Genomic DNA, 72,089 nt, shown 5'->3' with positions numbered 1-72,089 from the left:
CATTCTATGGCTCAAGGGTAGGTCTAGGGAGTAATCTCCAGATGAACTGAGGGTAGTTTGCGAAATTTGATTATCACTGATCAGATCATCAATCAGCAATGAACTGAGAAATAGTCTATTCAGAATCAGACTGGGTGTAGAAGTTTCCTAAGGCAGACTCCAAAACCAAAAGTTTTAGGGTTTCATATTAGATCAAGGGTAAACTGTCCTATTTTAGCTACAATATCATCCTCTGCTTCTTTTTATACTATAAATATAACTATGCATTTTAAAAATTTAGATATGTAAAATAAATAGAAGGCATGAGTAGATCTTATATGGAGCTCCCCTCAAAAATAGGATCACAGTGGGCCAGAGTAGCCATAGCCCCAAAGCAGTATTTCCCTGCTTACAACCTGACAAGTATGGCAGCAAATCTAATATTATTAACTCCATTACACAAGTGAGGGACAAAATTCAGAGAGTGCGGGTCTCGTAATGCTACATTTTAAATTGAGATCTTGATTCTCTTTTCTCTGCGTCCTAGAAAATTTTATTCACCTAGATTTCTTACCTGCATACTTGGCAAACATTCACAATAAGCTGAACAGTTGCCCAAACTAACCATGTAGTTGTCTCAGACAGGAGCTGGAGCTCACTTGCATAAAGGTGTGCCAGACTCTCCCTTAATCTTGCCTCCAGGAATGACTCTAATGCTAATTGGTGGGTGGAGGGGAGACCTTCATATGATAGGAGTTGCTTGAATATTCTTAAACTTTCAGATCAAGATGGTGATCAGAGCTACTCCATCAAATATTCCACAGGATGAGCTGACAAAGACCTCCATCCCGGGACCCACATGGCCCATGCATCAGTGGACAACATGCTGGGGAAGCTCTAGTTTAGCAGATGAGGTGAAGGAATGAGGAACTGCATGAAGAGAAAATATAAATAAGAAGTTAATAGCAAAAGAAGAATTATTTATGAAAACTGAGAACCTTAACTAAAAATAAGGAAAAGTGTGCCAAAATAAGGCAGATCACAGAAAGACTTAAAAATCAGCCAGTGTGGAATGGATAGAACGGGGGAAAAACAGTCCAGGTTTCTGAAACACACTTATTGGTTCATCATATGGCCTAGTCTTTGGGGGAAGGAAAATAAATCAGAATCCATTTTCCTGACCATCTCTTCAATTTCTCAATCTAGTTTTAAACATTATGTTAAATGTTCTTCGAAATAAGATCAAAGAAGTGGGTTCCTGTTAATATTTGACCTAAGGTCCTACCATACTTTAATATCTCTAACATCATTTCTGCCAAGAAATAATTTTTTAATATGTTTAAGTGTTTTTATTTATTTTATTTTTACTTTATAAAATAAAAACAAGGATTTCCATAACACAGTATGATTAAAAAAAAAAAAAAGATAATTGCACATGAAAACTGCAATCTACTATACACAAGTGATGGGCAGAGACCCCATCAGAGACAACATTCAGAGAATGTTGGTAAAGGATCACATAATTCCTTTCAAATTCCTTAGAAATAAACAACAAAATTGTCATGTAAATTTCTTTTTTTTTCTTTTTTTTCTTCCTCCCCCACCCACCATCCAGAGATGGCTACTATTAGACAAATGTATATATATATATATATATATATATATATATATATATATATATATTAATGCTTTCTCTATTTAGCTATCTCACCATCTAGTTATCTTTTTCCCTCCTTTTCTCCCACCCAGTTTTTCTATTTCTCTTGCAGTCTCTTTCCCCACCCTATTTTTTATTCCCTGCCACTCCTACACACACACACACACACACACACACACACACACACACCAACTGCATTTCTTTATGCAGGCTCCAGCCCTGCTTTTTTTTCCTCCCTGCCCCCTAGCCATCTTATTATCTCCAATCCCACCTTATTTTACAGTTTGGAAACATAACCAAATCTTTTCTGCCCTTGTTCCTGTGAATTCCCTAGAGTTCTCTCCTTGAGCTCTATTCATTCGCCATCTCTATAACTTCCCAAACCAAGCCCCACTGACTCTATTTTTTTTTTTTCATGTATTGATGGGTTTTTTTTTTTATTTTATTTTTTTCTCTTTCTCTTTTCAACAAAAGTCTTTGCTATAAGAAGTGATTCTCTTGGAGGGGAGAAGAGAAAGGATACTGAGGAAGGGAAAAAGTAGACTGCAAAAGAAACAAAAGATATCCTGCAAAAATCCATATTTTAAGAAAAGAAATTTAACTTTTTAAATTTGTAATTTAATTTGTATGTTCCCAACACATAGCATGATGCAAGGTACAAAATGTTTTATAAATGTTTTTCTAATTCACACATTTTCTTTGTTCATTATATACTTTACCTATCCTATCTTAAATCATATATAAATTAAATCATAGCATATCATATATCTAAAACTACAAAAGACCACTGAGGCCATTTAATCTAACACTTATTTTACAGAAAGGAAAACTGAGGCATGGGTCGTTGAGGTGAATTTTCTAAAGTTACATTAGTATTGAGTACTAGAGGTGGAATTAAATCTTCTGACTCCAGAACCAGTGATCTTTCCAATAATGTCTCTCTTGTTCCATTTAAAAAAAACTCTTCCTCATTCTCTTTTTTCTCCCTTCATTAGCTTCCCTTACATTCCCTCTTACTCTTAAGCTAGAAAATCCCTACCATTTCCTTCCCTCTTCCTCCTTTCTGATTTATTTATGTCTCCTCTATGATGCCTTTCATTATTCTCTCATCTTCTTATCTCTTGATATTCTCACTTATTTATGAGCATACAATTATGCAATAAATTAAGGAACTATAAATACAGAGAATGTTTTCTTCTCAGCAAGAGGGGGAAAAGATTTCTATTTTTCTCTGGTACTTCTGAGGCAGAAAAATGAGTCAAGCCAAATTTTCTACAGAAACTGCTGGCAAGGTGAGTGGAAAGTTTATTTCTTGAAATACATTCTCATATTTCAGTTTTATAGATAAAGTGCACAGAGAAATGTGTTCTCATTAACTGGAGAACTTTATTAAGTAAAATGTTATTTTACTTGTATATGAAAGAATTACTTATTTATATATTGCTATATTCCTGATCATTTTTGTAATTCAACTTATTATAAAATGTGTTTTACTGAAATAAAAGTTCTTGCTACTGAAAGAAATAATTATTTTTGGGCTCCTACTCTATTCCAATCAATGTAAATCAATCTGATAGAATCATTTCAAAGTTCTGTATACAGGGCCCTAGAACTGTGAACTGCAAATTCTAAGTTTACTTGCTTAACTATAGAAAATTAATTAAAGGCCCTCCACCCATGTTTTGCCTTGTGATGATGACCACATCCAGTGGCAGAGGTGACAACTACATGGAAATTCCCCCAAAATATTTTTGTACCTCCAGATCAATCACTTATCCAATAGAAGCAGATGACTATTTTATGACGGCTTAGGTCATTGACTGTTAAAATTTGTAACATTTCTTCTTGCCCAAATGAAGAAGAAGCCGGTCTACCTTATATGGAGATATCCCTTGCTTTATCCAACTTGTGATCTTGCTGATATATTGCTTATTTTAGCTTATGTGTCATATGTCAATCAATGAAATAATTCTGTATTTGGAAAAGCTGTTCTGGATTGACTGGACATTTAGCCCTATAAAAATAAGGCTCTGGAAGGAGGAGGCATCTCAGATCATGAGGAAGATCTAAGGTCCACTTGATTGGAGGGACCCTTGAATAAAGTGCCATTGACTCAGATCTCTGTGTCAGTCTCTCTTCTAGGTGGGCTAATTTTAATCTCCACACTACTCAGAGAAACCATTCGGTAAATCCTTTGAATAATTTTTTTTAATCTAATCATCTCTAATATGTATTAAGGTCATGAGAGACTACTTAGAGGGCTAGCTCTGGAGTCAGAAATACCTGGGTTCAAGCCCTACCATACATAGTAGTGGTGCATCTAAGGACGAATCACTTAATTTCTTACAACTACAGGCAAGGTAGAACAGAAGGAATATTGGCTTTGCAATCAGAGAGCTGTGGTGTCAAATCCTGCCTTTGTCGCTTGCTACTTTTATGACCTTGAACCCGATCTCATTTTCCTGATCTGAAAAATAAAGTATTAGATTAGAAATTTGAATTAATGACTTCAAATGTAAAGCAGAACAGTTACTGATCTGTATTGGTGAAAGGAATTTTCATATTAGAAGTTACCTATAGTGATAAAATCCCAAGTCCAATCACTCTCACCAAGACATTTCTTAGTTATAAGCAAGTTTGGTAATAAATTTAGGAACAATTCTTACTAACGCAGGAAAGCATCACAAATGATACTGTGCCCACATAAAAAATGAAGGAAATACAAAACTCTTTTCTCAAATGGAGAAAATATTTTTAATTTTATGATTGTACTTTGGTGATGAATTCCTATCTTCTTACTTTTAGAACAGAATAAGAGACTCTCAACACTATGGTTATGAGGCATGTGAACAGGAATTGGGATTAACACTTCACAAAATAACTGAGCCTGAGAAAGATGAGTGACATGTCCAAGGTAATTTAACATAGAAATGGTTGAGGCAGGGCATAAAATCAGGTTGTTGAAATATATGAAAAACCATCAACCTGAACAAAATTCCATCCTGCCACAAGTGTAGAAAGAAATCCATGTTCTAAATGATGTACCTAGGCTACTTTAATTATATATTGTGTATTCAGTGGTGTAATGGATAAGAGTATGGAACTGAAGCTAGGAGGGCTTGAATTCAAATCATGTTGCCCTCTATCAGCCTCAGTTTCCTCATCTGTAAAATGAGGATAATAGGAACACCTCTCTCCCAGAATTATTGTGGGGATCAAATAAGAGATTACCTGTAAAACACTTAGCACAATATATGTCCCATTACTATGCAACTTCATAACTACTTGTTTCCTTCCTTCAGATCTTTATTTTTATATTTGTCCAAAATGTACAAATTAGAAAACCATCCTCGGTTTGAAAAGATAGCAAAAGAGACAGCCAGGATGTCTTTAGTAAAAGGGATGTCAAACATAATTTCAATTTATATCAGGAGTTTGTTCTAGTTAATTAATTTGACAGGTTATCACATGCAGAGCAGCCATTGCCTGGACAAGTAATGCTCCCTTGTCTATTGAGGAAGTGGAAGTCGATCCACCAAAGGCTGGAGAGGTTCGAATCAAGGTAAATTTGATATTTATGATTATCTTCTAATGATTATAAATTCAATACAAATTCCTACATTAGGAATGAAGATTTTGAACTTTTAGTTTTCTTTCTTTCTTTTTTTTTCTTTTCTTTTCTTTTCTTTTCTTTTCTTTTCTTTTCTTTTCTTTTTTTTCTGAGATAATTGGGATTAAGTGACTTGCCCAGAGGGTCACACAGCTAGGAAGTGTTAAGTGTCTGCTGAGACCAGATTTGAATTCAGGTCTTCCTGATTTCAGGGCTGGTGCTCTATCTACTGTGCCACCTCGCTGCCCCTGATGTTTTAGTTTTCTATATACATTTTTTCCATTTTTTTCAAAATTTCAGGAAACTTCCTATCTCTTTAAACTGCCTCCCTGAGGTCTTCCCTCTGCAGCTAACTGATGTAAATTCTTTGTCATTAAACAGGATTGGGTTCAGCATTCTTTTAGCCAGTCAGGAGTTGCATCCTATGCACACCATGAAGCCCAGGGTCATTTTCTAGGGCACTACCCAAAGAGATATTTTATGCAAATTCAATCTAAATATATCATCTTTCTGAGTTCAAATCGAGTCTAAGAAGACACTGGGCAAGTCACTTAACCCTATTTGCCTCAGGTCCCTTGATGCAAAATGAATTGGAGAAGGAAATGGAAAATTACTCTACTTTCTCTGTCAAGAAAACCTCAAATGGGGTCAAGAAATGGTGGACATGATTTTTTTCTTTTTTTTAAAAAAGTTAATAATAATAATAATAATACCTTTTCATCCTTCAAAATACATGCAAAAATAGCTCCCAACACAAGATGGACATGATTAAAACTCATGAAGAATAGACATGATCAAGGTTTCTGTGTGTTAAACTTGCTACTTGTTCATTAAATATAGAGCTGATCTTGAAGACAGAAAGACAAGATTCAAGCTGAAACTCTGACACAGTTTGAATCTGTGACTCTGAGTAAATTCTAAGGAACTCTCTAAGATTATAAATTATGCAGAAGGTATTAACTAGCACTGGCAGTGGGAGTTTCACCATCCTGGAGTCTGCTATAACACAGGTCTATTTCCTATCTTGAATCTCTTACTTCATCATTTATACTAGCCATTTTTCATCAAAATGGAATAGTTACCATAGAAATCACAGACATATAAGTAATAAATGCTGAAGGGGGACAGGAAGTTGGGTGGATTTTGATTAGCAAAAGTTAATTAGATATTTGAATATCTGGAATTCAATTTCTAGAGTTTTCAGTTTCTCTTCCAATAAAGCAGAGGTTCTTATCCTGGGTCTGGCCCATTAGATACGTTTCAATTGGTCTATGAACATGGAGAGACGGAAAAAAATACATGTTTATTTTCCTAAGTTCCAACTGAAATTTAGCATTTTCTTCAATTATTTAAAAACATTTTTCACAGATGTGGTTCATTGTTTTCACTAGATTGCTAAAAATGGAGTTTAAAACTCTTGAAAAATTAAAAGTCATGATTTACATAATGTGAACAATCATTATTAAATAATTTTAAAAGGCTTTAGGGCCTATTTAGCACAAATGTAATATATATATGTATATATATATATTACATTTGTGATATAAAAATATATATCTTTCTGGTACCTTTTGGGGAATGAATTTGAAAACCATCCTTGTGGGCTCTCCCTTCAAAGATATAAATTACAATCTGTGTCTGTCCTATGCAATGTTCCTATATCTTCCCATAAAATATCCATCAATTTTGCCATGCTCCAAGCTTGGATTGCCTACTGTCTTTTACCTCAGCTTCTATTTATGTGCTGTAGAAATGATGAAACTGCTCATTGGGTCCACCACAAATTTGTGCTAGCTAATCTCAACTGAGTGTTCACCATGGTAAGGCATTCCATCCTAATTAATTCAGTCTACCCACCACAATAACTATTTCAAACTATTTCATGCTTCCTAAAACCTCCTATCCTCTCAGCTGAAAACTTTGTCTCCTATTCAAATAAAATATTTGAAGCCATTTGCCAAAACTTCTCTTTTCTTCCTTCCTTTTCATTTCACAACATTTGGATGTCTCTACCCACTAACTCCTCCTTCATTCCAATTTCTCATAAAAAGTAACCTTTCTATTGCCAAGTCAAACTTCTATACATGTGCTCTTAAACCCTATCAGTAGGCCATCTTCTCCAGTAAATTGCCCCTTCTGTAATCCTCATTTTTTTCCCAACTCATTCCCAATCTATTCTTCCCAACTACTGCTTACAAACATGCCCATGTTTCCATTATCCTTAAAAAAAACAAACCATCTCTCCCTAGATCCTATTAATCACACTATATATTGTCCTAGATCATTCCTTCTTTTTATAGCTAAATTCCTTGGGAAAAGCCATTTATAATCCTGTTATAGTAATCATAAGGATTCAGTATCAGCTTATCTGAGCAATTATAGCATTTTTACTAATGACCTGAATGAACACATAAATGTAATAACTTATCATATTTTCAGATAACACAACAGCAATGATAAATAACACACCGAATGACAGAATAAGAATGCGAAAATAAATCTTGATAACCTGAAACATTGAGCTTCAATCCAAATTTTTTTTAATTCAATAGGTATAAATGTAAAGTTTAACAATTGAGTTCAAAAAACCAATTCAGAAGCACAAGATAGATGGGACAAAGCTAAAAAGTCATTTGTATGAAAAAATCTGAGAACTTCAATGAACTTCAAGCTCAAAATTATTCAAAAAATATGACATGGCAGCTGAAAAATCCACTTCAATCTTAGGCTACAATGAGAGACAGAGTATCCATGATCATGGAAATGAAGTGAGAGTACTCTGCCCTGGTTTGACCATTTTTGAAGTAATATGTTCAGTTTTGAGTGCCTCACTTCAGGAATGGCATGGATATGGAACAGCAAAAGGGAAGGAGATTCAGGATTGTGAGTTCATGTCATGTGATGATCAGTTGAAGATATTTAGAGAAGAAAAGATTTGGAAGAATTGCAGGAGGATTTCAGGTATTTGGAGGGATTTTCCATGAAAGAGAAATTAGATTTATTCTGTTTGCCTCATGGATGTATACTCTGGCTTACTATTAAAGGTAAGCATTCTGAGTTATACGTTTAGACACTGCAGCCATATAGGATGCCTTGCACTATAAGTAATTCAGCAAGCATTTATTAAGCATCTACTATGAGGACATGCAGGGCCATTAGACGGTGAAACAGAAAGAGTACCGTGCCCAGAATCAGGAAACCTGAGTTCAAATCCAACCACAGACACTTACAAGTTGTGTGATCCTGAGCAAATCACTTCACCCTGTTAGCCTCAGTTTTCTCATCTATAAAATGAACTCAAGAAAGAAATGGTAAACTACCCCAGGATGTTTGCCAAGAAAATCTAAAATGGGGTCATGAAGAATTAGACATGATTCAATAACATGGCAGGATTGGTGAGGGAAGAAGAATATGGAATATGTTATATCAGCCATAATATGCTTTAAATCACATTTGTCTGATAAACCTAAGCGTGTCAACCAAGGGGTCAGAGAAAATATAGAAAATTTATCAGAACTAAAATAGATTATAGCGGATTTTCAAATACTAGGATTTGGGTGTTTTTTTTAAAGAAAATCTCTCTTTAGAAACATACTTTCTTAGCTTTCTTTGCTTATATCTCTAGCAAGACGGAAAACAATCATCAGAGGAAAACTGGATCATCTAGCCGGCCCTGACTCAGCAGTTTTATAAACAAAGATTCTGATATATACAGAGAATTTAAAAAGAGAATTATATATAAGAAACTTTGAACTTCTATTTTACAATGAAATTTTACAATTTTCAAATATATACTATACTAGATTTCAGTGAACCTCTGATAACATAGAAACTATTCCACCCTGTTTGATGTCATTTAATTGCTATGCAGGTTATATCTTCAGGGATTTGTGGTTCAGATAATCACATACTAGATGGAACATTCAAAACGCCTTTACCTGCAATTTTGGGACACGAAGGAGCTGGAATAGTAGAAAGCATTGGAGAAGATGTGAACAGTGTGAAACCAGGTGAGGGTGGAACTCAAAATGGTATTTGATGACTATCTTATCCTTTTGACCACTCAACAAAAACAATAAAATTCTCTACAAAAAGAAAAGCAATTTTGAAGTAGATTCACATATTACAAGTAGATGCAGAACTAAAAGGAACTTAGATTACTAGATTGCCAAATCCTCTGTTAGAATTAAAACTTTCCCAAGTTTATAAAAATTCTTCTCTCTTAGTTTTGATCTTATGCTTGAAAAACCTTTCTTGATTTGATTTGGTTGTTGTCCTTCATTCACAAAGAAGATCAAATTGACGTCTCTGTTAGAGACGAGTTAGTATGTCTGAATGTGACTGATCAGACCAATACAAGTTTGGAATGCTCTTTCACAGATCAGACACAAATAGTCCCTATGAATATTTGGGGTGGATTCTCCATCTCTCTGCTTTACTCATAGAGTACAGCACCTTCTCTGAAGAGGGCTCATCACTCTGGGAGATCCTGGGTCAATGTATCCCATGTCATATAATAAATTCTAAAGTTCTTTTTTTTTATATTATAGTTTTTTAATTTACAAGTTATATGCATGAGTAATTTTTCAGCATTGACAATTGCAAAACCTTTTGTTCCAATTTTTCCCCTCCTTCCCCCCACTCCCCCAGATGGCAGGTTGACCAATACATGTTAAATATGTTGAAGTATAAGTTAAATACAATATATGTATACATGTCCATACAGCTATTTTGCTGTATAAAAAGAATCGGACTTTGAAATAGTGTACAATTAGCCTGTGGAGGAAATCAAAAATGCAGGCGGACAAAAAATAGAGGGATAATTCCAAAATTCTTAAGAGAAGCCTTAAGAATGTTTTTGTATTGCTTTTTCTGACTACCTTGTAAACACTTGCCATGTGTGACTTCTCCATAAAAAAGTATTAGTACATTAATTTCATGATGGCATGCTTGCCCATGTTTTAGATAATGGATAATGTTCTTGAGCTTTCCAAGTCACCAATGGAGTGAAACAAGGCTGTGTGCTTGCTCCCATGCTTTTTAACATGAAGTTTTCAGTCAATGAGGACAGAGAACCTTTCTTGACTAAAACCGACCTGAATGTAATTTCTCTAGATACAAAAACTGGGTTATTCAGACAAAGAGCCAGAAAAAGGACTATCTGCCTGTGGTTGTGTCAGTAAATAATGGAAGAAACAGGCAGATGATTTGAATTATTAAGTGAAGGGAATGGCACCCAAATCAAGGTACACTCTGTGATTCTCACTTCTGGATGCCAGGGAAAGCCTGTGGAAGGTTAGGAAGCATGTAATGGTAGCTAGGTGGCCCAGTGGAGAGAGTGCTAGACATGAAGCCAAAAAGACTTGAATTCAAATCCAGTTTCAGACTCTTAGCTATATGACTGAGCAAGTCACTTAACCTTTGTCTGCCTCAGTTTCCTCAATTATAAAATGGGAATGATGAGCCCAGGTTTTATGTGCAGATAAAATGAGAAAATATTTTGTCAAGAGCTGAGAACAATGTCTGTCATATATTTGGTAAGTACCTAAAAAATGACTGTACCTTTCCCTTTCCTAAATGTGCTATAGATGGAAATAACTTGAGACTTGCCTGATATTAAAAGATCAAAAGTTGTGATCTCCTTCAAGTGAAACCATGCTTAGTGCCACCGAGTGTGGGCAGCTCCTGGTGCCTATCTTCAGGAGAAACCAAAACCAGAATTTTTTAGGTCCTTCTAGCTGCAGCAATAAAGGGCATTCTGGAATATCCTCCTAGTTCTCTGTGCTTGGTTTAGGCTTTCAAAATGACTATTATCTCTCAGGTCTACCTACCCTTTGTAACTGTTTCATTCCAATTTTGTGAGTTATTTTTTTATGAAATCTGACCTATACAATTTGATTAATTATTTTCTCACTTTATGTTTATGCTATTCAGTTTTTCTCTCCATACAGTATAAGGACCATTTTCTTCTGTTTCCTCCCTTAGGAGATAAAGTCTTATTAATTGCTTTACCTCAATGCAGAAAATGTGACTCCTGCTTACATGCCAAAGGCAATTGCTGCCTGAAGGAAGAGTAAGTGCCCTTATATCACTGATTTTGCTTACATTTTTACCTAGAGCTAATGGGTCTCATTTATCTTTGTGTGGATCTGTATCTGTCTGTCTCCATGGACTAGTATCTTTTCTCCATTTGGACTGATGCTTGATGGTACCACCAGATTTACATGCAAAGGAAGAAAAGTGCATAATATTTTGGGAACAAGCACATTCACTGAATACACCGTGATGCATGAGATTTCAGTAGTAAAAATTGATGATGATGCACCCATGGAGAATGTTTGTATATTAGCCTGTGGATTCCCCACAGGCTATGGAGCTGCTGTTAATGCTGCACAGGTGAGCATGTGTTGATGGGTAGTTCAATAAACAAAGATTTTCCCTGATGAATGATTGAATCAGCCAAAATGGTTGTACAAGTACCTTGTAAAGACTCAGGCAGATTGTGTAGAATATTTCTCCTATTTTGATAGTGCAGGTTTATTCAGCCCTAAAGTCTCACTAGGAGTTTGTGTTCTTCATGTACAGGTGACTCCTGGTTCTACCTGTGTTGTCTTTGGACTTGGAGGTGTTGGCTCTGCGGTTGTTCTTGGGTGCAAAGCAGCTGGTGCTTCCAGGATCATTGGCATTGACATCAATGAAAGGAAATTTGAAAAGGCAAAAGCTCTTGGGGTCACTGATTGCCTTAATCCTCAAAAATTCAAAAAGCCCATCCAGCAGGTGATAATGGAAATGACTGAATTTGGTGCTGACTTTACCTTTGAGGCTATTGGGACCATCGACACTATGGTATGTTATCTGTGGGCACAGAAAGAATGTGTTTTACATCAGTAAGTAGCTCTGTATTAAATGAATTTAACCTTACCAAAAAATACTTAAAACTTAAAAGACAGCTAATACATATGGGAAGTTACCTTACCTTCAATGTCCTATATAGCAGAATGTTTTAAGTCACATATTGTACTCAGTGATATAGCATTAGAGTACACAGACACTAAACAGGGAAGGTACTTAAACTACTTCATGTGACACATTATTCTGATTAAGAAATAGGAGTTTATGATCCTATCTCATGTGGCTCAAATTAATATGATCAATGCTTCAACTAAACATTAATTCTACTGGTTCTCTTGGTAGTAAGCTTCACAGTGAAACACTATGTGACAGAAGTATAACTGAAGGACTCACAATTGTATTCTTAACACTTAGGTTGCTGCTCTGGAATCCTGCAACATGAGCTATGGGGTCTGTGTAATTATTGGAGTAGCACCAGCAAAATCCCAGCTCTCTTTTGACCCAATGAAGCTACTGTCTGGCCGGACCTTGAAAGGGAGCTTGATAGGAGGTAGGAAGAAAACTTGAAAGGACTAGGGGTTTTAACTCTAACAAATACTTCTGAATTTTTCAGAAACATTGGGACATACAAATATGGCAGTTAATATTTATAGAATAAGAGAGAAGAATAAAGTCACTCAATGAATTAGTCATATCTTTGTTGAGCATCTATTATGTACCAGGTATGTACTAGGTAGTGATACAGAAAAAGTCAATATAGAGAAAGCTAAAAGTATTTCCATTCCATTTCTAAAATCAGGGGTGTGCCAGAACCAGCTCACAAAAGCTTAAATTTTCAGTGCAAGCATTTACACCTCTGAAATTGGCAAATGTTAAAAAACAGAAATTCTTTATTTATTGTTTTGTTTATTTTTAGGCTTGAGAAAATAATAAATAACATTTAAAATAGGCAGATCGAACTTAAAATTGTGTCCTGTAAACATTTTTTGGTAGAGTCAGTTATTAAGCATTTATGAGTACATCCCTGACTAATAAGATAGAGTGGCAGATTTATAAATATTGATTAATATTATTTGCAACTAAAAACTGATCATTATCATGAAAGGCTATTATTCATAAATAAATCAATTCAAAAGTATTTATTCCAGAAGACAAAGGAATGAGGATCATAACCAGGAAAATATAACCTACAAAACTGTATATTCAAGGAAATACAGAATTCCAAGCATTCCTGATGAAAAAAACTGGAGAAGAGAAGATGGCAGCATAAAGGCAAGGATTTACCTGAGCTTTCCCCCAAATCCCTCCAAATACTTTAAAATAATGACTCAAAACAAATTCTAGAGCATAAAAACTCACAAAAATGTAGTGAAACTATTTTCCACTCTAGGAAAAATTGGAAAGTTGGCAAAAAAGGTTTGTCCAATCAGGGTAAAAGTAGAGTACAGTACAATGCAGGCCACATAAGCATAGCCTTGGCCCCAGAAAACCAGGAGAAGGCCTTGATTACAATCCTAGATGGCAGTTTCAGGATGAGAAAGAACACTAGCATACCAGAGTTCACAGCAACAGTGGAGTACAAATGCTCCTCAGTTTTAGGGCTGAAAAGAATGCTTGTGATCTCTCACAAACCAAAGCTCAAGCCAGGAGATTAGTAAACAAACCTTTCCATATAACATACCACCTTGGAAGAACTGAAAATTTACAGATCCCAAGAAGTATCTCGGAAAACAGCTGCAAAAAAAACAAAACAAACAAACAAAAAACCTCCTGAAGCTTGAAACAGTACATCCTCTAACCTAGAAGCAGAATCCTACTTTAACAAAGAGTTAATAGTCAAATCATAGACTAGGGAAATTAGCAAACAACAAAAAAAGATTCTGAGCATAGAAAGTTACTATGATGACAAGGAAGATCAAAACATACACTCAGAAGATAATAAATTCAAAGCTCCTATATCTAAAGCCTCCCAAAAAAAAATGTGAATTGGTCTCAGGCCAGGGAAGTGTTTAAAAAGGATTTTGAAAATCAAGTAAGAAAGAAAAAGGAAAAATTGACAAGAAAAATAAGAGTGCTGCAAGTAAATCATAAATACAAATCAACAGCTTGCTAAAGAAGACACACACACACACAAAACCTGAAGAAAACAACACCTTAAAAAAGAGAATAAGCCAAATGGCAAAGGAAACACAAAAAACCATTGAGGAAAAAAATCCCTTAAAAAGCAAAATTGACCAAGTAGAACTAGTGACAAAAAAATTCACTGAAGAAAATAACTCCTTAAAAAAGTTGAATTAGCCAAATAGGAAAAAATTCACTAAAGAAATCAATTTCTTTAAAAGCAGAATTGTACAAATGGAAAAGAAGGTACAAAAGTTCAGTGAAGAAAATAATTTCTTAAAAATTAGAATTGTACAAATGAGAACTAATGATTTCATGAAAAATCAAGAAAATCAAACAAAACCAAAATAATAAAAAAATAGAAGATAATGTAAAATAACTTAATGGGAAATAGATCTAGAATTGATAAGTTTTAAATTATTTAATTACCTAAAAATCATAATCAAAAAAAGGACCTCAAGGGGCAGCTAGGAGACACAATGGATAGGGTACCAGCCCTGAAAACAGGAGTACCTGAGTTCAAATCTGATCTCATACACTTAACATTTTCTAGCTGTATGATCCTGGGTAAGTTACTTAATCCCAGTTGCCTCAGGAAAAAAAAAAAAAAAAAAAAAAAGGACCTCTACATCATCTTTATTGTCAAGGAAAATTGCCCTGATATTCTAGAACTACAGATTTAAGTAGAAATTGAAAGAATCCACTGATCACCTCCTGAATGAGATGCCAAAATGAAAACTCCCAGAAATATAATAGCCAAATTCCAGATCTTCCAGATCAAGGAAAAAATATTTCAAGCAGCCAAAAAGAACAAATTCAAATATGGTGAAGTCACAGTCAAGAAAACATAAGTTTTAGTAGCTTCTGCATTAAAAAAAACTGGCAGGCTTAGAATATGATATTTTGGAGGGCAAAGGAGCTAGGATTATAGTCAACAATCACCTATCGAGCAAAATTGAGTATAATCCTCAAGGGGGTAAAGAAAGGGAGAAATAAAGAACTTCAAGCCTTCTTGATGAAAAATCCAGAACTTAATAGAAAATTTAGCTTTCAAATACAAACTCTTGAGAAGCATAAAAAAGAAAACAGGAAAAGGAAAATCATAAGGAACTTTAAATAGTTAAACTGTTTACATTCCTTCATGGGAGGATGATACTTGTAAAATAAGAATTTTTTCCTTATTATGGCAGTTTGAAGTATATATAGACTGACAAGTGCTATTTGAATTGAAGGGTATTGAGATCCTTTTACTCAATAATCGCTAACCAATCCTAATTCCCAGGCCTGTTCAGAGAAATCTCTGGTAAATATAATATCAAATCTTACCTCTATTTTGAGGTCTCCAAAGTCCTCCGGCTGCTATCTAATACGGACGCAGTTTGAGCACAACAGAGCACCGGAGAGTTTATGGCAAACAAGCTCAGACTTTATTCATGTGGTTTACACCTCAATTTTACGACCTCCTGCACTCTTAGTACCTCTCCCCAAGCCAAGCTCCAGGTGGAAGAGAGAGAGAAAGAGAAGGAGAGAGAAGGAGAGAGAAGGAGAGAGAAGGAGAGAGAAAGAGAGAGAAAGAGAGAGAAAGAGAGAGAAAGAGAGAGAAAGAGAGAGAAAGAGAGAGAGAGAGAGAGAGAGAGAGAGAGAGAGAGCGCTTCCTCCCTGAGCCTATATTCGGTCTATGAGGTCACAGGCACAAGCCAATCTATGATGATTACCTCCCGAACTTGACGAGATCTCAAGAGTGAGATTTTGGGATTCCTACCATGACTGGAGGTCCCACCCATGAAGGAAGTCCCTAAGTATTCAACTCCAATCACATTCGGGGACCTTGGCCTACTCCATCTCAACTGTGCTTGCCTGACCTTTCCAATGGATCCTTACAAAGGGACAATATCTAAAGAAAATAAAATTAAGGGATGAAAGAAGAATGTACTGGGAGAAAGGAAAAGGGAAAAGTAGAATGGAGTAGAATGTCACATAGAAAAGAGGTAAGAAAAAGTTTTTACAGTACAAGAGAAGAGGGAGAGAAAAGAATGAGTGAACCTTACTATCATCAGAATTGGTTCAAAAATGGAATAACACACAGTCAATTGGGTAGAGAAATCTATATTACCCTTTAAAATAGTACAAGAGAAAAGAGATAAGTAGGGCCAAGGGAAATAGAAAAGAGAGTAGATTTCAGAAGACAGTAGTTAGAAGCAAAACATTTGAGGACTTGTGAAAGGAAAGTGTGAAAGGAGACAAAGAATTAAAGAAACAGAAACAAAATAGTTAGCGAAAGTAATTGTAAAAAAAAAAAATTGAAGCAAGTTTCTTTAAGGCTTTATTTCTCAAACATGGATAACTGAATCAAAATAACAGTCATTCCCCAACTGACAAATGATCAAAAGATATGAACAGTTTTCAGATGAAATAATTGTAACTATATGTGGTCATATGAAAAAATATTCTAACTCACTAGTGATTGGAGAACTGCAAATTAAAACAATTTTGATGGGACAGAAAAAGAAAATGACCAATATTGGAGAAGATGTGGGGAAAATGAGACATTAAAGCATTGTTTAGTTAGAGTTATGCACTGATTCAATCATTCTATAGAGCAATTTGGAGCTATTCTCAAAGGTTTATGAAACCATGCATAACCTTTCACCTACCATTACTAGATCTCTATCTCAAAATCATTATTTTTAAAAACTGATCATCGCACAATTTTGCTATTGCTGCGTACAATATTTTCCTGGTTCTGCTCATTTCACTCACCATTAGTTCATGTAAATCTTTCCAGGCCTTCCTAAAATCAGCCTGTTCATCATTTTTTATAGAACAATAACATTCCATTATTTCCATATACTATTACTTATTCAGTCATTCCCCAACTAATGGACATCTACTCATTTTCCAATTCTTTTTTTACTACAAAATTGATAAGCTTTTCTTTATTTTTTCATAAAAGCAACTCTTAGTTTTAGTTTAATAGTTTAATTAGTTTAATAGTTTTCTTACTTTCAATGTTATTAATCTCTCCTTTGATTTTTAACGTTTCTAATTTGGCATTTAATTGGGATTCTTAATTTGTTCTTTTTTTAGCTTTTTTAGTTGCATGGCCAATTTATTGATCTCTTTCTCTACTTTATTTATGAAATGATTTAGAAATGTAAAATGTCCCCTACAAATAGCTTTGGTTGCATCCCATAGGTTTTCTATGTTGTCTCATTATTGTCATTCTCTTAGATGAAATTGTTAATTGTTTCTATGATTAGTCATTTGATCCATTCATTCTTTAGAATTAGATTATTTAATTTCCAGTTGGCTTTTAGTATATCTTTCCCTAGCCCTTTGTTGAATGTAATTTTTACTGTATCATGATCTGAAAAGGAAGCATTAACTATGTCTGCCTTTCTGCATTTGATTGTGAGATTTTTGTGCCCTAATACATGGTCAGTTTTTGTGCAAATGTTGTGTATATTGCTGAAAAAGACATATTTCCTTCTGTTCCTATTCATTTTCTCTAGAGAGCTAATCATATTTAAATTTTCTAAGATTCTATTAACCTCCCTAGTTTCTTTCTTGTTTATTTTATGGTTAGATTTATCTAATTCTGAGAGGGAAACGTTGAGATCCCCTACTAGTAGAGTTTTGATGTCTATTTCTCTAATTGGCTTAACTTCTTTTCTAAGAATTTGGATGCTATATCACTTGGTGCATATATGTTTAAGTACTGATATTACTTCATTGTCTATGATACCCTTTAACAAGATGTGGTTTCCTTTCTTATCTCTTTTAATTAGACCTATTTTTGCTTTTGCTTTATCTGAAATAAAAATTGCTACACTTGATTTTTTTTTTTTGCTTCAGCCAAAGCATAATAAATTCTGCTCCAACTTTTTACCCTTAATGTGTATATATCTCTCTGTTTCAAATGTGTTTCTTGTAAACAATATATATTAGGATTCTGGTTTTTAATCCACTCTTATATCTGTTTCCAGTTTATGAGAGAGTTCATCCATTCACATTCACAGTTATGATTACTATTTCCCTCCTTCCTATTTTCTCCCTTATATAAACATTTTTGTCTCTTTCCACTCTGTCCCTCTTTAGTAGTGTTTTGTTTTTGACTCACCCTGCTCTGAACCTGTCTTCCCTTCTATTATCTCTCTTTAATTCTTTTTCCCCTTTCTCCTGGTGTTTCTGCCCTCCCTTCTATCAAGCCCCTTCCTTTTTTTTTAACCCCTTTCTTCTCTTATTTCCCATATACTCTTCCCTTGCTTCCCTATACAATAAATTTCTATACCCAACTGAATGTTATTCCCTCTTTGAGCCAAAACTGATGAAATTAAACTTCAGATAGTGCTTAACCCTTTCCCTTTTGTGCCTCTTCATGTGATCTAATTTATCCCATTTTACCTCCCCTTTCTATTTCTCCCAGTACAATCCTTTTCCACCTTTTAATGTCATCACATCAGAGTCAGTTACCCTCACATGTAAATTTTGTCTACGCATGTACCCTCTAACTGCCCTAATAAAAGATACAGTTCTCAAGAGTTTACATGTATCATTTTCCCATCTAGGGATGTAACTGGTTTAATCTTTTAAAAGTATGTGTTTTTTTTTTTCTTGTTTACCTTTCTATGCTTCTCTCAAATCCTTTGTCTGAAGATCAAATTTCCTGTTTAGTTCTGATCTTTTTAATAGAAATGATTGAAAGTCCCTTACTTCATTGAAGATCCATCTCTTCTCTTGAAAAATGATACTCAGCCTGAAGTATGAGTCTCAGTCTCAGTCTGAGACTACTCAGTCTCCCCACGTAGTTGATTCTTGTCATAATCCTTGATCCCTTGTCTTCCAGAATATACCGGCTCTTCAGTCCTTTACTATAGAAACTGCCAGATCTTGAGTAATCCTGACTGTGGCTCCTCAAAACCTGAATTGGTTTTGCTTTTTTCAGTAGCTTGCAGTGTTTTTTCCTTGAGATTATGGTTCTGAAGTTTTACAACAATGTTTCTTGGGTTTTTCCTTAAGGGGTCTCTTTCCGAAGGTGATCAATGGATTCTTTCAATAACTATTTTGTCCTCTGGTTCTAGTATTTCAGGGTAGTTTTCCTTGATGATTTCTTGAAGAATGCTATATAGACTCTTTTTTTAGTCATGGCCTTCTAGAAGACAAATAATTTTTAAATTGTCTCTCCTGGATTTACTTTCCAGGTCAGCTATTTTTCTAATAAGGTATTTTACATTTTCTTCCATTTTTCATTCTTTGAAATTTGCTTAATTGACTCTTGATAAAGAGACCCCCTCACTGGACATTTTTTGAGCTGGCCTGACCATCCCTTTCACCCCAATGAGTCTGACCTTTTCTGAAGTCCTTCTTGAGCTTGAGAGTGGTTTCATTCTGTCTCTTCATAGTTTCTATCCTTTCAGACTTTGTTCAAGGGTCTAGTTCCATGTGGTTTTCAAGGGAAATTGAGAAAGCTTGAACAGTTCCCTAGCTTCATTCATCTTGGCTATGCCCCCAGAAGTGAATTACTTCCATCCTCAATGTAGGCAAAGAGTAGGGAAGGAAAAAGAAAGAAATCTGGAATTCAACATTTTTAAATTTTATGCTAAAATTGTTTTTACATGTAACTGGGTAATAATAAAACACTAAATTTTAAATCTAATAAGAAACACACAAAAAGGAAAAAACAGATGAATAGAACATTTGACATTCAAACACAAGACTAAAAATAAGCATAGAAAGGTAAATACAGTAACAAAATCAAAAACTACCCAATAAGTTTACAATGTTTATATTCCTGTACTGGGAAGTTTTATACACACACACACACACACACACACACATGCACCTATATACACATACATACGTGTATGTGATTATATTTGTAGACAGATACATATACATATATATGTGCACATGCATATACATGTACATATATGCATGTACACACAATTACTTTTTATTTTTAAATAGTTTTTTTCAACTACGTGTAAAAACATTCCTTCCCTTTTCCCCTCCCTAAAATATTAAGAAATCTGATATATTATATGATTGGTTTTATATAGGTTTTATGACAAATTTACATAATTGTAAAACCAAAAGGAAAAGCATACACACACACACACACTGAAAATAGTATATTTTAATCTGCATTCAGAATTGTGTTCTCTATCATGAATCCTTCACATACATATAATTTCTAAGAACTTAATGATTATTATACAGAAGGAATCTATATAGACAGAAAGTATGTTTAATTATATTAGAATAGTTTAAAAAATCAAGGAGTGGGCAGCTAGGTGGCACAGTGGATAGAGCATCAGCCCTGAAGTCAGGGAGGACCTGAGTTCAAATCTCAAACACTTAACACTTCTTAACTGTATGACTCTGGGCAAGTCACTTAACCCCAATTGCCTCAGCAAAACAAACAAACAAACAAACAAACAAGGAGTGAATAAGAAAGAAATATTAGGAGGAATGAAAAGGAGAAGAAAATGGGGGGGGGAATTATCTGGTATAAAAAAGTGTGCAAGGAAGAGTATTGATGGTGAGTGGGAAAATGGAGCAGGCTCAACCTCATTCTGCTCATCAGTATTGGTTGAAAGAGGGAAGAATATATATTTGCCTTATCCAGTAGAAAGTAGGAATACAAAAGGATAAAATAAGGAAGAGAGGGGGTGATAAAAGGGAGGCAGATTAAAAGAGGCACTAGTCAGGGACAAAACAGACTTTTGAGGAGGAACAGAGTAAAGAGAGAGAGAAGGATAAAGAACAAAAAAGAACAGAAGGAAATACAAATCATAAACATGAATATAAATGGGATGGACATTCATAAAATGTAAACAAATAGCAGAATAGACTAGAAACCAGAATCCAGCCACATGTTGTTGACAGGAGACATGCTTGAAAAAGAAAGACACATATAGAGAGTTAAAATAAAAGGCTGAAGTAAAATCTATTCTGCTTTAGCTGAAGTAAAAAAAAAAAGTCAGAGGTTGAAATCATGATCTCAGACAAAGCAACAACAAAAACAAAGCTAATTAAAAGAGAAAATCAAGGGAACTACATTTTCCTAAACTGTATCATCAACCAGGGTTTCTTAAAGTTTTTCTACTCAAAAAGCCTTGGTATGATTTGTGTGTGTGTGTGTGTGTGTGTGTATTATATTATATTGTATATGATATATTGTATATATTATACATGTATACATAATATACACATGCATATATATACAAATCAAACATTTATTGATAACAAACCATAATTTTGCAACCCCCACATTCAGTTATATGACCCCATATGTGGTCATTTAACAAGCTTTACCTTAGACAATGAAGTAATATTAAAATCTGTTTCTCTGATAAAGGCTAGGTTTATACCTCCAAAAAGATTAAAGGAAAAGGCCCTATGTGTACAAATATATTTATAATAACTATTTTTATGGTGGCAAAGAATCGAAAAATTAGGTAATATCCATCAATTGGGGAATGGATGTACTATTTAATTGCAATGGAATGCTACTGTACTACATGACATAATAAAGGGAATAGTTTCAGAAAAACCTGGGAAGACCTCTAAGAACTGATCTAGAGTGAAATGAGAAAACCCAAGAGACCATTGTACACAATAACAATATTGTAATGATAAACTTTGAAAGACTTGGCTACTTTTAATCAATACAATGATGAAAGACAATTCTGCTATTCACCTCCAGAGAGTGGACTAATGAACTCTGAGTACAAATTGAAGTATATATATTTTTTATGTTTTTATTTTTCTTTCTTTTTTATGAAATATGGGTAATATAAAATATGTTTTGCATTATTTTATATGTATAATTTATATATTGTTTGCCTTCTCAAAGTGGTGAAAAAAGCTGAAGGAAGGGAAAGAATTTGGAACTCAAATATTTTTAATTTAAAAAATAACTTTCAAACATTTTTTAAAACATTATTAATATCTGCAGAGAAGTCACAAAGGTTGAAGAAAAAAGAAAAGGACACAATGCAATGAACATTCAGTTTGTAACACATGAATTATGAGCTCTATGCTGTTCAATGCAAATCCTAGCTCAATGCAAGGACCCTATCCCTGTGAACAGGGGAAGTCTGGTTCTTCCTGAAAATTTAACTTTGAAATAAATCAATGGAGGCAAAGGGAGGAGAATAGAAAAAAAAAGAAAGATCACATTCAAGTAGAATGAAGGAAAAGTCTTCATGGATAAGATAGTATTTGAACTAGGTCTTGGAGGATTGTTAAAAATTTCAGCAGGAAGGGATTATAAGGATCTTCTAATCATATAGAACAAAGACAAAATATGAAGAGAGCACAGCGAGGGATCCAATTTGGCTGCAGAGTGAATCTATAGGTGCAATGTGGTAGACATAGCACTGGATTGAGAAGCATGACAATCTGAGTTCAGACCCTCACTCAGATATTTCTGAACTGTTTGTGCCTGGGCAAGTCATTAATCTATTTCCGTCGCAGTTTCTTCATCTGAAAAACGAGAAGATTAGACTCAGTAGATTTTTTCCAGATCTCAATCTATTCTCCTATGATTTATGATCCGAAGGAATTTGAATTAAACTCAAATATCTTTACGGCCTTGAATGACCAGCTCAAGCAGTTGAGCTTTATTTAATAGATAAGAAAAGGTCTTTCAGTCTTTGAGAAGAGGAGAAACATGAACATTCATAGGAATATGAATGGAAAACCATGAGAAGGAAACTCACAAGCCCCATCTAGTGTTTCTTCTAGGCAATTAATTAGCTTCTTGTGTTACCTGGAAAAGATGGAAAGAAGACTCTTACACTACTGTCAAGGGAAATGTCTCTGCTCATTACTTCTATGGTACTGACATTTACTTAATTCATTAGCCTTATTGTTCAAGTACTAGTTTTATCTTTTTTTTTTCCTTCACAGAATATAAAATTAGAGACGATATTCCTTTGTTAGTGGATAATTATATGAAAAAGAAGATTGATGTGGACTCAATGATAACCCATAAACTGCCTTTTGTCAAAATCAATAAAGGATTTGAACTCCTCCGATCAGGAAAATGGTAAGAGCTTTTTTTTGGTTAATTTTGTGCCTGACATTTACATAGAAAAATTACAATGAATATGAAAAATTTTTTGTCATAAAATCCTAAATGAGTTAGGAACAGATGAAGAGAGTGGCCCTGAAGAAGGAATCAGGCAATCATCCACCACCAACTTCACTACTCATTAGTTATGTAATGTAACAAAGCCTATCCTTTCATCTCTCTGCACCTCAGTTTCATCATTTAATATAAAGTCAACATAATAAAACCTATCTAACCTACTTCAGATGGTTCTTTTTGGAGGGTAATTTAATCATTTTATTAATAAGGCCAGCAAGTTATTTATAAAAGGATGGTCATTTTGCCATCTCTTTTAAACCAAAGACAATCATGGACAAACATGTCCATCAAACACTTCATCAAGGGTTTCTAACTAGAGACAATGTGAAAGTAAAAAGGGAAAGATGGTTGACACTTTGACAAAAATCAAAAAGGGCAAGTCACTTTGATAAGTAGACCTTATACATAAATGATACAGAGGGGAGGGGAAATAAATGTCTCCTTTCCTCTAGAAACATCAGATGTGATCTTATGGTTCTGATATGGTCTCAGTTCTTCCCCAGTTCAGATTACTTGTAGAAATTTCCTTCAAAATTGGTCTTCAACTTAAATTTACTTTGGTTATTCCATATCATCTATCTCCATCTCTCTCTATTTCTATATATCTTTTACAAACAGAAATCAGAAGCCAATTTTATAAGATGGATTCTAATACAAAAATAAATTCATTTATAAGTTGCTAGATGTAACTTCAGTTGTAACAAAAGATTCTGGGATGGATACATAAATACACTGAAGAACACAAGTTCCATTAAGTAACCCCATTTTAAAACTGCATATCAAGTAAAGTATTTACAATTAAACAGTTTCAGCTTCTAACTGTTCAAATGAATAAGTCCTTAACAAAAATAGATGTCCAAGATATAGCAAAAAACATTGCACTGATATTCTTTTCCTTAACACAGAACAGTTCTCATATTAATTAAAAAACAGAATATTATGGCTTCGCAAATCTATATATCAGTTGCCCAATTATCCTCATAGCATTGAGAAATTAAAAGATCTTAACCAAAAATATTTAGCTAGTAACAGATGTTAAAAACTAAGCTAAACATTTAATTACTTGTTTGGAATGTATAAGGTACTGAAATCATAGATCAAATAGCTCAGATCTTATATTTGCACCTTACTATATAGAATAATTCAAATGTACTCCCAAAATTACCTTATATAAAAATTTTAATATTATCTTCCTTCTTGTGATTTGTCATGATTATAGAAATTTGCCATAAAAGAATAGGGACATAATAGAAAATGTTCCCTTATTTTGATGTCAATTCCAATTTGCCTCAAGCCGGATGGGATATTTTCCATTCAAGAAATGTCATGTTGGGGAAATTAAGTCAGGAGAATCCCCCCTAAGCTCATGTCAATATTCGTTCTCCCAGCCTTTCCCATAAAAACTCCCACTTATGGTTTATGTATGTAAAACCCCATAGGGTTGCTGGCATCATGGATCATGGTTCAATAGCATGGCTTGATGATCATACCTGGCATAATCAGCTAATCGTCCCATAAGGTCTTAAATAGCAATTTCCAATAATCAGAGTTACAAATAGATTCAGTTCCCAAGGATTACACATCCTAGTATTAACTATAATCTCACAGTGTTAACAGTAAGAGATTCACAGGGAAAAAAAAACACAACTTGATATAACTAAGTTGATACACATTAAGATGCTAATAATACACATTTAGATAATAACAATAGAGTTTGGATGTATACATATAGTCATTCTAAATTGTACATAGAACAGATTTTTGTGGGAAATTATCCATAGTAAAAAAAAAAAATCCACATCATATTTAATTGGACATAAAATCAGATTTCCCATTGGGATGACAATAGATAACTCAAATTCTGAATTAAAAAGAAGCTACCCTAGCCTTCAAGATAACTTTCCTAAGTTTGTTTCCAGAGACAGATAGACACTAGCCTTAGAGCTCAGATATTGTTTTCTTTTTTTTTTTTTTTTTTTTTTTTTTTCCAATTCTGTAATTTTTTTTTTTTTTTTTTTTTTTTTTTTTTTTTTTTTAGAAAACTCTGAAGTTTATTTTTTTCTTTAGGACCAGTGATTTAACTTTCTGGAAAGTCTAAATATATAGCTGTCTGATAGAATTTCTTAATAGTCCTCATTCCAATGACTAACATTTGCTTTCTTGAGAATGGTTCTTCTCCTTTTTCTGTATTGTTGTTGTTGTTTTAACTTTGCAACAGACTTTTCATGTCTGTTGAAGAACACCATTTTAACCAAGACTACTCTGAAGTCTGGGGTTATTTATTAATTGCATCCTTTGGCTTTCCTTCATTGACTAGTCTAATTCTTCTTAGGTATCCAGCTTGAAACTTTCCTCTTCTTGTAGTTAAATATCACAGAGACATATTAAACTTTTCATAGAAACAATTCATTGATAAGCTCCCATAACTTTTTAGCAGTAGCAGCTCTTGTCGCAACAAAGAGGCATCAAGTTAATTATTATACATGGCTATTTCTGGAATATAATCTGGAAAACAAAATAAAGTGTTGAATATAAACTTTTATTTTAATTTCAGATATTGTTTTCATTAAGCTGCTGACTGTAAAACAGTAAATTGGTATTCAGGATCCCAGGGTCTCACTAGTCACAGCAGGTTTGGACATAATTGTTATCCAATCAATATCAAAATAGTTTTTAAACTTAAAAATATTTCTCCATTTAAAGTATTTCCCTTTCTTAAAAAGTTATCCTGATGTTAAAAAAGTATAATCACTAAACTTTTATAAAGTCAATTAGTTAGGAATCTCTCAAATCACAAATCTCTATTCAATATTTCCTAATCATTACAAAATTCCCAATTACTACTTTCCTTTAGCCAAAAAGTGTTTCAGTGGGAAGGATATTAAGTTTTTATAAGCTAAAGAAAAATACAACCAATTAAATTAGTCTTATAACAATAACAAAGTTTCTCAATATGTTTTCTTCTCTTTCTCTTTAACTATCACTTCTTTTTTGTCTTGCTTCTCTTTTAAAGGTTAAAAATAAGTCAAAAGTTGTATTTCTCTCACACCCTTCACCAATATTCCTTATAAAAGAATAATAGCTTTTATAATGTCAATATGTATTTTTTTTAAAAACTGAAACCCTAAAGTGATTACATTCAAGACTAACATATAAAAGCCCTGGCTTCTGTGCAGTTGTGTCCTGATGTCTGATTTTTTTTTTTTTCCGGCAGTGGGGTTGGGGAGGCAGCAAAAATAGTTCAATCTACAAACTTCAGTTTTGGGATCTAATTAAATCTGAATTCATTTAACTTTGTAGTAAAAAAATTTCTTGGCTTTCCTTTATCAGCCCTTGGTATCTTCAGGCTGTTCAGTCTAAATCACTATCAGAATAAAGCTGCAAAAATAAATCATGTTCCTTCATGGAGGAGTCCCAAACTACTGCTTCTGATGTTGCTTCTAACTTTAGACTTCTCAGACTTTCTTCCACATTGCTAGAATCACTGGATCAATAACATTGTCCCTGTAATGTTAATACATTCTGAGATTTAGGCAGCCTATTATAGATACTCTTCAATACAACATACATAGTAGGAAGTTCCCTGACCTCACATTCTTCTATGATATATTATTGATCTGTGCAGAGAATCAACATCAGAGGAAAGAGAATGAAAGGGTTCTTTCCTTCATTGTAAAAGTTAGGTTCAGGTTATTTGTTGCTCTTCCTCAAGTGGAAATGTTGTTGGGAGAAAAATCAGAAATGGAAATTAAGGACAGGGACTATATAGACTACTTCAAAATTCTCTTAATATAATCTGTATTTTATATTACTTTTTTCCTATTAACAAGAATTCATTTTATCTCCTTCCCACCCAGTTGAAAAGAAAAAGAAAACAAAAACCATGTAACAATAATGGACAAGAAAAACAAACATTCAAATTGGCCATGTTGGGAAACATATGGCTAAATAATTATTTTTGTACTTCTGTATTTCAGTATTCGATGTATCCTGTTGTTTTGAGATCTTAGTGGGTAAAAGGGGAATGGAAATGAAGGAAACATCCTTCCTTGCTAAAGTGTCATCCTCTTGAAGACTTCATATTCATCAAAATTGGTGCTGGAAATGTAGTACTTCTTAGAACAGTGGGAAACTACTTCTGAAGATTGTGCTATTAAAAGATGTTTGTTTTAAATGTATATAAAATTGACTCATGGCTTACTCTTAAGGATATGGGCCCAGTCTCACCCATATATTAGATTTGCTTTCTAAAGACAAACATAAATAATGAGAAATAACAGAAGTGAGCTAGCCACTTGATAATTATTCTTTTGTCTATAGCTATCCATGAAACAATAACAAGAATACTAGATGAACCTCACTTTTATGAAGCCTTCTTATATTCTGGGCCAGAGAAATGGAAAAGTGGAGCAGAGCATTGTGAGAATCATATAGCTTTTAGAAACAGTCTAAAATTGAGGAATAAATCTAGTTCTCAGGTGAGACTAATATTCCATCCCTGTGCTGCACCAACTCCTATCACATGGATGTAATTCAGACCTGGGAAATTGCCTCTCATTAGAGAGATTATCCTCCCTTTTCCCTCACTTTTTGGCTCATATAGTTCTTCACCTTAGAATCCAGAGGAAAATTGTTTAAAGTTTAGCTTATGGTTCAGGTCTAGGCCTTCCCAAGTCAAAACTGGATTCAAAATACAAATGAATCGGGGACAGATCATTTAATAATAATGAGACAGATAATTTACACACACACATACAAACACACACACAAAAAAAAAAACCACACACACAAAACACCCTTAAATGCTACCCATAAATACAGCATACATTAAGTGGATTCAGTAACGTAACACATCTACTGTTGTATTTGGCTGGTTGGAAGACTAGTATTTAAACCTCATAAGAATATGGGGCACTTTTATAAGACTGCTAATCACATATTTTACATTTCATCTCAGCTCTTCAATATCTAAACTCTCCAGCTAGTCTTGGGCCAGTACTATGGTCAGTAAATGGCTCTTTCCTTATCACCATTCAGTTTCTTTTTTTTTTTTTTATAATAACTTTTTATTGACAGAATCCATACCAGGGTAATTTTTTTACAACATTATCCCTTGCACTCACTTCTGTTCTAATTTTTCCCCTCTCTCCCTCCACCCCCTCCCCCAGATGACAAGCAGTCCTATATATGTTAAATATGTCACAGTATATCCTAGGTACAATATATGTGTGCAGAACTGAACAATTCTCCTGTTGCTCAGGGAGAATTGGATTCAGAAGGTAAAAATAACCCGGGAAGAAAAACCAAAATGCAAACAGTTTACATTCATTTCCCAGTGTTCTTTCTTTGGATGTAGCTGTTTCTGTCCATCATTGATCAATTGAAACTGAATTAGGTCTCTTTATCAAAGAAATCCACTTCCATCAGAATACATCCTCATACAGTATTGTTGTTAATGTTGTTAATGATCTCTTGGTTCTGCTCATTTCACTTAGCATCAGTTCATGTAAGTCTCTCCAAGCCTCTCTGTATTCGTCCTGCTGGTCATTTCTTACAGAACAGTAATATTCCATAACATTCATATACCACAATTTACCCAACCATTCTCCAATTGATGGGCATATATTCATTTTCCAGCTTCTAGCCACTACAAAAAGGGCTGCCATAAACATTTTGACACATACAGGTCCCTCCCTTCTTCAGTATCTCCTTGGGGTATAAACCCAGTAGTAACACTGCTGGGTCAAAGGGTATGCACAGTTTGATAACTTTTTGAGTGTAATTCCAGATTGCTCTCCAGAATCCACTATTCAGTTTCAATTCAATAGGACTGTTGGCCTGCAAACATTCTCAACTTACAGAATTGTATCTAAGCCTGGACGCATCCATTTTAGATTATTTGTTTACAAAAGTCAGAAAAAAACAAGTACAAAAGGAACAAAGGTAGCCAGGAGCACAGGTACAAACTGATCCACATAAGATATGTACTCACCCAGCTCTCAGGGAATCAGCTCAGAATTTTCCTCACATCCTGAAAAAAGAAAAGAGATGTAAGAGATCTAGTCAGTCTGCTTCTGTAGTATAATTTCCCCAGTTCCTTTTGTAACAGTGACCTCCCTGGCTCTTACTATCTGAGGCTATATATATATATTTCATTTTACCTTTTTCCAAGGCCCACCTATACCATTAAGGTTATTTGAGTTATCTAGTACCTACCATTGGCTCCAGCCACCATGGATGGTAGTCAGGGATACTTTGCAGCTCAGTCCTTTTAACCCTTTAACAGTTGGATTCACTTTTACAGAAAACAAACAAACATTATTCCCAATACATGGTGGACATAATTTTCCCTATCTACTTCTTACTCTGCAGATGGGGAAGGCATTCAGTTCATTGCTTAGCTCAGTTCCTACTTAGGCTAATCCTGATAAGCTCTAAGTCAGAAGACCCATATTGAGCTCATCTCTTCAAAAGCAAGCTCACTGCCCATCTGGCCCAGAATACGGAGCTCCCTGTTCTATGACTATTCTACCACCTGTGCTTAGAACTGAAAAACACCAAAACAAAACCCCAAACCCATTTCTTGGGAACAAAGGGTTAAGGAGAAGAGCAAGGACAAGTAGTAGCTATTTCTTCCTCCCAGATGGTATACAATGCCCAAACTGTGGGTGAATGGAAATTTCACCTTCTCTGGATGCCCCAGGAAAGAAAAGGAGTGTCCCAGTCTAATTCTAACACGAAAGCTACTCGTCTGGCAGTTTTCAAAGACATAATCTGTTCCAACTAAGCAGCCAAATAAAACCCATGTGGTAAGGTTTGAAGAAACAGGTTCTCCCAGAACCCAAGTATCTGTGCTAGGTGATGTGGGTTTGTACAAAGCAAATCCTTAGTTATACCTCAAATTGACCTTCCAAGAAACGCTCTTGAAACCCTTCCTTTTTTTCTGTGGTAGCTAAATTGTGGAGTTAACTTCAAGGGCTAGGGTCAGCCGATTAGAATCAGAGGACTGAGTTACAGTTAGAACTAAGGGCTAAGATTCGAACTGAAGACAAGCATTTGAGAGTAGGGTTAGAGCTGGAGGATTATAATCAGAGGATAGTATTAAAATCTCCAGGTAGGGTTAGAATTTGAGATGGAGGCATTTAAGCTTGTGTTAGAGTCCCATGGTTGGTGGGGGAGTAAGAAGAAGAGTTGGAGAGGAGGTTTAAGGTTAGAGTTGAAATTTTGAATTAGTCCGAGTTTAGAATGGGGGGTGTAGGATTGAAAGTTAAGACTATATTTAAAGTCAGGATTAGGATTAGGGTTAGGGTTAGAGTTATAGTCTAAGGTTAGATTTAGTTTAGAGTCAGACGGTTTGGATTAGAGAAGTAAAGTGGGTCAGGGTTAGGTTGGTTAGGGTTAAGATTAACTTGAGTGTTAGAGTCTAAGGGTTGGGTTAGTATTAAAATTAGAGTGGGAGATTAGGGGATATAGTTGGATTGTAAATTATAGTCAAGAGATTAGAGTTGGAATTTAAAATTACTGTTAGATTCAGAGGTGGAGATGCATTTAGGATTAGTGTTAGAATTTAAGATAAGAGTAGTAGTTTAAGGTTTAAATCAAAATTGGGGTAAGGGTTAAGTTTAAAGTTGGTTTATAGTTGGACAGTTAGAGTTGGTTTATGGTTAGAGTCAGAGAATGCATCACAATTTGGTTAGTTGGGTAAGGGTTAGTCTTGAATGCAGAGCTGGAGACAATTAGGGTTAGGGTTGGACTCAGAGGTCCTTGGAATTGGGTTAGAGTCTGGAATTGGAGGCAGAGGTATAAACTAGCATTAATTTCAGATTAGAGTTATAATCAGAGGGGTAGATCGGGAGTGTTGTATCAAGGTTAGGGTTAAGGCTAGTGTTGGATCAAAAATGTGCATTTAGGATTAGTTTAGGGTGAAGTTAGAGTAGTAAGTTAGGGTTAGAATTTAGGGTTGGGGTTGGAGTCAGAGACTAAGTCAGAAGCTTTTATGATTAGGGTTAAGATTCCAGTTGGAGGTATTTAGGGTAAGGTTAGAGTCATCCTATTTCAGATGGAGTCATGTGGGAGGCAAATTCAGAGGCTAGGATTAAGGTTAGGTGTAGAGAGATGGGAACTGGATCATTTTTGGATTGGGTTAAGGTTCAGGCTAGGGTTAATCAGAGGTATTTTGGATTAGAGTTAAGGTTAGGGTTAGGGTTAGGATTAGAAACTAATAACAACAAAATTCATATGGAAAAACAAAAGGTCAAGAATTTCAAGGGAATTAATGAAAAAAAAATCAAATGAAGGTGGCTTAGCTGTACCAGATCTAAAATTATATTATAGAGCAGCAGTTACCAAAACCATTTGGTATTGGCTAAGGAATAGATTAGTTGATCAGTGGAATAGGTTAGGTTCAAGGGATAAAACAGTCAACAAATATAGCAACCTAGTCTTTGACAAACCCAAAGACCCCAGCTTTTGGGATAAGAACTTACTGTTTGATAAAAATTGCTGGGAAAATTGGAAACTAATATGGCAGAAACTAGGCATTGATCCACACTTAATACCGTACACCAAGATAAGGTCAAAATGGGTTCATGACCTAGGCATAAAGAATGAGATTATAAATAAATTAGAGGAACACAGGATAGTTTACCTCTCAGACCTGTGGAAGGGGAAGGAATTTATGACCAAAGAAGAACTAGAGATCATTACTGATCACAAAATAGAAAATTTCGATTATACCAAACTGAAAAGTTTTTGTACAAACAAAACTAATGCAGACAAGATTAGAAGGGAAGCAATAAACTGGGAAAATATTTTTACAGTCAAAGGTTCTGATAAAGGCCTCATTTCCAAAATATATAGAGAATTAACTCTAATTTATAAAAAATCAAGCCATTCTCCAATTGAAAAATGGTCAAAGGATATGAACAGACAATTCTCAGATGAAGAAATTGAAACTATTTCTAGTCATATGAAAAGATGCTCCAAGTCATTATTAATCAGAGAAATGCAAATTAAGACAACTCTGAGATACCACTACACACCTGTCAGATTGGCTAGAATGACAGGGAAAGATAATGCGGAATGTTGGAGGGGATGTGGGAAAACAGGGACACTGATACATTGTTGGTGGAATTGTGAATACATCCAACCATTCTGGAGAGCAATTTGGAACTATGCTCAAAAAGTTATCAAACTGTGCATACCCTTTGATCCAGCAGTGTTACTACTGGGATTATATCCCAAAGAGATTATAAAGAAGGGAAAGGGACCTGTATGTGCACGAATGTTTGTGGCAGCCCTTTTTGTAGTGGCTAGAAACTGGAAACTGAATGGATGTCCATCAGTTGGAGAATGGCTGAATAAATTGTGGTATATGAATATTATGGAATATTACTGTTCTGTAAGAAATGACCAACAGGATGATTTCAGAAAGGCCTGGAGAGACTGACACGAACTGATGCTGAGTGAAATGAGCAGGACCAGGAGATCATTATATACTTCAACAACAATACTATATGATGACCAGTTCTGATGGACCTGGCCATCCTCAGCAACGAGATCAACCAAATCATTTCCAATGGAGCAGTAATGAACTGAACCAGCTACGCCCAGAGAAAGAACTCTGGGAGATGACTAAAACCATTACATTGAATTCCCAATCCCTATATTTATGCCCACCTGCATTTTTGATTTCCTTCACAGGCTAATTGTACAATATTTCAGAGTCTGATTCTTTTTGTACAGCAAAATAACGTTTTGGTCATGTATACTTATTATGTATCTAATTTATATTTTAATGTACTTAACATCTACTGGTCATCCTGCGATCTGGGGGAGGGGGGGGGGGTAAGAGGTGAAAAATTGGAACAAGAGGTTTGGCAATTGTTAATGCTGTAAAGTTATCCATGCATATATCTTGTAAATAAAAGGCTATTAAATTTTAAAAAGAAGAAGAAGAAGAAGAAGAAGAAGAAGAAGAAGAAGAAGAAGAAGAAGAAGAAGAAGAATTGGCCAACTAGAAAAAAAAAAAAAGATTAGAAACTAATTCAGATGCAGCCATTTAGGGTTAGGTTTAGGGATGGGGTTAGAGTCAGAGGCATATAGGTTTGGGATTAGGGTTAGAGTTAGGATTATAGTTAGGGTTAAAGGTAAGGTTAGGGTTAGGATGAGAATAACCTTGGAATCAGGAAGACTCATCTTCCTGAGTTCAAATCTGTCTTCAAATTACTAGCTATGTGATCCTGGAAAGATTACTTAATCCTCAAGTCTCAAGCCTGAACCCTTAAACCCCAGTTGCTCATCTGTAAAATGAGTTGTAAATGGCTCATTTGCAAATGGCAAACCACTCTAGTGTCTTTGTCAAGGAAAAGGCCACCAAGAGTAGAACAAACTGAATGACAACAACAAGGTTAAAACTTCCCACTGAAGCTTAGAATTCTCAAACTCCAGCTATCCACTAGCCTGAACCTTCCTGGAAGCAGAGATGCCAGCTCACCCTGGGCTTGCAGGAAATTTCTATAATAAAAGTCTATTATTTCTTTCAGAAAAATTTCCCAAGCCCAACACCCTTTTGGAAGACCTAGGACCCAACATACTCCAAATTATACATGTGATGAGTCAAATCTAAATGAAAAAAAAACTTATTAAGTTACATTTAGTTCCATTGATCTTTTATTGAGTGGTCATGAGTATTCGTATTGAATATTCATAATTCATATCTAGTATTCACAAATTACCTTTCAGTCAGCCTGTAATCATTTTTAAATCACCTACTATGGCTAGCCATCATGTCAAGCACTGGGGTTACAAAGAAAGCCAAAAAAAAAAAAAAAATAGCCCCAGCCTTCCAGGAGCTCATCATCTAATGAGAGAGACAAATGCTAGCAACTATTTGCAAAATTTGTTTTCCTATAGGATAAATGGAAAACAACCAACAAAAGGAAGGCACTAGAATAAAAAGGGATCAAGAAAAGCTTCCTGTTAAAGGTTGAATTTTAACAGGAGCTTGAAGGGAAACCAGGAGGCAGAGAGGAAGAAGGAAAAAAGACAGCCAATCAAAATTCCAGCTCTTTTTAAATAAATAGAACTGATGGTGTGCATTCTCAAAAACTTAGAAATTAACAAAACTCACTGCAAAACTAGACCACTACGGGCAGCTAAAGGCATAGTGGATAGAGCAGCAGCCCTGAAGTCAGGAGGAGCTGAGTTCAAATTTGACCTCAGATACTTATTACTTCCTAGCTGTGTAACACTGGGCAAATCATTTAATCCCAATTGCCTCAGGGGGGAAAAAAATTCTAAATGAACTCTACTGGCACTATAAATAGTTTCAGACTTGAAAATAAGATTATGTCAGTAGTGCCTATGTACCCATAATTATACCTAGAGAATTTAGGACTAAGGGTATCTCTGTAGGAGTTTTAGGTTAAAGGTTAAAAATAACCTTGAGAGATATACAAGAACCAAAAACAATTATATTCTATCTATTTCTCAAGCGTATTTATCTAAGTGAAATTTCATGAAAATGAACCCAGGTACCTTTGGAGGAACAAAGAAGTCCCAATATAATAGTCATAGAATAGCAAAAGGAGTAGGGGATGGGGAAGGTTTATCCTTTCTGATAATGTAGATATAGACATCATGTCTTTTGTTAGCAGAGTCTGAAAAAGTCATCTCCTCTACTTCCTCAGGCCACTTCCAGGAACCACTAATGAAACAAATAAAAGTATGAAGGGGATAAGGTCACTGCACTAATGAAAATAAATGCTTCCACATAGTTGATGGGTTTTGAGCATGGCCATCAGGGCCCTGAAGGACTAAGGCTGATACAATCCCTAGGCTTCAAAAGCAATAAACAGCAGGACATGTTTAATTAAGGGAAGCCCATCCTCATAACCCCTGGGACCTGCAGCCCCTTAATATAAAGCGAAGTCATAGAAAGGAGTAAAGCTCCAATTTTTGAAATATTCATGTAACTTCTTAACTTTGTCCACAAACCTTGGGAGAATGATCAGGACAGGGAACAATCCAGCCAAAGATGATGCAGGAAGCTGTGGTCAGTGAGAAAAGAACTTGTTTTGTTTTGAATGTAAGGAGAAAAACTAAATAGTGCTATAAGCCTGGTGATTTACTTCTTAAATGGATCAGGCCCAATTGACAATGAACCTTTCCTTCCCTTCTCCCCTTATCCCTCAAAACCAGTTCTTCTGAATCACATACGACATTGACTTCCTCCCCATTATGTCTCACCAATATTGGTCTCAAAGTTTTGAGAGTACTTATGTATGTGCACATTCAGCAAATTTCTCTCCCCTTAATTACTGCCTACCTTAATCATTAATGAAGTGCTTTAAGGTTATATATACCAAGAAGATAGTATAGTATAGCAGAAAGATCATTAGCTCCAAAATCAGAGGGCCCTGGTGGAAGAGTCTACCAATGGGAGGTAGGAGGTTTCCCCTCCGTGGAAATGGATAAATAAAAAGCCTGTCAATCATGACATCAGAGATCTACAGCTAGAAGGGACCTCCGGGACCTCATTTTACAGATGAGAAAACCAAAGTCCAGGGAAGCTAAGTGACATAACAGAAGGAAGTCTATCATTATCATGTCATGCCCACAGGATTGATATAAGTAAGTTTCTTACCTGTGTATCCTTAAACAGTCACTTAGCCTTCCTCTCCAATGAGGGGAAATTAACCAACTCCCAGTGGCAACCTCCTCCACATTTGGAGAGCTCTAATTTTTTAAGGTTTTTTTTTTTTTTTTTTCCATATATCAAGTCTAATTCTGTTTCTCTGCAATTTCAATCCATTGTCTGTAATTCCACTCCCTGGAAAGAAATAGAACCAATATAATCCTACTTCTAGATGCCAGCCCTTAAAACATTGAAAGATGACTATCACCCCCTCAAAATCTTTCTCTTTTTCTCATACTTAACAATCAATCAGTAAACATTTCTTAAGTGCCTGCTATATGCCAGGCATAGTGCTAGACATACACAAAAATAAAGCAAAAAATATTATCTTACCTCAAAGAGCTTACAATCTAATACCCCAGTTCCTTAAATTTGACTGAGCCATAGTTTTCTCATTGTAAAATGTAGGCTATACCAAGAGAACATTGTACATAATTACAGCAATATTATTTGATGAAGAACTGTGAATGATTTAGTTATTCTTAATAATACAATGATTCAGGACAAATCCAAAGGATCATGATGAAGCATATTATCCTCCTCTAATAAAAGAACTGATACTGATTGAATATAGACTAAAGCATACCATTTTCACTTTCTTTCTTACTTTTATTTAAGTCCTCTTATAAAAAATGGCTAATGCAGAATTTTTTACATAATCATATGTATATAACCTATATCTGATTGCTTATTGTTTTTAGGGATTGTGGAGGAAATAAAATTTTGAACCCAAAACCTTTTTAAAAAACTGTTAAAATTGCTTTTATGTATAATTGAAGGGGAATTTCATATATATGCATATGTGTATATACATATATGTGTACATAGATGTGTATATACATATATATGTATATGTATACATGTGTATATTATAATTGCCCCATAGATATAATGAAAGAAAGCTCAAAAATGGCAGAGTAAAGTCAGGAAGCTGCTCAAGCTCTTCCAGTTTTCCTCATATACCACATGAAACCAAGCCACTGAACAGAGTCTGATGAATGAAAGAATTCTCCAGCACAAGATAGATTGGAAAAATTTTAAGAAACGTCAATTTTATTGAGATGAAAAGGGTGTTCAGTCCAGTTCAGATAGACTCTGGAAAAGCCAGTGAAAAAGTCTTAATCATGGCAAATCAGCAACTAAGACCCATCCTGACTCAGTAGAGGAGCAGATCAGGGAAGCCTCCAGGTCCAGCTCAGAAGGCAAACTCTGGGAAACCAGGCTATTTCCTGGAAAGAGCAGGCAAAGCCCCCTACAAACACAAGGGTTCCCTATGTCCAAAGTTCAGAGCTACACAGGACACTTGGAACAGTGCTCCCTTCACCTCAGCTGAGCTCAATCATAAAAGTCAAAACAGAGGAAATACCAAAAGAAAATGAAAGAAAATGAGCAAGAAACAGAAAAGAACTTTGACCACAGAAAGCTACAAGAGTTACAGGGAAATCCAAAACATCAACTCAGACAAGGACACAATGTCCAAAAAGGAGATCTCAAAGAGTAATATGAATTGGTCTCAAGCCCAAAGGGGTGTCTTGGAAGTGTTTATATAAGACTTTAAAAGGCAAATAAGAAAGTTAAAAGAAAAAACAGGAAGAAATAATAGTCGATAGCTTTGAAAAGAAAGGAGGAAAATTGACTGAAGAGAACAACTCTTTAAAAAATATAATTGGTCAAATAAAAAAAAATATCCACTAAAGAAAGTAAATCCTGAGAAGGTTCATGGCAACATGGATAAAAGACAGATGGCCAAAGGATTTATAATGGGTCACATCCATCTGCCAAATTTCATTGGGCCCCAAACCCCGAGGATTATTCTCTGGAGAGAGTGTAGGAGTGAGGAAAGGGGCAAGCTGAACAGGCTTTTACTTTGCTCCCAGCTTCTTTTTTGTTATCCCAAACTGCAGCGGTAAGTTTGTATAGTCTGGTGATATTTAGAATAGGATTCTTAGGTGGCCTGAAATAGGCTATGTTGATGAATATGGCTAAAAGGCAATCTGTCTTTGGGTTTCCATAAAAAAATAGGTCCTGGACGACCAGTATGAGAAAGGACATTCAAGAGGTAATACTTACATAGGTGGTTTTGCACTTGCTCCTAAAGTTCCTTAAAAAGCTGATATATGTTAGAGGCTACAAATTTTACCTGGACTATGGAAATTATTTGTACTGTATCTACTGAATAAGCCAAATCAGATATTATATTTACATCACTTGGGTAATAAGTAAGAGCTAGCAAAATTGTATGCAATTCATTTTGCTGAATGGCCTGAAAGGAAATTCTGACTACTCTTTATAACTAAGTCAGGAGAATATACAGCACAAATGTTATGTTTTGTTGCATCTGTAAAGATGGTTTGATCTTGAAGAGGGATCTTAGAAACCTTTTCTTCAAAAATCCATGGCCAATTATGTAATAGCCAGGCTATACTTAAGGGAGACCTGTGAGTGAAATTTGCCACACTGGGATGATTTCACAGCATACATTAATTTGTACATTGCTATAAACTTATTAGGTCCTATCACAGATAATTACGTATTTAATGGTTTTTAACAAGATTCTAGTCACAAGCATTTGGTAAGGAATAAGACTTTGGTCTGGTTGTACTGGGAGGGTGCCTTTCCCATGTTTAGGTCTTAAAAGGCCTGGATCATAGTCTGGGTATAGAAGGTATGTGTGCCCAATGTGGCACAGCATCTTATGATCTCATCCATCAAAGCATCTTTTTTTAGTCCCTGGATAACTCTTTTTATTAGTGTTTTCTCTAGTAACTTGCCTTATAATTTCCATTGCTTCATTTTCTCCAGTGACTCATGTGATAGCTGTGTGCAGATGCCCCATAAAATCAGCAAAGGATTCGTTGAGATCTTGCACTATTTTCCTGAGGCTTCCCCTTAATCTTGTTTTTCTGGGAGGGTACCCTATACTTTGGTAGAGGCAGAAGCAATTTGCTTATACACTGCCAAAGGGTAATCTGCAGTAACGTGTCTGCATAAGGATCTGTGCCTGCTAGTTGGTCAAAGGAAACTGGTATACTAACTCCAGACTGCCTATTTCGTTGGGCTTGTGTTTGACAGATTTCACTATACTCAGAAAGTCATGACAGGATCTATCCTGGTTTGAAATATGTTTTTGCTATGGATTTCCAGTCATTAGGGGTTAGGATTTCATAAACCAAGTTCTCAATTATGTCCTAACGCAAGGTAATGCAAGTCCATTGAAGGTGCAAGTCTTTCTGATCCTTGATAACTTCCAGATTAAAAAGAATGTGTCTTCTGATTTGATCTGGAAGCCCATTAGAATCCAGTTCTTCAATTACAAGGTTTGCTTCTATTCTCAATCCCAATGTATCCCATCCCTCCTCCTTTACCTTAACCAGTGCCTCCTTAAAGTTGGACATAGGAAGAGGACAAGATGGCAGCACTGGCAGTGTTAATGGTACCATCACCCTTCCTGTTTTTCCATCTCCTGCCCATGAAGGCAGAGTTGAGGGAGGAGGGTGAAAAAGTAGGGGATCAGGGAGCAAGGGATACACCAGGGATGCAGGCACAGGGGAAAGTGGAGGCAGGCTGAGAAACAGGCAAGTGCTATACCCCTCAAACCTCCCAGCACCATTTTTGTCTTTGTCTTTATTCAGTGTGTCACATCCTTTAGCGTTGTCAGCACTTTCTTTTTCTTTATTTTCCTCATCCTACACTAAAAGCACCCTACACTAAAAGTCATATATATATATATATATATATATATATATATATGGGAGGGGGGGAGTGGATCTCTCAAAACCAATCTTATTACATTGTACATAAGGAATGTGTGCTCGAGGATTGAGGCAGGATTCAAAGTATGGTAGTTTTCAGTTAGTTGTTCTCCCACTAATTTCCACTTCTCTGGCTCCAATGATCCCTCCTCCAGGAGCCATGGAAATGTGCACTCCACAATATCTAAGAACTCAGTGATCTGCTTCTGAGTTACTAACCTAACCGAGCATTTTTCATACTTCCCTCAAGAGGGAGGGCCAAATTGTCCCATTTTGGCTGGAAATTGAAAGTGACTAGATTAGCCCTTGTGGAATCTTCCCGCTACCCATTTATACTTATCTTGTTCCTGGGTACCAGGGATTCCTTACTTGAACTCACATGTTTGTGTCAGCCAAGCTGCTATGTGCCCTGTTCTCAAGAGTCCCACATTGGGCACCAATTGTCTGGACCTGCTCACAGGAGGACTTCAGCACCAGCCTGAGTCCTGACCTTAGGTGAGGAGTGATGAGGCAGAACTCAAAGAGGATGGTCAAACAGGAATCTGTTTATTCAAAGGAATCCTCAGTTTTATATACCCTATGCTTACAGAATATACTTACATAACTATAGGATACTACACATGCAGAACCATATAAACAACTTGCTTTTGTCTGCAGTTGTTTCCTTTCCATGTCAGTATAACTCTGTTTCAAGTACAACACAGATTGTCATGCCCCCAACTTCTCAGGAAAGCTGAGATGGCCCTAGCGAGTATGGGGAGCCAAACCAGACCCATCAGCAGAGTTCCTTACTGGATTAAGGGGTCTTATACCTCACTCAGGGTCCTCCATTATGTGTGGCCCTCTATATGAAACATACTGCAATCTACTCATATCTGCATGAGTTTCTCATTTACCTTGAGGATGATCTATTAATTCTCTAGATTAAGGAAAGTAAAATCAAATATGTTTCTCAAGGAATTAAAAAGACAAAAATTCAAGAGGTGAATGAGTGATCATTTAGGAGCTGAAAAACAATTAGGAAAAAGGCATAACCCATAGGCAGCTTTCCACAGCACATTCCATGGGAGTTGGCTACATGAGTTATGGACAAGAACCAGAATCTATAGAAAATTTGGAATCTCACTTCCAACAAATTTATATGGCAAGGATAAATTTGCAGTAACTTGCATACAATGCAGGATTTTTTGATTCTGTCACAGATGTTAATAATAATTGAAGTTTATACAGAGTTTTAAAATTTACAATGTGTTTAACACAAATTATGTCTTTTGATCTTCATAACAACCCCAGGAGATAGAAATGTAACTACAATATATAGTTAAAGTGTAGATGGAACTTTTTATTGAATAGGAGATTTTTTTTTTTTTTTTTTTCATTAAATTACCATTTTATTTTTTTTTTTTTTTTTTTTTATTTAATAGCCTTTAATTTACAGGATATATATACATGGGTAACTTTACAGCATTAACAATTGCCATACCTCTTGTTCCAATTTTTCACCTCTTACCCCACCCCCCCACCCCCTCCCCTAAATGGCAGGATGACCAGTAGATGTTAAATATATTAAAATATAACTTAGATACACAATAAGTATACATGACCACAACATTATTTTGCTGTACAAAAAGAATCAGACTCTGAATTATTGTACAATTAGCTTGTGAAGGAAATCAAAGATGCAGGTGTGCATAAATATAGGGACTGGGAATTCAATGTAGTGGTTTTTAGTCATCTCCCAGAGTTCTTTTTCTGGGTATAGCTAGTTCAGTTCATTACTGCTCCATTAGAAATGATTTGGTTGAATCTCGTTGCTGAGGATGGCCTGATCCATCAGAACTGGTCATCATCTAGTATTGTTGTTGAAGTATATAATGATCTCCTGGTCCTGCTCATTTCACTCAGCATCAGTTCGTGTAAGTCTCTCCAGGCCTTTCTGAAATCATCCTGTTGGTCATTTCTTACAGAACAGTAATATTCCATAATTTTCATATACCACAATTTATTCAGCCATTCTCCAACTGATGGACATCCATTCAGTTTCCAGTTTCTAGCCACTACAAAAAGGGCTGCCACAAACATTCGTGCACATACAGGTCCCTTTCCCTTCTTTATAATCTCTTTGGGATATAATCCCAGTAGTAACACTGCTGGATCAAAGGGTATGCACAGTTTGATAACTTTTTGAGCATAGTTCCAAACTACTCTCCAAAATGGTTGGATTCGTTCACAACTCCACCAACAATGCATCAATGTCCCAGTTTTCCCGCATCCCCTCCAACAATCATCATTATTTTTTCCTGTCATCTTAGCCAATCTGACAGGTGTGTAGTGGTATCTTAGAGTTGTCTTAATTTGCATTTCTCTGATTAATAATGACTTGGAGCATCTTTTCATATGACTAGAAATAGTTTCAATTTCTTCATCTGAGAATTGTCTGTTCATATCCTTTGACCATTTTTCAATTGGAGAATGGCTTGATTTTTTATAAATTAGAGTTAATTCTCTATATATTTTGGAAATGAGGCCTTTATCAGAACCTTTGACTGTAAAAATATTTTCCCAGTTTATTGCTTCCCTTCTAATCTTGTCTGCATTAGTTTTGTTTGTACAAAAACTTTTCAGTTTGGTATAATCGAAATTTTCTATTTTGTGATCAGTAATGATCTCTAGTTCTGCTTTGGTCATAAAGACCTTCCCCTTCCACAGGTCTGAGAGGTAAACTATCCTATGTTCCTCTAATTTATTAATAATTTCATTCTTTATGCCTAGGTCATGAACCCATTTTGACCTTATCTTGGTGTACGGCGTTAAGTATGGATCAATGCCTAGTTTCTGCCATATTAGTTTCCAATTTTCCCAGCAATTTTTATCAAACAGTAAGTTCTTATCCCAAAAGCTGGGATCTTTGGGTTTGTCAAAGACTAGGTTGCTATATTTGTTGACTGTTTTATCCCTTGAACCTAATCTATTCCACTGATCAACTAATCTATTCCTTAGCCAATACCAAATAGTTTTGGTAACTGCTGCTCTATAATATAATTTTAGATCTGGTACAGCTAAGCCACCATCATTTGATTTTTTTTTCATTAATTCCCTTGAAATTCTTGACCTTTTGTTTTTCCATATGAACTTTGTTGTTATTTTTTCTAGGTCATTAAAATAGTTTTTTGGGAGTCTGATTGGTATAGCGCTAAATAAATAGATTAGTTTAGGTAATATTGTCATCTTTATTATATTTGCTCGCCCTATCCAAGAGCATTTAATATTTTTCCAATTGGTTAGATCAGACTTAATTTGTGTTAAAAGTGGTCTGTAATTTTGCTCATAAAGTTTCTGATTTTCCCTTGGCAGATAGATTCCTAAATATTTTATATTATCAGTAGTTACTTTAAATGGAATTTCTCTTTGTAACTCTGACTGTTGGATTTTGTTAGTGATATATAAGAATGCTGATGACTTATGTGGGTTTATTTTATAACCAGCAACTTTGCTAAAGTTGTGGATTATTTCTAATAACTTTTTAGCAGAATCTCTGGGGTTCTCTAAGTATACCATCATGTCATCGGCAAAGAGTGATAATTTGGCTTCCTCATTGCCTTGAATAGGAGATTTTAAAAATTTAACTTATCTTTTTATTCTCCGAAGTATCAGAATCAAGTAAGTATTCCTTTGGAAAATGAAGAGTTTTAAAATCAGAGATTTGTGGATTTGTAGAGTCAAAAAGAAGTCTTGGCTAGTGTCAAAATATTAAATGATTTTAAAATGTAGCAGAGAAAAGGGGAAGAAGGACCAGGAAACACTTGGAATTAAGAAATCGGTACAGGCTAGTTGTCATCAATTTAACCTCCAAGTATCAAGGAGAGTAGCATAGTTTCAGTTGCATTATGTAAGTCTTCTCTTTACAGAGTATCTCTATCCCTTCACTTCTGTCATGAAATCTGTTGGCCTTCTCTATTTTTTTTTCTATTTTGTTATTGATCAGTCATTCAGTTGTGTCTGATTCTTTGTGAACTCCATGGACCATTCTGATATGAGCCTTATATGAACCTCCAAGCCTATGGAGAAATAAACTAATATCAGAAATGGAATGTATCATAGCATCCATGCCAATCAGCAATGGGGCTGAGCCTGTAAATAGTTGCTACAATTTTATTGTGTGCAAGAAAGAAAGATCCAAGTTCCTCAAAAATTATAGTACCAGATACTAACCTGATGGAAAGATCCATATGGAGTTATTCATCCTTTAGGACTCTCTGATTTGGACTTTGCATATTGTTAGGAGAGAGGGTGGAGCAAAGAAATGCATAAAGGCAAGCTGTGCTGTTTTCCCTACAATGTCAGTCTCCTCTCCTTTATATAAGAAAATACATCTGTGTGTTTTTTAATTTAGAAATGTAAAATAAAAAAATATAAACTCATTTTTAATCAAAGTTCCAGATGCACATTCCCAGCAGGTTGAGTAGATCCACTATTAAGCCCCCTCAAAAATAGGATCACAGTGGGCCAGTAGCCATAGCTTCAAAGCAGTATTTCCCTACTGAAGACCAAACCATTATGAAGGGTATTCCAATGTTATGAACTTTATTACACAAATGAAGGACAAGTTTCAGAGAGTGCTTGGTCACATAACTCATAAATATTAAAGCTAGAATTCAAATTGGTCTTCTGTTTTGAAGCTTGATTCAAAAATATATATATATTTGGATCAAGCTTATATATATAATTTTCATACTTGTCAAACATTCAAAACAACTGAATAGTTGTCCCAACTAACCATGTAGTTGTATCAACTAGACAGGAATTAGGGCTCATTTACATAAGGGTGGGCCAGACTCTCTCTTAATTTTGCCTCCAGGAATGGCATTTATGCTAATTAGCAGGAGGGGAGACTTTCAGGTAATAGGAGTTCCTTCAATATACTTAAAGCTTCAGGGCAATAAGATTAATTAGTGCTACTCCATCAAATATTCTACTGACTCCCATTACAAGTCCCACATAGCCCATGCATCAAAAGACAGCATGCTGAGACAGAAGTCTGAATATCTATACTTAAAAAGGATTTTTTTTCTAGTTATTAGTTACCAAGGGCAACTGGGTTGCACAGTGAATAGAGCACCAGCCTGGAGTCAGGAAGACATCTTCCTGATTTCAAATCTGGCCTCACACACTTAATAGTTGTGTGACACTGGGCAAATCATTCAACCCTTTTTGCCTCAGATTCTTCATCTGTAAAAAGAATTGTAAACCAGTTCAGCATCTCTGCCAAAAAAAAACCCAAATTCATTCAGAAAGAGTTAGACACAACTGAGAGACAACTGAAGAACAAAGTCAAGGCTTCTATTCATAAAGTTTGCTACTTTTTCATAAGAGATAGCTGAAGAAAGAACTGGTCTTGAAGCCAGAAAGACCAGATTCAAGCCTAATTTCTAACACAATTTGACTCTGTGACTGAGTAAATCATTTAGCTGTGTTCTAGGCAACTCTCTAAGACTATAAATTCTGGGAAAGATATTAATCTGCATTGGCAGAGAGAGTTTCACCATCCTGAAGTCTGTTTGAATCCTCTCATGTATTCTGCTGTGTACATAATAAGGTTTTTTTCTGTTTCTATTCCTATTTTTTATTTGTTTTAAAATAAATAAATAAATAAAAAGAAAAAATGATCTGGAGGGTTCTATGGACTTCAAGCTCAAAATGATTCAAACAATGTGATATAGTAATTGAAAAATCTAATTCAGTATTAAACAATAAGAGATAGAGAGTATCCATGATGATGGAAATGAAGTATTCTGCCCTGATCTGATAATATTTGGAGTAATATGATTGCTTTTGATGTCCCACTTCAGGAATGGCACTGCTAACTCGAATAGTAACAAAGAAGGAGAATCAGCATTGTAAAAGCCCTTGAGTTTATGTCATATGAAGATCAATGGAAGAGTTTGGGGATATTTAAACTAGAGAAGAAAAAATTGGGGGGTAAATGACAGCAAAGCTGATTTTAAGTACTGAAGGAATTTCCATGAAAAGGAAATTAGACTAATTCTGTTTGCCTCCCAGTTGTATGCTGTGGCTGACAATAAAGGAAAGCATATTAGTGGGATCCCATGAGCTGTATTTTTGGCACTGCAAACACACAGAATGGTTTGTACTATCAGTCACTTAACGAGCATTTATTAAGCACCTATTATGAGATCAAGCAGGGCAGCTGATGGTGGAGCAATTAGAACACCAGGTCCAGAGGCAGGAAGACCTGGATTCAAATCCAATCATAGACACTCACTGTGTGACCCTGAGCATGTTACTTAACCCTGTTTACCTCAGTTTTCACATCTGTAAAATGAACTCAAGAAGAAAATAGCAAATCACTCCAGGGTCTTTGCCAAGAAAATCCCAAAGGTGATAAAGAATAGACATATATGACTCAACAACAACAACATTGGGGTATATAACCTGTTTTATCAGCCATAATATGCATTAGGTCAGCTCTATCTGATCAAACTGTAAGAGTCATTGAATGAGCTGAAGAAAACACAGGAAATTCACCAGAACCAGAAGAGAATATATGGAATTTTCAACTAGCAATTTTTTTATTCTCTTTAGAATCATGCTTTCCCAACCTTCCTTGCTCATACCTCAACCAAGGTAGAAAACAACCATCTGAGGATAACTGAGCCACTTAGCTGCCTCAGACTACCCAGTTTTACAAAGAAACATTCTGATAACAGAGAATAAGAAAAAGGATTCTACATAAGAAACTTTAAACTTTAACTTTAAACAAGTGTTGTTACAAGTTGTTTTTTTTTTTTTATTATATTATACAAGTATGTACTGTGGTAGGTTTCAGTAAACCTCCAAAAATATAGGAAGAAAATATTCTGCAGTATTTTATGTCATTTAATTGTCATGTAGGTTATAGCTTCAGGGATCTGCGGTTCAGATAACCACATACTAGATGGATCAATTCCATTACATTTACCTGCAATTTTGGGACATGAAGGAGCTGGAATAGTAGAAAGCATTGGAGAAGGTGTGAGCACTGTGAAACCAGGTGAGTATGAAACCCAAAATGGTGTTTGATGTCAGAAGCTTCTCCTTTCCACTTCTTCAAAACAATCAAATTCTCTACAAAAAGGAAGGGAAATTTGAAGTACAAGTCCATTGTAAGTCAGCTCTGGTAGAGACTTAGAGAGAAGATTATTACTTTACTAATTCCTCTCTACTAGATTATAAATGGGCTTCTATCTAGGCTTTGGTCCTTCACTCTTTTTTTTTTTCTTGAATAGTACAAAGCAGAATGTAACTTCTTTCTTTCTTTCTCTCTCTCTCTCTCTCTTTCTCTTTCTCTTTCTCTTTCTCTTTCTCTCTCTTTTCTGAGGCAATTGGGGTTAAGTGGCTTGCCCAGGGTCACATAGCTAGGGAGTGATAAGTGTCTAAGCTCAATTTTGAACTCAGGTCCTTCTGACTCTATGCACTGAGCCACTAATTTTGCCCTGTAATCAAAGTGAGGAAAAGAACAGTCTATTTGTGGTTGTGTCAGTGAAAAATGGAGGAAACAGAGGCAGATGATTTGGATTATAGGGAAGAATGCCTCTGTAATTCCATCTTCTGGACGCCTTGGCTAGCTTGTGGACAGTTAGGAAACATGTAAAGGTAGCTAGGTGATCCAGTGGATAAATAGGGTGCTAGACTTGTAGTCAGTAAAATCTGATTCAAATCCAGTTTCTGAAACTACCTTTAAGACTTAAGTAAGGGGGGCTTTTCATTCATAAATCTACCAGAGGAGATAGTAGGTCTCTGACTATAAGGCAACACCAGATTTTTACTAAATCCATCAGACTGAAGAATGGTTTTGCTCTTGAAATGGTCCTTCTCAAGAGAAGAGGAATTACAGTATTCAGAAAAAAACACTGATTAGTAGCATTAAATGCTGCAGAAACATCAAGAAAGATGAAGTTTAAGAACAAGCCATTGGATTTGGCTAGTAAAAGAGAAATACAGGGGAAATCAGGTTTAAGTGAGTGATGAGATGGGGAGCCAAATTGCAAGGGGTTAAAAAGTGATAGGGAGAAGTGGAGGTCAAGAAATATAAACAATTTTTGAGTTTGTGAAAGAGAGGAAAGGTAAAGAAGGATAGTCTAAAGAGATAATTTAAAGAAATCTTTTACAAAAGATGTATGAAAAGATGTACAAAAGATGTAAAAGATGGATCAGGTCTAGTCATGTTGAGCAGGAAATAAGCCAGTTGATCAGGAAAGTCTGAAGATTAGAGAGTGAAAGTCTAGGGATGATTTTATGAAAAGGCAATCAAAGGAATCAGAATTGAATAAGGCAAAGGGTACATACAAGCAGATGGCTTACAAGATCTCAAGTATTTTTACTTTTAATTTTTCTTTTTTATTTTAAATTTAGCAATCTCAATAAACACAAATATGTTGATAGTGTATATAAGAACAAAAAAGAGGATTGTATAGAACAGTAAACATCTGGTATGTATAGGATTTTTTTCTAATTTATTAGCAAGTAGCAGAAAAGAGAGTGTCCAAAGCTATTAGCCTCTAGCTTAAAATTTTTTCCAGGGAGTATAAGTTACAGGCATTGTTGTCATTTGTGAGCATATAATGGCTTTGAAAGGACTAAAATGCCAGGGAATTGATGTTCATAAGACCAGCATCTTCTCTTACATTCATGTAATCATTCACATGACTCAGATCAAGAAGATAATTGCTTCTTCTTAGCAAAGAACATTTCATTATGAATGCTAATTTTCTGATAAGGATTCATTTGAATTTTGTGAGTTTTTTTTTTAATCCAATATATACAACTTGATGGATTATCCCCACATTTTATTTTGATGCTATTCACTTTTTCTCTCCATCCAGAGTAAGGGCTATTTTCTTGTTTTCCTCCTTTAGGAGATAAAGTCATATTAAGTGCTCTGCCCCAGTGCAGAGAATGTGACTCCTGCTTACATGAGAAGGGCAACTGTTGCCTGAAGGAAGAGTAAGTGCCTTTATTTCAATGATTTTGCTTACATTTTGATCCAGGACTGATGGATTTATTTATCTTTGTTGTGGATCTGTGTCTGTCTGTCTCCATGAACTAGTATGTTTTCTCCAGTTGGACTGATGCTTGATGGTACCAGCAGATTTACATGTAGAGGGAGGAAAGTGTATAATATTTTTGGAACAAGCACATTCACTGAATACACCGTGATGCATGAGTTTTCAGTAGTAAAAGCTGATGATGATGCACCCTTGGAGAATGTCTGTATATTAGCTTGTGGATTCCCCACAGGTTATGGAGCTGCTGTTAATGCTGCACAGGTGAGCATGTGTTGATGAGCAGTTCAGAAAAAATTGATTTCCCCTAATTAATGTCAAGATATGACTAAATCAACCAAAATGGTCATGGAAGTACCTTGTAAAGACTCAGGCAGACTGGGCAGAACATTTCTCCTATTTTGATGGTGCAGGTTTATTCAACCCTAAAGTCTCACTAGGAGTTTGTGTTCTTCATGTGCAGGTGACTCCTGGTTCTACCTGTGTTGTCTTTGGGCTTGGAGGTGTTGGCTCTGCAGTTGTTCTTGGGTGCAAAGCAGCTGGTGCTTCCAGGATCATTGGCATTGACATCAATGAAGGGAAATTTGAGAAAGCAAAAGCTTTTGGGGTCACTGATTGCCTTAATCCTCGAAACTTCAAGAAGCCCATCCAGCAGGTGATAATGGACATGACTGGCTTTGGTGCTGACTTTACCTTTGAGGCTACTGGGACTATTGAAACCATGGTAGGTTAACTCCAGGCACAGGGAAAAATATGGTTTAGGTCAAAAAATAGCCATGTAGTAAACTAATTTAATTTTACCAAAAAGTACTTAAAATTAAGAAGATAAATTACAAACATGGGAAGATATCTTACTTTGAATGTTTGGTAGAATGGAAAGTTTTTAAATCATTGTAATCATATTTTGTACCCAGTGATATAACATTTTAATACACACAAATAAATGTAAGGAGACCAATTTCAGATGAACCCCTACATGTAGAACGGGCTATCTCCCACATGCGGCAGGGAGATAGCTCAAAAGGAAAAAGAATAGATATCTCTAGCTCCTTCCTCCATGCCCCTCACAAACAAATCCTTTTGAATTTTCCAAAAACACTGAGATATACAGATATAGCAGCTAATATTTTTTTTAAAATACAAGGGAGTAATGAAGTCAATCAATAGATTAATGAAATAATAAGCATTTATTAAGCATCTATTTATGTACCAGGTATTTACTAGGAACAGATACAGAGAAAGTCAATACAGAAAGTATTTCTATTCCCTTTCTAAAGGTGAGGATGTGCTGGAACCAGCTTAAGCCAGCTCACAAAAGCTGATTCTTAAATTGTCAGTGCATGCTTTTACAAATATTCTTTCCCCCTGCACTACTTGACTCTGTGGGGAGGGGAAGAGGATTAGTTTCATAGTTTAGTTCAGTTCCCAGAAAATATAATTCCAGTTCTAAGTTCAAAACCTCCCTAAGGTTGGAGTCTCAGATACCCTAGCTTCTCAAAGTTTCCATACCAACCTGTACTCCTGGCTCCAAGGTTACCATGACTCACTCCCAGGTCCATGAGGATCATCTCCAGCACCTGAAAATGAGAGTAAATAACATCGAACAGAAACAAACACCACCAAGACCACTTCTTGGAGTCAGAGTCAAAAAGGGAATAAGGGAAGAATTTGCCTTTCCTTTTCACCAGTTTATTTCATGGCATCTAATTCAGCCAAAATATATAAGGGTTACTGAAAAGTGTGTAGATGAAAAGATGGTGGAAAAGAGAATCAACATCTTAGTCTCACCAGGTTTTAATCCCTCCAATCAATGGAAGGCAAACTGGCATGCTGAAAACCATTTATAATAAAAATTTCTCTCTCCCTGTCTCTCCTCTCTTTCCCTCCCTTGCTTCTTTTTCTCTCTTTCTGTCTCTATCTCTCTCCATGTGTTTATCTGTGTCTCTGTCTCTCTGTATCTATCTGTCTCTCCTGCTTTATTGTGTTCTTTCATGGTTTTCTTTCTATCTCTAGATCCATCATTTTTTTTCTCTCTTCAAGTCTCCATGGTTTCTCTTTTCCTCTCTTCCCGTTTCTCTCAAGAGCAAAAAATGTAACAAAAAAAGAAGAAAGAAATACTAAAATGATGGGAATATAAATAAAAAGATGTGAGACACAGAAGGAAACAGAGCAGGCAAATGAAAAAAGAGTAGAGAGGAAGTAGAAGAAAGAATTAGAGAGACATGAGATGCATAAACTATAATAAACATTATGTCATATGCCTCAAGCAAATTAGGATACAGAAAAATGAAGACCTGCTCTCATTCTATAAAGATATATTTTCTTTAAAATAATTGAAATGAGGAGGAAAAAACAGCCAAAGACAAGGAAGGTGACAGGGGATGATCCAAAATAAACCACCTCATTTGATATATCCAAATCAAGAAACAGAAGTTTATGACTCAATCTAACTCATGTGGCTCAAATGAAAATGATCTATACTTCAACTAAACATTAATTCTACTGGCTCTCATGGTAGTCAGCTTCACAGTGAAACTCTATGTGATCAGAGATGTGACTGAAAGATTCACAATTATATTCTTAATTCTAGATTGCTGCTTTAGAGTCCTGCAACATGAGCTATGGTGTCTGTGTTATTATAGGAGTACCACCAGCAAAATCCCAGCTCTCTTTTGATCCACTGTTGCTATTGTCTGGCCGGGTCCTCAGAGGCTCCTTGTTAGGAGGTAGGAAAAAAAACTTGAAATAAACAGATATTTGAACTCTAACAAATCCATTTGAATTTCCCAGAAACACTGAAATATACAGGTATCACAGCTAATATTTTTTAAATAAAGGAGAGGAATAAAGTTAATCATTAGATTAATGAAATAATAAGCATTTATTAAGCATCTATTATGTACCATTTTGTACTAGGAAATGATACAGAGAAAGCCCATACAGAAAGTATTTCTATTCCCTTTCTAAGGTGAGGGTGTGCTGGAACCAGCTCAAGCCAGCTCACAAAAGCTGATTCTTAAATTTTCAGTGCACACTTTTATACCTGTGCAATTGATAAATGTTGTAAAACAGCACTTGCCATTGTTTTGTTTATTGTCTGGGCCTAGGAAAGTGATGGATAAAATGTTAAATATGCAGATTAAATTCAAAATTGTATCCTATGTACTTTTTTTTGAAGATTCAGTTCCTAAACATTTGTGAGCACCTCTCTAAGGGGTATTATTACATTTTTATGTAATATTTATAAATATTTACATATGCAGTCAGAGTGTAGTGGGGACCCCCCCATAGTACCAAATCAGTGGTACTGTACCCACTCACAAATCAGATCATAGGTCAGAAGAATAGTAAACACACCTCTTCATACCATCTTGAAAGAATTGAAAATTTGCAAGAAGTATCTGAAAACAGAATTTAAAAAAACACACAAAAATATATACACACAAAAGAAAGTGAAAATATTATGTTTTGATTTGCATTCAGAATCCATTAGTTATTTCCAATCAATCAACTTCTTTTGTTGTCTGGAAAAGAAAATGGGAAAAAGACTCTAACACTACTATCAATGGCTATTTCTCTGTTGATTACTTCTATGATATATGGACATTTACTTGATTCAAGCTTTATTGTTCAAGCGCTAGTATTCTTTTTTTCTTCTTCATAGAGTATAAAACCAGAGACTGTATTCCTGTATTAGTGGATGATTACATGAAGAAGAAAATTGATGTGGACTCAGTGATAACCCATAAATTGCCTTTTGTCGAAATCAATAAAGGATTTGAACTCCTCCGATCGGGAAAATGGTAAGGACTTTATTTGGTCATCTTTGTGTCTGACATTTACTTGAAAAAAGAAATCACAGTGAACATAAGGAGTCCCTTTTCATAAGATCCTAAATGAGTGAGAAATGGATGGAGAGGGTGACCCTGAGGAAGGAATCAGGCAATCATCCACTACTAATTTCACTACTCCTTAGCAGTATGAAGTAGCAAAGCCTATTCTTTCATCTCTCTATATCTCAGTTTCACTACTTAAAATAAAAAGTGGGCATAATAATACTTATCTGACCTATACCAGAGGATTCTTGAAAAGATCATATGAGTAAATAAAAAGAAAAATAAAATTAAACATGCCATTTAAATTTCTAATATTGTTAATATTGGTGTTGCAAATCTAAAAGTATAAGTAAACCCATTTAAAATTGTAATTTAAATATGTTAAGGTGTTCAATGATAGAATTGTCTTAATTCTGAAATTATTTGCAAGGTATATGCAGAGGGAGAAGGTTCAAAACATAAGGTCTTAAATGCCAAGCAGAGAACTGTGAATTTTATTCTTTAGGTAATAGTGAGTTAAAGACTTTTGAAAAGAGGAGTAATGTAAGTAGATTTATGCATTAAGCAGAAGGATGGATTTGATAGAAAAGTGAATCCTGATTCCCGCCTGCATTCCCTGGGTTCATATTCAAAGAAGAGTTTTAGTTTTCTCTTTTGTGAAATGTGCTGGGACTTTTTCATTCATGCTTATATGGATAAAAGAGAGTCAGGACATCAAGAAGAAGTAAGATGGAATGTATCCCAGACAGAGGAAATTTTTTTTTAATGCAAAAAGTCTACTGTACTTAGGAAATGAGGAAATTTAATTGGATTATGGGATACCTGGAGTATAGTGGTGACAAATATGATTGGAAATACAGAGTAGAGCCAAACTATGAAAAGTACTCATTGTCAAATAAAGTAGATGGGGCTTTTATAAGGAAGTCCCTAAATATAAGAAAATAAAAGAGTAATTTACATTATTATCTTCAAAAAAACCCCTATTTTATCTTTTGGAAAGAACTATTGCCCTATCTTGGTAACTCTTCTTTGAAAATCATATACAGTCTCATCTACTAATTATTTGATCCAAGAGATTCAAAATATTTGTGAAAAACATTCCTGTGGGCTATGTATATTTACCAAAATCAGTTGAAGCAAGTTTTTTCCCTCCAGGACTAGTGAACTCATCATTGCAAGGAATCCCTGGTGTGACACATGCATACAGTTTAGTGATTTATCCATAACTTATAATCTTAGCATGTTGCTTAAAACACTGAGAGATTAATTAATTGGCTTGTCAATGATCACACTGCAAGAATGAGTTCAAGGCATTAGTTAAAGACTTAAAGCTATCAGTGGTTCTTGATATATTGAGGATAACAACATACAGACAATCAGCCTGATCTCAAAGGGAAGGCATTAACAATAAGGGGGTCCCAGAAAGACTTCTTTCAGGGGATGAAGTGTTAGCTGGAAATTTTAACTTGAAGGGAGCCAGGAAAGCCCAGAGGCAGAGATAAGGAGAGAGAACTCCAGGGTTGGGGAACAATCAGTAAAAATTCATAGCATTAGAAGATGGAAGATCTTGTAAGAGGAACAACAAAGAAGCCAGTTGTGGAACTATAAAGTAAATGGGAAGAAGCACAGTATAAGAAGACTAGCAAGATAGGAAATGCATTAAACGCCACAGGATTTTATTTTAGGTTCTGGGATAAAAGAAAGCCATTAAGAGTTTATTGAATAGGGAGGTGAGATGGTCCAACCTGCATTTTATGAAGATTACTTGGATAGCTGAAGGGAGAAAGAGCTATTGTGAGAAAAAAAACTTGATGAAAGCAGTCCAACCAGCAGGCTATTGCAATAGTTTAAGCATGAGGTAATGAGGACCTATAGTGCGAAATCAGAGAAGAATAAAAGAAATGTCACAAAAATAGAACTAGCAGGACTTAGCAACAGTCTGGATGGAGGAGGTTAGTGGAGTGAGAGGAGTCAAGAATGATACCCACATGGAAAATCCTGGGTAAGTGGAAGGATGACGATACCCTCACCCAAAAAAGAGAGTTTAGGGAGAGGGGAGAATTTGGAAGGAAAGATAATGACTTCAGTTTAGAATGTGTTAAAATGCTCAGAATATCCAATTTGAAGTGTCCAGTAGGCAATTAATTGGAGATTCAAAACGAAGTGGGAAGAGAGAGTAGGACTGGAGAAGTAGATCTGAGAATCATCTGCTTAGAGATAATGATTTGAACCCAATTCTTTCTGACTCCAAGATCTGCCCTCCACCCACTGTATCATCCTGTCTCCTACAGACTAATTGGAATCTTACCATTTCAAACTCTGACATCATGTAGTCTAATTTCTTTATTTTATGCAAAGTAGCTAGTGGATTGTAGTAGAAAAAGCATTGCACTGAAAAACAGAACATCTAGTTCAAATCCTGGCTTAAATACTTCTTGGTTATGTGATTTGCCTAAGTCATTATAATGTCTCTGGTCTCAATTTCATCATCAATAAAATGGGAAGAATACAAATTTTATTTACTTCATAGAATTTTTTAAAATGCTTTGAAAACTTTAATGTAAATGGCAGTTGTTAATATTAAGCAATGATGAAACTGGAACCCATAGAGATTCTATAAGCTACCCAAAAGCTATGTCTTTAGACTTTCAATCTAGGCCACTTTCCACAATACCATGTCTGGCTCCTCTGGTCCCCAGTTACAATTAATGACTTTAGACCAAGTTAGTTTTCTAGAAAATATGGGCCCTTTGTCACAAGGAAAACTGTGTAGAGAGGGTACTCACTGACAGTAACCCAGGAGCATCACTAGGCTGGGAAGGGCAAACATTAGAAGCTCTGTGGCTAAGAGAAGCATTATGTTGCTTCTACCTTTAAGATTCTCAGACTTTATTACACAATGTTTAACTCCTTGGACCAATAACATTCTCCTTGAAATGTTAATCTATTCTGAGACCTCTCTGTGTATTAGAAATGCTTTTCAATACAACATGCATACTAGAAAGTTCTGTGATATATTATTGATCTGTGCAGAGAATCCAGATCAGAGGAAAGAGGTTCAAAGGGGTTCTGATTCTTTCCACCATTGTTAAAATTAAGTTCAGTTCACTTGCTGTTCCCCCTCAGGTGAAAATATATAAAATTCGTGATAGGCCAGAAATGAAAATGGAAGACAGGGATTATACAGACTACTTGAGGATTCTTTTGCAATATAATTTTTATTTTATTTTACTTTTATCTATTAACAAGAATTTTATTTTCTCTCCTTTCCACCCAACTGAAGAGAAAAGAAAATTATAGCCCTTGTAACAACAACGCATAGACAAGGAAAACAAACACCAGAATTGGCTATGTCTGGGAACATATGACTAAATCATTGTTTTTGTATTTTTGTATTTCAGCATTCGATGTGTCCTGTTGTTCTGAGATCCTACTGGATGAAAGGGGAATGAATATGCAAGGAAACATCCTTCTTGCTAGAATGTCATCTTCCCTAGAAACTTCATATACATCAGGAGTAGTGTTGGAAATTTGGTACTTCCTAGAACAGTGGGAAATGAAATAAATTTCTTCTACATATTATGCTTTTAAAAAGTGTTTGTTTTAAATCTGCATATAAAGTTGACTCATGACTTAAAAAAGAAAAAACATGGGAGCTGATTTTTTTTTACAAGTTGCACCTCCTATTAAAAAAGGTTTCTATCAATTTAAAAATACTAAGGCCCTTTCTTAAATTAGTGTGAACCCTGAGCTATAGCATAAGAACTACATTTGCATTTCCAGACCTTGACTAGAGTAATTGTAAGCCCAAAGCAAAGTCTTCCTTCTGCCAAGAATTCTGTGTTCTCACTTTCCCCATGACACTTCCTGTCTATCCAGATTTTGAGAATTTTACTAAAATTTAGCTGTCTAGTCTCTCTTTTTCTTCATTCTATGGGAAGGAAACGGAGACCTCACTTCTCTTTCCTATGTCACAAGCATGAGGAGTTTCTTTAAAGACCTAGACCGGTTACTACTGGGAAGATGACATACCTCTGCTAGCACTTCAAAAAGTCTCATTTGTCAAAAAAAATTTCTGGGACAATTTGTCCATCTAGGGCTCAATTATGCTGTCACCTTTTCCCAGTCTGTCAGAGAATGGGATTTCACCAGCATCCTGCCATTCTTTGTACAAGATTCCCCCATTCCCTCCTTAACACTGGCTCTCAAAATGTGCACTTATTCCACATGTTTTCAATATTTCCTTATCTTTGACTAGGTTGTATCCCAAAGTTGAACATTTGCTCTTGAGAGCAAAACTATCTCATTTTTACGATGTGAACATTCAGGGACCCATTATAGTGCCTTGATACTTCATAAATGATGATAAGTTAATTATTTTTAGGACAAACAAATAATAATTGTAGAGTTCATATGAGCTCAAATAATAGTGGAAGGAAAACCCAATAAAGGAAACAATTTTTAATATGCAAAATCAGTACAAAATAATCTGCCTTATTCCAAGTGTTGGAAATACAAAAACATATCATTACCTAACATATGGACAGATAAAAGTAAATCAAAATATGTACAAAATAAATGCAAAGTAATCAGCTGTTGAAAAGGATATCCCAAAGTCAGACTTGTATCATCAAGCTAATAAATAAGTAAAATCACTGAGTCTATTTCATCTGTAATAATAACAACAACAACAACAATAACTTTACTATGTAAGCTTAAGATTTACAAAATACTTTTTAAATACTTTCTCATTTTATCCCCCAGTAACTTTGGGAGTTGAATGCTTTTATTAACTTTTATTATTTCAGTACTATTACCATAGATTTTATTTTAATAGTGGACTTATATTGATGAATAATTTTAAAAGGTTTGAGAAGAAAAAGGAGGGAAGACATCAGCAAGTTCCTCTAATAAAGATTTCATTTCCAAGATATATAAGGAACTGATTCAAATGTATAAGAGTAAGAGTAATTTCCCTGTTGATAAATTGTCAAAACATATAAGCAGGTAGTTTTCAAAGGAAGAAATGTAAACCATATGAAGAAATATCACAAGCCAGTAATAGAGAAATTCAAATTTAAATTTAAATTAAATTCAAATTAAAGTAACTCTGAGGTTCTGAGATTTTAAAAAATGATAAATACTGGAGTGATTTCAAGAAAATGGGCATATTAAAGCACTGTTGGCAGAGCTACAAATTAATTCAAATATGCTAAAAAACAATTTATAATTAGGGCACACAAGTTGCTAAATTATGCCTTTTGACTCACAAATCACTACCAGGACTCTACTCTCCACCATCTTCCCTCCACCAAAAAAAAAAAAAAAAAAAATTTAAAAAAGAAGAAAAGAACTTATATTTATAAAAAAATATATATTTACACTAACTCCTTTTTTTTAATAATAGCAGCACAGAATTGGAAACTAAAGGAGTTTCCATTAATGGGAGAATGGTTTAAAGAATTATGGTTTGTTAATATAACAGAATACTATTATGCCATGAGGAATAATAAAAACAATGGCTTTAAAGAAACATGAGAAGATTTGTATGAACTGATATTGAATAAAGTGGAAGGAGCCATGATAATAATTTATTTAATAATAACTTCATAGAAACAGACAATTTAATATCTCTGCTCAAAGCAATGATGAATCACACTAACAGAGAAGGCAAAATAAAACCTCCCAGGAGAAATGAGATTCAAGACACAGAATGAGACATACATTTTAGGTATGGTCAATGATAAAATTTGTTTTTACTTGACTATGCATATTTGTTCCAAGAGATTTGTTTTCTTTTATATTTTTTTTCAATTGGTGGAAAGATATAAGGAAGAACAAATTAACACTTATTAATTTAAAGGAAAAAAACAAAGAAAAGAATATGATTTAAGATGTCATGAATAAACAAGGTGGAAAAGTAACGGAATTAGAGAGAGACAGAAGATCTACAACAACAAAAGGACATTCCAATCTCAAACAAGAAAGAGATAAAACTCAGATTTTCTACTACAATCTACTAACTACTTTGCACAAAATAAAGGAATTAGACTATATGATGTCAGAGTTTGAAATGGTAAGATTCCAATTAGTCCATATGGGGCAGTATAGTGCAGTGGTTTGAGGGCAGATCTTGGAGTCAGAAACTATATCAATGCCAAATGAATAATACAGTATAGTGGTAAAAAGTGTAAAAACCATTTGGTGTTGTAAGAGTGTATATAAAGTTAAATAAGAAAGATTGAATTCACTTTTGAGAAATCAAATACTACAGAATTTATCACAACATAAATCAAATGTAAGATTTATAATCTTGATTGTAAACACATTGAATCTCCTACAAAAAGAAAAAATGTCATTGAATGGGCCACAAAACACAAAGTAAAGTAAAAGGATGAATTAAAATTCAAGTTATTGAAGAAAATCTAAAATAGTAATATTTTATTCATGAAAATGATGACTTACAAATCACAAAGCATTAAGGAAAATAAACAAGAAAATATAATGCTTAAATATATTAATATCTATAAAACAAAATTAATATTAAATATTTAATAGGGCTTCTGGCATGGTGAGAATTTTTAAAAATCTTAGTTGCCACAATAGATAATAATCAGACTTTCTATTAAGATGAAAAGAAAAGCCCAATTCTCCCACATAAACCAAAACAAATTTCTGAAAAGGACCCCTAAAAAACCTAGGATAAAGAGAAACATTTATTAAAAAGCTATTATATACCAAGCATTGTACTACTAAAGATATAAACAAAAGCATAAGACCATCCCTACTTTCAAGGAATTTGCACGCTGTGAAGACAATAAGTAAACAACTATGTCCAAACCAGCCACACCCAGGATGAATTAGAGAGGATCAACAAAGTGCTAGAATTAACAGGGACAGTAAAAGGTTTCTTGTAAAAAATGGAATTTTAACTGGGACTTGAAGGAAACAGGGGAAGCCAGGAGGTAAGATAAAAAAGGAGAATATTTCAGGGATGGTTGACAAGCCTGTGAAAATGTCACAGATTTTTTTTGTGAGTGAGTGAGTGAATGAGTGATAGATGGGAGTGTTTTATTCAAGGTTCATTAGATCATACAATACAAAAATAAGAAAGTAAGTTGATTACCTATGGAGCACATATCAATAATGAGGAAGCCTTGACAATTCCAGTACTTTATCGAGCACAATACTTAGTTGGCATAGGAAGCTAAACCAGAGAGCATAAAAGCTCTAATAATTTTCACTATCTTATAAAGGGTATAGGCCCAGTCCTAACTATGCACTAGATTTGCTTTCTAAAGACAAACCTAAAGAGAGGCCATCAGGAGGCAGCTAGACACCCAGGAATTATTTCTTTAGCCATAGTAATCCATGTTACGACAACAAATATACTAAATGGGCCCCACTTTTATGAAGTCTGCTTATATTTTGGGTCAGAAAGGTGGAAGAGAACATTCTGAGAATTGTACAGTTAGTTATGATTAGTCTAAATTTGACAAATAAATTTAGATCTGAGATGGAACTAAAACTAAGCTATATATATAACCAGTGGTGAGGGCAGCCCTTCTTGTTCTGCACCAACTCATGCCATGTGTTTCTATAACACACGTAGGAAACTTCCTCTCATTTGATTAATTAACCTTCCTTTCCTCTTATTCTTTGGCTCATTTGGACACTCAAGGGGAAAATATTTAAAGTTTAGCTTATAGGTGAGATTTCTGCCTCCACAAGTCAAACTTGGACTCAAAATACTATATGAATCACATATGGGACAAATTATTTATATACACACTCACACACACACATACACACAATTTATTTACCCAATAATATTTATTTATTTATTTATTTTCCCAATAAATACAATGCACATTCACGGGATTCAGCAACTTAACATATCTACTATTGCCTTCTGTTGGTTGGAGGACCACTATTTTAGCCTCATTAGAACATGAAGCAGTTTTTAAGACTGATAATTGGGTATTTTATATTCACCTCAGGTCTTCAATGCTTAAATAACCCAGCTACTCTTGGACCAGCCCTCTCCTCAGTAAATGACCTCTGCCTACCATCATCTGGTTCCAACTGCAGACCGTTGACCAACTTACTAAGTTTATCTAAGATGAGCTTGGACACATCCAACTCAGAATATTTGTTCACAGAAAAGAACCAACACAAAAGGAGCAAAGGCAGCCAGGGGCACAGGTACAAACTGGTCCATGTAGGATATGGGCTCAGCTGGCTCTCAGGGAAACAGCTCAGAATGTTCCTCACAACCAAAAAAAAAAGGAAGAGAAATGTAGGAGAGCTGGTCAGTCTGCTTCTGTAGTGTAATTTCCCCAGTTCCTTTGGTACCAGTGGTTCTTGGTTCTTATTGCCTGAAGGCCAGGTATGTTTCATTTCACTTTTTTCCAAAGGCTCACCAATACCAGTCATTTTGAATTATCTAGTATCTACTATTGGCTCCCACCATCATGGATGGTAGAGAGATACCTGCAACTTAATTTTTTTAACCACTTAACAATTGCATTAACTTTTACAAAGAAAACTCTTATACGCATTCTCCCAGCACCTGGTAGAGGGAATTTTCCCTGCACTATTGCCTACCCTGCAGACAGGGAAGACATTCAGTTACAGACTCAGTTCCTACATAGCACAGTCCATTAAACTCCAAGTCTAAAGCCCCACATTGAGCTCATTCCTACAAGACTAGCCGGCTTCCCATCTGGCCTGGAATCCTGATGCCATGGCTGGAGTTCCCTGTTCCCATGATTATTCTACCATCTATGCCTAGAACTGAAAAGGACAAGTGAAACAGATCAAAACCAAACCCATTTCTCAGGACCAAAGTGAAAAAGAGAAGAGAAAAGATAAATAGTAGCCCTTCCTCCCACCCAGATGGCTTATGGTGCCCAAACTATGAGTGAAAGAAAACTTCACCTTCTCTGGATGCCCCAAAAAAGAAAAATAGTGTCCCAATCTAGAAGTTTTCAAAGACACAGTCTGTTCCAGCTAAGCAGCCAAAAGAAAAAGTCTATTCCCAGCCATGTGGCAAGGGGATAGAATCAGATTCTCCAAGAATGCAAGTACCTTTATGTTAGGTGAACTTAGGTATGCACAAAGCAAATCTCTAATTATACCTCAGGTGACCTTCCAAGAGTGTGCTCTTGAAGCCCTTTCTTTTTTGTCTGTATAACTAAATTGTTGGGCTAGGGTTAGAATCAGAAGAATTTAAGGTTAGGGTTAGAGTTGGAGGCCTTTTAAGCTTTTAAATCAGATAGTTAGCTTTGAGTCAGAGGCAGAATTGGAGGCTAGGAATAGTAGTAGAGTCAAAGATTAAAGTTGGAGCTTAGGGTTAGCATTTCTGGTGAGGGTTGGGTTGGGGGTTAAGGTTAGAGTTAGAGTCTGAGTTGGGCTCATAAAGTGACAATTAGGATTAGGGTCAAATTTAAGTTTAGAATTTAAAATTAAAGTTAGAATCTAAAATTAGGATAAAGGAAAATCAGAGTATTAAGGATGGGGCTAAGGTTTGAGTCAGATTGTTATAGTGGGAGGTTAGGTTAAAAATTTAGAGTTAAGATTAGATTCACAATTGAAGGGTTAGGATTAGTTGGGAAATTAGAGTTGCAAGGTTGGATTTGGTTTTGAGTTAGGGTAAATTTAGGGTTAGATTCTAAGGCAAGCATTTCAGGTTAAGGTTAGAGAAGCAGTTTAGGTTTAGAATCTATGTATTAGAGTTAGAATCAGAAAGAATCAGAAGCATTTAAGCTTAGTTTAGAGTCCAATATTAGGTGTCAGAGATGGAGTCAGAATCTAGAGTTAGTGTTAGAGTTGGGTTAGGTTAGAAAAGTAGAGTGGGTCATGGTTGGGTTGGATTAAGGTTTGGGAGTTTGAGGATTGCTTAAGAATAGAGTTGAATTGTTGTAGACAGGGACTGGATTAAGAATTTAAGATTTATCACTAGAACTGAAGGCAGCAGGATTTAATCTGTTAGGGTTACACACTTAACACCATATACCAAGATAAGATCAAAATGGGTCCATGATTTAGGCATAAAGAACAAGATCATAAGTAAATTAGAGGAACATAGGATAGTTTACCTCTCAGACTTGTGGAGGAGGAAGGAATTTGTGACCAAAGAAGAACTAGAGATCATTATTGATCATAAAATAGAAAATTTTGATTACATCAAATTAAAAAGCCTTTGTACAAACGAAATTAATATAAACAAAATTAGAAGGGAAGCAACAAACTGGGAAAACATTTTTTACAGTTAAAGGTTCTGATAAAGGCCTCATTTCCAAAATATATAGAGAATTGACTCTAATTTCTCAGAAATCAAGCCATTTTCCAATTAATAAATGGTCAAAGGATATGAACAGACAATTTTCAGATGATGAAACTGAAACTATTTCCACTCATATAAAAGAGTGTTCCAAATCACTATTGGTCAGAGAAATGCAAATTAAGACAACTCTGAGATACCACTACACACCTATCAGATTTGCTAAGATGAGAGGAAAAAATAATGACGAATGTTGGAGGGGATGCCGGAAAACTGGGACACTGATGCATTGTTGGCAGAGTGGTGAACGAATCCAACCATTCTGGAGAGCAATCTGGAATTATGCGCAAAAAGTTATCAAACTGTGTATACCCTTTGATCCAGAAGTGTTATACTGGGCTTATACCCCAAGGAAATACTAAAGAAGGGAAAGGGACCTGTACGTGCCAAAATGTTTGTGGCAGCCCTGTTTGTAGTGGCCAGAAACTGGAAAATGAATGGATGCCCATCAATTGGAGAATGGTTGGGTGAATTGTGGTATATGAATGTTATGGAATATTATTGTTCTGTAAGAAATGACCAGCAGGATGAATACAGAGAGGTTTGGAGAGACTTACATGAACTGATGCTGAGTGAAATGAGCAGAACCAGGAAATCATTATATACCTCAACAACGATACTGTATGAGGATATATTCTGATGGAAGTGAATTACTTTCGACAAAGAGAAGATCTAACCCAGTTCCAACTGATCAATAATGGACAGAATCAGATACACCCGGAGAAGGAACACAGGGAAATGAGTGTAAACTGTTTGCATTTTTGTTTTTCTTCCCAGGTTATTTTTACCTTTAAATCCAATTCTGCACACATATATTGTATCTAGGATATACTATAACATATTTAACATGTATAAGACTGCCTGCCATCTGGGGGAGGGGATGGAGGGAAGGAAGGAAAAAATTGGAACGGAAGTGAGTGCAAGGGATAATGTTGTAAAAACTTATCCATGCATATGTACTGTCAATAAAAAGTTATAATTATTTTTAAAAATTTTTAAAAATCTGTTAGGGTTCAATTTAAGGTTAGGTTTATGGTTAGCTTCCAAGACATTTAATCTTGATTTAGAGTAGGATAGTTATGGTTGGAGGTCAAGACAGAGTCTGAGGCACTTAAAATTAGGATTAGAGTTTGGTTAGGATCAGAGCCAGAGATGGGTCAAGATTAGGTTGATTTAAGGTTAAATTTGGAGGCAGAGTTGGAGAAATTATGGTTAGGATTCACATTAAAGTCTGAGGTTATATTTGGACTCAGAGGCATCTAAGGATAATTCATAGTTAGAAGATTAGGTTGGAGTTGGGGTCAGAGGAAAAGAAGCAGAAGGAGAAATTAGATTCTGCTTAGGTTAGAGTTGAAGAGTAGATCAAGGTTGGATAGGATTAATATTAGCATTAGAATTATGGTACAAATTTAGGATTAGGATTAAAGTTAGAGTCAGGAGTAGGGGTAGGATTAAAGTCAGATTCTGAATGGGAGAAATAAAAGTTAGATTAGAGGCAGTAAAAGGGTCTTAGAATCAGCAAGATTCATCTTCCCAAGTTCAAGCCTGACCTCAGATACTTACTAGCTGTGTGACTCTAGGAAGATTTCTTAATCTTGTTTGCCTCAGTTCCTCATCTAAAAAATGAACTAGAGAAGCAAATGGCAGCCACTCTAATATATTTGAAAAGAAAGAGGTCTCAAAGAATAAGATATGACTGAAATAACTGAATATCAACAGTTTAGGTTAAGAAAGCCCATTAAAGCCTGAACTCTCAAGCTCTAGCTATCCACCATCCTGAAGCTTCCTGGAAGCAGAGATGACACCACATGCTGGGCTTGCAGGAAATTTCTACAATAAAAGTCTAACATTTCTTTGACAAAAGTATATTTCTTTCAGAAAAATTTCTCAAGTCCAACTGATTCTTTTGGAAGACCTTGAGCCCAACTCCAAACTATAAATTTGATGAGCTAAATCTAAATGAAAAAAAGTTACATTAGTTCCATTGATCTTTTATTGAGAAGCCACAAATATTCATATTTAATATTCATAATTCATATTGAGTATTCACAAACTACTATTCAGTCAACCAGTCATCATTTTAAAATCACATTATCCAGGCACTGTGTTAAGCATTGGGGTTACAAAGAAAGGCAAAAAATAGCCCCACTTCTTAACATTCTTTAAGTTCCTCATGTAAGGAACTCACCTCCAAAGGGAGAGATAATATGCTAACAACTACACATAAGATAAATGCGAAACAATCAACAAAAGGAAGGCACTAGAATTAAAAGAGATCTGGAAAGGATTCCTGTAAAAGGTAGTATTTTAACTGGTACTTGAGGCAGAGATGAAGAGAAAGCATTCCATGCATGGGAGACAGCCAGTGAAAAATTCCAGCTCTTTTTAAATGAATAGAACTGATCATGTGTATTCTCAAAAACTTGGAAATTAACAGAACTCCCTGAAAAGCTGGACATCTTAAGATCATCCCAACTCACAGCCAGCAAGATGTGAGTCAAAAACAAGAATGCTACCCAGGTAGAAAAAATGTTGTAGATTCCTATAAATCATTTACTGTGGGGAGCCGGCACTAATCTACAGGTGATAATGCCACATTCCAAAAGACTTTGAATAGGAATCTCCTAATCACATCCTACATGACCAAAGACTGCCCTAACCCTTGAATAGGAATCTCCTAATCACATCATGGAGGAATCTCCTAATCACATCCTATATGACCAAGCAATGCCCTAACTTTGAATAGGCAGATATCTAGGCATCCCCTAATCACATCATAGAGCTTCCTATGACCAGAGACACCTGAGCAGCTCATCCTTGGGCAGGATACCAACCCTTTGTCTAGGACCCCGACCCTGTACTGTGTTTGCACAACCCTGCCTCCTTTCTTACTGCTATATATATCTGTACTATTGCACCCATTAAAATGAGGCTTGATCAGAATGTTTTGTCTTGGCCTCCATTCTTCTGAGTCCCTCTCTCTTGCCCTTTTATCTCTTTTCTTCCAGGGTCCACACATTCTGCCTCGCCGGCCGAGGCAATTTACCAGTTATATAGTTAAAGAAATTCTAAATAAACTATTGGCACTATAAATAGTTCCAAAATTAGAGTAGGAAGATCACTGTCAGTAATGCTGATAGGCTTATAGCTCTTTTGTATTCATAGCTACATTTGGAAGTTTTAGGCCTCAGGGGCATCTCTATAGGAGTTTTGATAACCTTATAAGGGATATCTGAGAACCAAAACAAATCATACTGTATGTGCTCCTCAAAAATGTCTCCCCAATTACTGCCTGCCCTAATTATTAATGAAATACTCTATTATTTATCAAGGAGGTAGTATAGCATAGTAGAAAGATCATTAGCTCCAAAATCAGAGGGCCTTGGTGGAGGAGTCCACCAATGGGAGGTGGGAGATTTCCCCTCTCTTGAGATGGATAAATAAAAAGCCTGTCAATCATGGCCATCAAAGATCTACAGCTAGAAGGGACCTCAGGGATCAGCTAGTTCAACTCACTCATTTTACAGATGAAGAAACCAAGGTCCAGGGAAGCTAAGTGACATAACAAGAAGTGTATCATTACTATGTCATGCTCACAGAATTGAGTTTTTTCCTTATGTATCCTTAAATAAGTCACTTAGCCTTCCTCTCCAATGAGGGAAAATTTAACCAATTCCCAGGGGCAACCTCTTCCACATTTGGAGAGCTTTAATTTTTGAAGGGTTTTTTCCATACATCAAGTCTAATTTTTCTTCTTTACAACTTCAATCCATTGTCTGTAATTCCACTCCCTGGAAAGAAGTAAAATCAATCTAATCCTACTTCCAGATTCCAGCTTTTAAAACATTAAAACATGATTATCACCTCTTCAAAATCTTTCTCTTTTTCTCTATACTTAACAATTAATCAGTAAGCATTTAAGTGCCTGCTATGTTCCAAGCCCTATTTTAAGTGCTAAACATACAAAAATAAAGCCAAAAAACAGTGTCTGACCTTGAGGAGCTTACAATCTAACACTCCAGTTCCATAAATTGACTCTCCTATGTAGAAATTGACAGTTCTCATAGAAACCCTGATGTCCTTCTGGATGTGCTTCAATTTTTCAGTATCCTTTTGTGTTACCTAGAACTTTATTTCGTTTTGACATTCAAAAGACTACACACTGATTAGGAAGTATGAGTTCAAAGTTAATTGTCCACAAATACATGGCTGGAAAATCACTCTTTCAAGAGAAAATTCTGAAGGCAATCACAAACACTCCAATATATTTATGCAATTGTATAATTGTATACATCATAATAAAAGAGAAATGACTAGGCTTTAATAAAATAAGAAGTGGCGATTGAATAAGAGTCTCAAACACTCTTCCTAGTATACACAGAGCTGGGAACTGGAGAGAAGGAAGAAAGAACCTGGGGCAAAATATGTAAAACAGTTGTCCGAATAAATTTAGGAAGATATATGAATGCTTGCATAGAAGCAAATGGGGGGGGAGAGGGGAAAGAAAGAAAGAAAATTCATGTCTAGATGGACTATAACTCTCACCCTCTATTAGGATATAACTAAAACAGGCATAATTTGGCACTTTAGGAAGAACTTTTTTTTAAAAAGCAAGCCAGATAATAAAACACATTATCCTTTTTCTATTACAAAGGAAACATCTGTGTGCTATTTAGAACAGGTAAATTTGGATGCATATTTTAAACGATTTCACCATAATAAGTGTTCCAAATGTCTGAACTGGGCACAGAACATATGTACTCGATGTGACGCTTCCCAAGGCAGCTCAAAAATTAAGGTTAGAACTCATATTCAGTCCACAAAAACCTCAGGGTTTTATTTTTTTTGGATAAACCTGTAATTGTGACCCTTCTCCTTTATTCTGTGTGTCAAGTTAAGTTCTAGACCCAAATGTAGAACTTTCCGATTAAAATTCCTATTGATTCCTATTAAAATTCATCTTTTCAGTCCAGTCCATCATTCGAAGTTGTTTAGATCTTTTTCATTCCTGTAATCCAGACTTTATCTGTTACTCCGAATTTTTTCACATGCAAACATGAAAAGGATTTCTTCACTGGTTTTATCTTTCTTCACTGTGTTTTTAAGACCGCTAAACAACACAGGCCATTCCATGAGAATCACTTCAAGTTAAACAGAGACTCATTAGTAATTGATTTCAGTACTTGTTTTTTTTTTCTTTTTTATTACTATTATTAAAGATTTTTATTTTCAAAACATGCATAAACAATTTTCAACATTCACCCTTGCAAAATCTTGCATTCCAAATTTTCTCCCTCTTCCCCCACTCCCTTCCCTAAATGGCAAATAATCTAATATATAATAAACATGTGCAATTTTCTTATACATATTTCCACAATTATCATGCTACACAAGAAAAATCAGATCAAAAAGGGAAAAAATGAGAAAAAAATAAAATGCAAGAAAACAACAACAAAAGAGGTAAAAATGCTATGTTGTGATCCATATTCAGTCTCTACAGTTCTTTCTCTGGGTGTAGATGGCTCTCTTCATCATAAATCCACTGGAACTGACCTGAATCATTTCATTGTGGAAAAGAGCCATGTCCATCAGAATTGATCATCATAAAAACTTGCTGTTGCTGTATACAAGCTCCTGGTTCTATTCAATTTACTTAACATCAGTTCATATAAGTCTCTCCAGGTCTCTGAAATCATCCTGCTGATTGTTTCATGTACCATAACTTACTCAGCCATTCTCCAACTGATGGACATCTACTTAGTTGTAGTTTCTTGCCACTACAAAAAGGGCTGCCACAATCATTTTTGCTCATGTGGGTCCTTTTTCCTCCTTTATGATCTCTTTGGGATAGAGGTTCAGTAGAGATACTTTTGGATCAATAGTATGCAGTTTGATAACTTTTTGAGCATAGTTCCAGATTGCTCTCCAGAATGGTTGAATCAGTTCACAACCCCACCAACAATGTATCAGTGTCCCAGTTTTCCCTCCAACATTCATCATTATCTTTTCCTGTCATCTTAGTCAATCTGAGAGGTGTGTAGTGGTACCTCAGAATTGTCTTAATTTGTATTTCTCTGATCAGTAGTGATTTAGAGCATCTTTTCATATGACTAGAAATGGTTTCAATTTCTTCATTTGAACATTGTTCATATCCTTTGACCATTTATCAATTGAAGAACAGCTTGCATTCTTATAGAATCAATTCTCTATATATTTTAGAAACAAGGTCTTTATCAGAACTTTTGAATGTAAATTTTTTTCCAGTTTATTGCTTCCCTTCTAATCTTGTCTGCATTAGTTTTGTTTGTACAAAAACTTTTTCAACTTAATACAGTCAAAATTATCCATTTTGTATTCTATAATGATCTCTAGTTCTTCTTTGGCAACAAATTCCTTCCTTCTCCACAGATCTGAAAGGTAGACTATCCTTTGTTCTTCTAATTTGTTTATAATATCTCTCCTTATGTCTAAATCATGACCTTATCTTTTAGACCTTATTTTGGTATAAGTTAGGTATGAGTCAATACCTAGTTTCTGCCATACTAATTTCCAATTTTCCCAGCAATTTTTGTCAAATACTGAGTTCATTATCCCAAAAGCTGAGGTCTTTGGGTTTATCAAACTCTAGATTACTATAATCATTGACTATTTTATCCTGTGAACCTAACCTATTTTGACTACTCTATTTCTTAGTCAGTACCAAATGGTTTTGATGACCACTGGTACAGCTAGTCCACCTTCATTTGCATTTTTTCATTAATTTCCTTGAAATTCTTGACCTGTTGTTCTCCCAGATGAACTTTGTTGTTATTTTTTTTTTCTAGCTCTATAAAATAATTTCTTGGGAGTTTGATTGATTGGCCATTGATTGAGTGATTGGCCCTGCATAGTGCCTGTTTTTTCAATCGGCTCCTGAAACATACACATATGTACTTAGATTCAAATCCCTCTGCCAACACTTACTACTTTTGAATAAATTGCTTAACTTTCCTAAGCCTGTTTTCTTATTTGTAAAATGTGGATTATATTAGGAGAATATTGTACACGTGACAGCAGTATTGTTCAGTGAAGAACTATGAATGACCTAGCAATTCTCAGCAATATAATGATCCAAGGCAAACCCAAATGATTCTTTTTTTTTTTTAGCTTTTTTATTTTTGAAATATATGTATAGGCAGTTTTTTATATTCACCTTTGCAAAACCTTGTGTTCCAAATTTTTTCTCCCTTCCTCCCACCCTCTCCCTTAGACAGCAAGTAATAAAATATATGTTAAACATGTGCAATCCTTCTAGACATATTTCCACATTTATCATCTGCCCAAGAAAAATCAGATCAAAAAGGGAAAAAATAAGAAAGAAAAAAAAAGCAAGCAAACAAGAATAAAAAAGTGAAAATACTATGTTTGATCCACATTCAGTCCCCACAGTCCTCTCTCTGGAAACAGATGGCTTTTCTCTATCACAAGTCTATTGGAATTGGCCTGAATTACCTCAATGTTGAAAAGAGTCACGTCCATCAGAACTGATCATCACATAATCTTGTTGCTGTGTACAATGTTCTCTTGGTTCTACTCACTTCATTTACCATCAATTCATATAAGTCTCTTCAGGCCTTTCTGAAATCATACTACTGATCATTTCTTATATAATAATAATATTCCATAACATTCATATACCATAACTTATTCAGCCATTCCCCAACTGATGGGCATCCACTCAGTTTCCAGTTTCTTGCCTTTCCCATAAACTGTTATCCCTTATTTTTCCTCCCTTTAACCCAATTCTTTGGGAGAGGGTAGAGGAACCACATACCTTGATTCTACCTCTTCACCTCCTACTTATTTCTCAGACTCCTAAATTTTTACTTCTTACTTCAACAGCCTACTAGCATTTTCCTTTAAAAAACCACATATTATCACTTAACTGCTAAATCCATTGGGCTTTTACTCATTCTTAATTCCCTTTGACCTTTCAGCAGCTTTAGATAAAAATGGTTAATGTTCTCTCCTGGATTTTGTAACAGTGCTGTCTCCTCTTACTTCTACAATTGCACCTTTGTTGAATCCTCTTTCATTTATTTTCCTTTGATTTCCTGTTCTTTGTTGGATCTTCTTTCACTTCCCATACCCTAAATGTGGGTGTTTTCCAGGACTCTTTTCTGGGTCTCTTCTCTCTTTTCCTTTGCCCTCTCCCCTCCTCTTTACTCACCTCTCCTCTCTCACCTTTATCCTATTCTGCCTCCCTTACTTTGCCTCTGCTCTCATCTTCCCCATTCTCCTCTCTTTTTCCTTTCTCTCTCCCTTCTTCCCCTCCCTCCCTAATACACTCTCCACACAGCTATTAAAATAACCTTCCTATACATATCTAATTATAAAAACATTTAATTAAGTTATTTCCTTGCTCAAGAAGCCTAAAGTGGTTCTTTACTATTTCCAAGATAAAATTCAAACTCCATTTGGCATTTGCAGCTTTTCTAGAATCATTTTGCAGTTTACCTTTCCAGATACCTTTCATTTTTTCCTATCACTCTTTATGCTTAAAATGCAGAACAAAAATAAAACTTTTCTAACTGACGGCCAGAAGTAGATTCTTTTTCATCTTCAATAACAGATCATAGAACTTAAGATGAAAGGACCTTGAAGGGAATGGAGTTTAATCCCTTCTTTTACACTTGAAGAAATAAGACAAAATAAATCCTCACCAAGCAAGAGAGGAGCCTGCCCCCAGATTTTTCTTGCAAACCCTTTATTGAAAAGGTACTTTCTTTATAACCCCGAAGGGGTTTGATAGAAGCCATCATGCTCTATCATCTCAAGACACTGAAAGCTGTGAAAATTGGGGGAGTGGGTTCACAATTGCAGTTTCTTTTATCCTAGCTGAATTGATTTTGTTCCTACAAAAGCTTTTTATATTCATACGATCAACATTATCCTCTTTTTGCTCCTAGACCCCTTTTTAAAAATAAGAAAATAAGAAAAGACAGTGTGCCTAACACTTGTGATCTATAAAGGAAATGCCCT

General features: G+C 35.3%; 2 protein-coding genes across 2 annotated transcripts; both read left to right on the top strand.

The window, feature by feature from the left end:
* The first annotated feature begins 2,798 nt into the window (after positions 1–2,798).
* Positions 2,799–27,390, top strand: LOC100922070 (alcohol dehydrogenase 1). Its single transcript, XM_031941852.1, has 9 exons — positions 2,799–2,928; positions 5,097–5,198; positions 9,118–9,256; positions 11,232–11,319; positions 11,423–11,642; positions 11,832–12,092; positions 12,513–12,648; positions 23,136–23,274; positions 27,354–27,390. The coding sequence occupies exons 1-9, from the start codon at positions 2,890–2,892 to the stop codon at positions 27,376–27,378; spliced, it is 1,149 nt and encodes a 382-aa protein (XP_031797712.1). The 5' UTR covers positions 2,799–2,889; the 3' UTR covers positions 27,379–27,390.
* Positions 27,391–39,482: 12,092 nt separating this feature from the next.
* On the top strand, positions 39,483–56,149 carry LOC100922330 (alcohol dehydrogenase 1-like). Its single transcript, XM_012552032.1, has 8 exons — positions 39,483–39,575; positions 46,738–46,876; positions 48,741–48,828; positions 48,932–49,151; positions 49,351–49,611; positions 51,478–51,613; positions 52,552–52,690; positions 56,125–56,149. The coding sequence occupies exons 1-8, from the start codon at positions 39,483–39,485 to the stop codon at positions 56,147–56,149; spliced, it is 1,101 nt and encodes a 366-aa protein (XP_012407486.1).
* The last annotated feature ends 15,940 nt before the right edge of the window (positions 56,150–72,089 follow it).

This window comes from Sarcophilus harrisii, chromosome 6, assembly GCF_902635505.1.
Source record: "Sarcophilus harrisii chromosome 6, mSarHar1.11, whole genome shotgun sequence".
NCBI classification, from domain to species: Eukaryota; Metazoa; Chordata; class Mammalia; order Dasyuromorphia; family Dasyuridae; genus Sarcophilus; species Sarcophilus harrisii.
The sequence above is the reverse complement of the archived record's forward strand: the minus strand, read 5'-3'. Positions and strand labels throughout refer to the sequence as shown.

Coding starts and splice junctions, on each gene's coding strand:
- LOC100922070 (XM_031941852.1), top strand. CDS start 2,890: ATGAGTCAAGCCAAATTTTCTACAGAAACTGCTGGCAAG. Junction 2,929..5,096: donor CTACAGAAACTGCTGGCAAG/GTGAGTGGAAAG, acceptor TTAATTTGACAG/GTTATCACATGCAGAGCAGC. Junction 12,649..23,135: donor GAAAGGGAGCTTGATAGGAG/GTAGGAAGAAAA, acceptor TTTCCTTCACAG/AATATAAAATTAGAGACGAT.
- LOC100922330 (XM_012552032.1), top strand. CDS start 39,483: ATGGCAGCACTGGCAGTGTTAATGGTACCATCACCCTTCCTGTTTTTC. Junction 46,877..48,740: donor TGTGAGCACTGTGAAACCAG/GTGAGTATGAAA, acceptor TTCCTCCTTTAG/GAGATAAAGTCATATTAAGT. Junction 48,829..48,931: donor AACTGTTGCCTGAAGGAAGA/GTAAGTGCCTTT, acceptor TCCATGAACTAG/TATGTTTTCTCCAGTTGGAC.